The 71,062-nt window shown below is 38.5% G+C and overlaps 6 protein-coding genes and 1 long non-coding RNA gene across 11 annotated transcripts in view; all 7 read right to left on the reverse strand.

The window, feature by feature from the left end:
• The window catches only part of LOC131327293 (F-box protein SKIP23-like), a 10,525-nt gene extending 9,544 nt beyond the window's left edge, over positions 1–981 (reverse strand). The window contains exon 1 of one of the 2 annotated variants that reach the window (XM_058360387.1): positions 1–981. This exon is cut by the window's left edge and continues 658 nt beyond it. In XM_058360387.1, the coding sequence (XP_058216370.1) occupies positions 1–806 (806 nt within the window). In that variant the 5' untranslated portion in view covers positions 807–981. The other variant, XM_058360388.1, reaches the window with a different exon arrangement.
• A 2,528-nt stretch (positions 982–3,509) lies between these two features.
• LOC131327292 (F-box protein SKIP23-like) lies at positions 3,510–14,560 on the reverse strand. 3 transcript variants are annotated; one of them, XM_058360385.1, is made up of 6 exons: positions 13,024–14,560; positions 10,718–10,780; positions 8,966–9,067; positions 6,417–6,587; positions 6,234–6,313; positions 3,510–3,865 (listed from the first exon to the last, which is right to left on the reverse strand). In XM_058360385.1, exons 1-6 carry the CDS (start codon positions 14,446–14,448, stop codon positions 3,820–3,822), a joined length of 1,887 nt encoding a protein of 628 aa, XP_058216368.1. In that variant the 5' UTR covers positions 14,449–14,560; the 3' UTR covers positions 3,510–3,819. The 3 variants fall into 3 exon arrangements, with proteins under 3 accessions (XP_058216368.1, XP_058216367.1, XP_058216369.1); XM_058360384.1 differs by lacking the exon at positions 3,510–3,865 and having other exon boundaries at positions 5,039–6,313; XM_058360386.1 differs by lacking the exons at positions 3,510–3,865; positions 6,234–6,313 and having other exon boundaries at positions 6,427–6,587; positions 8,925–9,067; positions 13,024–14,546.
• A 4,623-nt stretch (positions 14,561–19,183) lies between these two features.
• On the reverse strand, positions 19,184–30,349 carry LOC131327294 (F-box protein SKIP23-like). The gene is made up of 6 exons (XM_058360389.1): positions 28,817–30,349; positions 26,517–26,579; positions 24,793–24,894; positions 21,150–21,320; positions 20,954–21,033; positions 19,184–19,474 (listed from the first exon to the last, which is right to left on the reverse strand). Exons 1-6 carry the CDS (start codon positions 30,227–30,229, stop codon positions 19,429–19,431), a joined length of 1,875 nt encoding a protein of 624 aa, XP_058216372.1. The 5' UTR covers positions 30,230–30,349; the 3' UTR covers positions 19,184–19,428.
• A 1,830-nt stretch (positions 30,350–32,179) lies between these two features.
• LOC131325819 (beta-glucosidase 42) lies at positions 32,180–44,854 on the reverse strand. Its single transcript, XM_058358274.1, has 13 exons — positions 44,494–44,854; positions 43,192–43,258; positions 42,998–43,056; positions 42,014–42,089; positions 40,043–40,117; positions 39,736–39,823; positions 38,824–39,049; positions 35,852–35,967; positions 34,466–34,677; positions 34,342–34,376; positions 34,138–34,240; positions 33,163–33,271; positions 32,180–32,694 (listed from the first exon to the last, which is right to left on the reverse strand). The coding sequence occupies exons 1-13, from the start codon at positions 44,629–44,631 to the stop codon at positions 32,499–32,501; spliced, it is 1,500 nt and encodes a 499-aa protein (XP_058214257.1). The 5' UTR covers positions 44,632–44,854; the 3' UTR covers positions 32,180–32,498.
• LOC131325820 (uncharacterized) lies at positions 43,595–44,462 on the reverse strand. The gene is made up of 2 exons (XR_009199818.1): positions 44,285–44,462; positions 43,595–44,196 (listed from the first exon to the last, which is right to left on the reverse strand). It is a non-coding gene; the product is annotated as an uncharacterized LOC131325820 (long non-coding RNA).
• Positions 44,855–53,627: 8,773 nt separating the features above from the next.
• LOC131326650 (small ribosomal subunit protein mS80 (rPPR6)) lies at positions 53,628–55,667 on the reverse strand. Its single transcript, XM_058359502.1, has one exon. It carries the CDS (start codon positions 55,665–55,667, stop codon positions 53,850–53,852), a length of 1,818 nt encoding a protein of 605 aa, XP_058215485.1. The 3' UTR covers positions 53,628–53,849.
• A 6,375-nt stretch (positions 55,668–62,042) lies between these two features.
• LOC131326705 (uncharacterized) overlaps positions 62,043–71,062 on the reverse strand; it is a 14,928-nt gene continuing 5,908 nt past the window's right edge. For both annotated transcript variants that reach the window (XM_058359560.1, XM_058359561.1), the window contains exons 8-14: positions 70,724–70,813; positions 70,527–70,629; positions 70,356–70,436; positions 69,056–69,132; positions 67,819–67,899; positions 65,395–65,486; positions 62,043–62,368 (exon numbers count right to left, since the gene is read on the reverse strand). In XM_058359560.1, coding sequence (XP_058215543.1) covers positions 62,245–62,368; positions 65,395–65,486; positions 67,819–67,899; positions 69,056–69,132; positions 70,356–70,436; positions 70,527–70,629; positions 70,724–70,813 — 648 coding nt within the window. In that variant the 3' untranslated portion in view covers positions 62,043–62,244. The remainder of the gene's footprint in view (positions 62,369–65,394; positions 65,487–67,818; positions 67,900–69,055; positions 69,133–70,355; positions 70,437–70,526; positions 70,630–70,723; positions 70,814–71,062) is intronic.

Below are 71,062 nucleotides of genomic sequence, written 5' to 3' on the forward strand. Positions count from 1 at the left end.
CATTTCCGGTCGCCGCCGAGCTTGAAAAAACACAGTCGACCAGAATGAATAGCCACCACGACCCCGTAATCCTCCGGAGACAGGGCCACTTTCCTGATGTAGGTGGTGTAGGCCTCTTCGTAATCTGCCTGGCACTCAGCCATCGTCCTCGGCTGTCCCTTCTCAACCTGCTTCTTCTTTCTCCCATGGACAATCTTGAGGCAGGGAGCTTTGCCGATTTCGGCGATTCCTACATCGAGCAGGTTAAGCGATTCGGGAAATGCCTCTTTCGGAACTAGAGGAGGCTGGAGTTTGGAGAGGGGATAGAGGGGGTGGTATACTTTACAGCCGTTGTTGTTGTTGTTTAGAGACGGCGGCTCTTGAACCCTAAGCAACCAGCAGCCAGCAGTTGGGGTTGGGAACAATGGGGAAAGGAAGTAGAGGGTGCTGTGGGTGAGGGAGAAGTGGCTGCCGCGGTAGTAGTTAGAGTTCTGGTTGGGGAAGGGGATAATGGGGAAAGGAAGGGTGAGCGGCAGCAAGGAGAGAAAGGAGGAGGAGGAGGAGGAGGAGGAGGAGGAGGAGGAGGAGGAGGAGGAAGGTTTCTCGATGGAGGAGCGCCAGGATTTGCAGACGGCGCGAAGAAGAGCAAGGGCGTTGATGTGATTAGTAGAAGAAGATGAAGAAGCAGCAGCATCTGCTTTGTCAGTGAGGCGTTTTGCGATGGATTTGAGAATATCTCCGGGGAGTCGATACCACAAATCCGCCGCCGCCAGCGTCCCGGCGGTGGTCACTGCCATGTTTTTGGGCAAGCTCTCCATCGTCGCCATTCTCTCGTTCTGCCGAAAACCCTAAATAATAGGGCACGAAGTTGGGGGCGCGGCACGAAGTTGGGGGCGCTCTCTCTCTCTCTCTCTCTCTCTCCTCTTCCCTCCTCCTCCCTGTTGCTAAGCACGAATATGGTACACTCTCACTCTCTCTCTCTCTCTCTCTCTCTCTCTCTATAACAAAACAAAGGACAGCGGCTCCAATGATATTCGAAAAAAAACAAAACAAACAAAGGACAACGGCTTTTTTCACTTAACGGAAAGTTAGAGCTCAAACATTAACGTTGAATTATTAGTAGTATTTGTTTTCCGTTTAGTGTTAATTTTTTTATTAGTTTGTTTCGACAAAAAGAAATCGAAAAGATATTATTTGGGAAAAATATTTTCGAAACAAGTTTCTACTTTTTAGATTTCTCTTTAATCGGGTTAGCCAAACTAAGCTAAAGGCCAAAAGATCAATATTGACGAAAAGATTATCTATTTCTAGGAGCTTAAATGAGGAACCGGGTGCACAACATCCTGTCATGCACCATCTTAGCCATCCATCTGTGTTTTGGATGGTTCAGATGATTCAGATTTAAATAAAAAAATTTGGAGAAAGAATTTAAAAAGTTTTTTCAAATCCGAACCATCCAAAATACAGACGGACAGTTGAGATCGTGCACAGCACCTTACTGCACAGCAAGTCCCTGCTTTCCTAAATGAGTTTCTTTTAAACAAATGAAATGGTATTTGAAAAGTTATAACTAGGCAGTAAACATACGTGAACATGTACTCGTATAAAAATGATGCCTATACTATTCCGTTTGACCCAAAAAAAAAAAAGGTGATGCCTATCAAAATTGGAGGCATTAAGTTGTGTCAATTTTACATATTGTTCATATTAATAAATAACTTATTCACTTGTGTTAGTGATTATGGATAAATAAGTTGTGTTGGTGGTGTTTCTACTAATATTTTTGGTTTAGAAGTTGGGCCAATTTTGCATGTTGTTCATACTAATGAATAGCTTTTTACTTGTGTGAACAACTTATAAACTATGAATGTTTAAGTTATGTTGCACAATTTATTCACAAGTGTGAACACCCTAATTGTTAGTCTTAATGGCTTAATCCTTGGACGGCCCGACCCATACCATTTGCCATGATCAAACATAATGTCTATTGATGTATGGTGAAACTATACAGTTGAAAAGCCACGTAAAGTCTTGGTGTCTTGATTCCTTGTTTCTTGTTTCATTCTTCTTGGCGCTTTGCGTGTTTGTTGATTTGGCCGATATTCTCGATTTCCAGAACAAAATACCAGGAGCACAATCCGCATAGGTCTAAGGCACCCAGCTGAAAGCATGCCCAAGGCCTATTTATATGATGGCCTCATTTGGAGATTTTGGAAGGTTCCCCTGTGATTTGGTAAATTGAAGGATCCCTAGTATTGTATTTTTGGATCTCATTTTCACTTGGGTTGTTAGAACTATTCTACAGATATCCATATTCTATGGAGTGTCGGTTACATAAACAAGTAGTAGTAGTAGTAGCAGTAAAATAAGGTAATTAAGCTGGGAAGAAAAAAATTAATTCATCAAGTTTGATTTCTGAAATTCCTCGTTGATCATCACAAATATTGTAAATTTTCTTTATGGTGTTAAACTATTAACAACCTACTTTATGTTAGGATCACTACAAGAAAAAACACCAACGGCGACACACCATTAGGGGCAGTATACCAGGGTTGTCACTAAATGTTAGTAAATGTAGGCAAATTACAGTGACGGGAGTTATTGTGCGGCGATAAATTTTGTGTCACCGAATATGCAATTTTCAGGTGACTAGGCTTTATTTGTCACCAAATCGTCAAAATTTTGGTGAATGAGCGGATCAGGCTTGCTTGGAATGGTGAACAAGCCCTGGCATCGCATCTCTTGTTCTCGAATCTGCGTAACGGCTTAAACGAGAACTAGAATCTCTCAGCCAAGACGGCTAATGCAAAATCCAAGACCTCTAGACATCTACTTAACTTCAATCCAGAACTTCCAGTAGGGGATAAAATTCGAGCAACCGTGGGCGCGCCAGTTAAAATTTGGAAGTGTCACTGAAAAATTTTGGGGTGTCACTGAAAGATTGCTAAACCAAAACTACGATGTTTCATTCACAAATTCTTGTCACCAAAACTACGTTGTTTCATTCACAATTCTCTCTCTCTCTCTCTCTCTCAAATTCTTGTCACCAAAAACCCCCTACCCCAATAACTCATCTGGTGTTCTCTCCCTCTCCACGATCGATGCTCTGAATCACCAGGAATTGAAAAGCCGCTCGAAGTTTATTGAAAGGTAGGGCTTAATCTCTATAGTTCTAGTATTTGATCCTCCATTAATGAAACGAGCTAAATATCTAATTTGAACTCATTCAATTACCAAACAAACCAAGACCAAATGAGTCTGAAATGAACCGATCGAGCTAGAGGAGTTGTTTCATTTGTAGCCTAAAGATACGCAAGACTTGATCAATTGACAAACGAAAGTCACCTACTAGCATGTATGGACCCAAACCCAATGACCAACAACAAATCCCTAGAGACTTCAACTAGAGCAACCATCTCCCAGTGGGGGAGGAACAAGCTCAGAGACAATAAAGAGAAACAGAATGGCCTCCTCTTTATCGTCAATTTCAATCACCATATCAACTAAATTTCAAAGCCGAGGCCAACTCGCAAGCCAATCTGATACTAGCATGTAATTCACCTTGTAAACTGCAGATAAGGGGGATAACAAGGATAAATGGAATGGTAGCCTCAAAAGACACATGTATCCTCATCACCTATACTAGAAGCAAGGAACTGGATATAACCTCTTAACAAAAGCAACACCACTTTGAACTTAACGAAGAAACATAATAGTAACAAGTATTTGGCCTCGATTTCTACGATAAGTATCAACAGTGATCCCAACAACTAATTAAGTCAAGTTTCAGTCCCTCTTCTTTCTCCTTCGACGTGCATTTGTGAAGCTCCATCACGATTTTTACTGGTTTGTACCATGAAATTTCTTCCCAGCTTCAACAGCTTCCCTGAAAAGATTGCAAGTAGAGCAGTCAGTTAAGGAGCTATAGTACTAGTTGATAGACGAGATTACAGCAATGGCAAGTTCTCTATACTAGAATATTTAGACTATTGTGCTTTCACCATAGTATCCATTTAAATGCAAGATAAAAGCACATGAATACAGCTGAGTTTAGCCACGTATCCTAATATCATGATGTTAAAATAGTTGCACCTATGTTCTCTCTTCTTTTATTTTCTTTTTTTGCTAGGTCAAAGACTTCCACATTTCACTGTTATTGAATAATCAAATGACATCAAGGTCATTTGGTCAACCGAGTAATAAGAAAATGTTGGCAACATTATTAACTTTAAAAACATATCAGCTCCAGTGCTAACATACAAAAATAGGTACCTCTTTTATATGTACGCCTGAAATATTCATCAATGTCATAAAACTTACAAGGCAGCAGAACATTTTCACCACCTCATAACTTGAATTCAGTACTTTTAAGAAACTTCACATTCCCTTGCTCTTCCCATCCGAAGAACACCTTTGTTTTAGTTTTCAATGACAAGATGTAACGTAGAAGATGGTACACATGTACATGATAAAGAGAGCAGAATTTATGTGACAGATTTTCCACTTCTATAGTTCCCTGAGTAAGACCTCTAGTCTATACCGACAGCAGAGTTCCACTGCAGGACAAGCTTTAGGAAAATAGGGGAATTGCTGCCTACAATAGACTTCTCAGGCCGTTCTTGAGGAAAGTTTGGACGTTTCCTTGGCGGTGGGAGCCTGTGGGTGATCAGCGTCGTTTGGCGGGCATTGTCAGAGACCGGATGTTTCTCTCGGCCTTGGTGGGCTTTTCTGGTGGTGGCTAGATGGTGGCATGATGGTGGGCGGTGGGTGTAAGAGTTATGGTGCTAGGGCTAGAATAGTTCTGGGTTCTTGGGATGAGATGGGCGCATATTCTATATTGGTTCATTTCTGATTTTACTGGATTTGGGTTTTAGGCCCATCCGATGTATCCAACCTTTGGTTGGTATCCCCTCCCCTATCCCCGGGTCCTTAGAGGCTTATGAATGTCGAGGGCTGGATAACACAAACTAAACTTCTTTGTTTAACCCTTCTCCTTCTCTCCCTATAGTGTTTTCCTTCCGCTCCGATCTGTTTCCCGTTGCTTTGTTTCGACGGCGGCGATACTGCTGGGTTCGTCGTGCTCTCCACCTAACGGCGTGTCGATTCCTCCCTGTCCGGTCAGGCTCCCCTTGGCTCTCATTGTTGGATGGTGCCGGGTTGTGCTAAACAGCGTTGTGGAGCCGCGGCGGATGGCGATGGGATTCCAGACCTACTGATGCTATTGCTGGGTTGGGCAGTGGCGGATGTGGTGGCAGTCTGGTGGTTTTTGGCGGCTGGTGGTGTAGAGGGTGGGTGGGTTTTGTTTTGTTTTTGTTTTGTTTTGTTTTCGTTGGCTGTCGTGGTGTTTTGAGGATTGGTGTTGATTTGGTTCTGGGGTGGTTGCGTGGTGAAGGTGGGAGGCAGCACAGCGGCGTGGTTTTGGATCTGGACAGAGTTGGCAGCATGGAGATGATGAGCGGCGGCACGGCGATGTGATGTGGGTTTGGATTCCAGGCGACAGGTGTTCACGGTGGAGGGGGGCGTCTGGCAGCAGTAGATGGGGTTTGGATGCGAGGCGTTTAGCAGCCGGCTAGGAAGCGTTTTTGGGGTCGGCGACATATGGCTGGTTCACGGCGGTCTACGCGACGGTGGCGGCACTTCATTTTCATATCCTGATTGATTTGGGTTGGGCATTTCGGGTTGGGGTTTTTGTTAGGATTTTGTCAGTCTTTGACTAGCATTTGGGTCTCGGGTACCTATGAAGATTAAGTAATTTTAATTTTCTTGTGCCCTTGTCTTTTTAATCTCTGTAATTTTCGAATTCGGTGATTAATAAATATTTTTGGCTGATAAAAAAAAATATATGTCAAGGGTTGGGATACCAACTTTGTTGGGACGCCGGTTCTTCCTCATTGTGAAGTCATCACTCATTGGATCCTTTTAATCGTTGCAACTTGTTTCAATGATTAAAAAAATCTTTCTTTTGCCGAGCGAAAAAAAAAAAGGATTTGCAGTGGAATTGGGTTCTTCAAAGCTTGAGGGTTTTAAGGTTCAAAAGGATTCTCCCAACCAATATATTCATTTTATTCTCATTTTCCTTACCAGAAAATCCACTATCCAAATACAGCCTCCATGAATACGCATAATGAATCTGAAATAGGGAAGCATTCTAGACTAGGGAAAAGATACGAGAAAGCATATTTAATCGAACACAAATGCATATTAAATGCAAGAACATCAGTTGAAAGCAGGGAAGAAGATTGTTTTTCCACAACCTGAAAGCATTTGCAAGATCCTCACTGTCGGGGTCAAGCTCCACACCCTCTTTAAAAGAATTGGCTGCCTCATCAAACCTCTGCAATAGCAAGGGGAAGAGGGAAAAAATCAGATAAAAAACAAAGGGTTTTTTCATTTAAACTTCACTTTAGCAAACAGCATTTAGAAGTTTGAGAGCATGCCTGTAATAGCCGTAAAGCAGCACCTTCACGGTAGCATGCCTTTGGCCAATCCGGTCTTAGTGCTCTGCAGGCCTTTGCATCAGTCAAGGCATACTCTGCTTGTCCCAGACGGATCCAACAGACACTTCTATTGGAGAGCAAAGTAGCATCTATAGGATCAAAATCAATTGCCTGTATATCCATCAGCATTTAAAAAGAAAATTACCTTGGGTCACATGAGAATTCTAAAAACAACACGGAACTATAATTATCAACATTTGGATCCGGGGAGCAAAGTAACAGTTCTTAGTAAACTAGTTTATCTAACGATTACAACTTTTCCGCCAATATTTTCTCTCTTCCAAGAATATAGGTAATGAGAAATCCCACTTCCAAACAGACCATTACTCAAAAACCAAGAAGCAGAAACTAGATTGGACTTTGGTACCAAACTAAGATTTCTCCTATATTTAGACACTCTACTGTACTCGTCAAAAATTTTCAATACATGAGTCTAGGCATGTACGAGCATGTAGTCTCCTGCTTTCAAAGGCCTACAAACATTATTGGTTGTCGTTAAAAAAAGAGAAGGAAACCCTCCCCGGCTCCCCCCCCAAATTCAGACTTGTGCAAGTCAACAAAGTAGGAACGGAACAATATCATTCTAATAAAAACGACCTGCTCTGATGAGTGATGACATTGTCACCCCTTGAATTAGAGACATCTGATCTAATTTGTTGGATTTTGTCCTGGATTGTGGGTGCTTGAGTGGCTATTTGATGACTGCAAAGAGGGAATCATAAAAAAAATCTATAAAGTAGACTATCATGTTGGTATACTCTCTCAAAGTACCACATGTCCTTTTAACAATGATTTAGAAAGTCGGCATTCATAATGAAAGAAAAAGACTCCAATGTCCAGCCATTGCTAAGTTACAGAAACTGGAAGTTTTTCAACTTCTTGTATCCCAATTCTACATTGAATTGATACATTCCATACATTGTTGTCCTCCATATATTTTCATTAAGCAAATTTATTTGAAGGGTAATTTTGTTTTTGTCTCTTCCTACATTACTACTCATTAGCAATGCATTTGTGAAGCTCAAATATATTAAATTTGTTTTTTGGGCAAAGTCAACTTTCACCCCTTGTGGTTATCGCCATGCGTGGATACCCCCCTCATGGTTCAAAACTAACCACATAACCTACCTATGGTTTTGAAAATGTGCAGATTGACCCCATGCCGTTATGTTTTCCATCCATATTAATAGAGGTGTATAATGTATTAAATAAAGAATAGAGTTTCTCTGTAAAAAATCATCTCGATTAGGCATCAATAACCCAGTGATCTAATTTTTAGTAAATTCAAACTTGAAATTTTAATTTCATAACAAAATTGATTCGACCATGAGCTTTTCATTTTTTGATTGACTTGAATTTTGACATAGATGTGGTATTCGTCAAAATTTACAATATCAATGGTTTGGATTCAATTTTTGGTATAGGGGATGGTGTGGTTAGATTTAAAAAAGAAGAAGAATCAAGGAACATGATGAGGGTATATTGGTCTTTTAATGTTGTGTTTGTTAATATGGATGGAAAACATGATGGTAGGGGGTCTATCTGCACATTTTCAAAACCACAGGTAGGTTATGTGGTCAGTTTTGAACCATGAGGGGGGTATCCGCACATGGCGATAACCACGGAGGGTAAAAGTGGACTTTGCCCTTGTTTTTTTCCCCTAATCATTGTCACGTTTATCACTCACCTATAGCTTCTATTTGCAATCAACGTCTAAAGAGGCATAAATTAGTGTTTGTGAGGCGTAAAACATAGTAGCCAGAATTACAAATGGATGGCCTTTATTTTATTTTCTTTGTTTAATTGTTTTTCAGAGCAACTATAGAACTATTTTACTATATGTGACTGTTCTGTTGCTTTCATTTATTTATAGTAAAGAGTTTGTTTCACTTGGTCTTCTACTTCGTCCCTTCACCCACCAGAAAAAGAAAATGAAATTCATCTGCTATCCACATGGACTTTCTATATATCTATCCAACTATCCCTCTCCCCATCCTATTCAACATTCATTACATGAGAATTAATTTCTCCAAAATTTCTCTTCTTCCATTTTATTCTCTATTTCCGTACTTCGTTGTACTTCATTTTGTCTCAAGATTTCTGCATAATTAAGTTTAGGGGTGTAATCCATCGAGTGAGGCGAGAAAGAAAAAGTAAATAGTAAGTTGGTATCCTTCCACAAATTTAGACTGCGTGCATCTATCTTTTATCCACCTTTTTTGAAGTCTTACTGGTAGATTGTTACTTGTGGGCTAGGTTACTTTCGATCAATTTCGGATTATAACGGTTTGAGATTTAGCTTAATGGTCCTCGTATCTCAAATACAAAAATCATAACTATTGTATCACACTATATAGTCCCAGCCACAAAAGCCTATTCTCATTTAGTCGTTCCACACAATAAGCATTTTAATGGCTAATCATGAACCCAGCAAACTATGGGACTAACAAAACAATGAGAGAGAGAGAGCCAATGAAAATTTTAGGCACCTGTGTGTAAGCATCAAGGGCCACCAAATAATCCTTCCGTCTATAGGCATCATCTCCTCTAAATTTTGCTTCCTCAGCTTTCTTCTTTGCATTGGGAGATGGCTGAAAAGTGATTAAACATTTTGTCATACACCAACTATAGCCACATAATAAAGCTAACATACTGCAGCCATGAATAAAACGGTGGAAAACGAGAATAAACCTATTACAGGATATGGAATGATTCAGAAACATAAACAGATGATTCATACTATCATTGGGTATAAAACCTTAGTAGCAGAGAGCTCCTAAAGTGGTGTAGCTCCGACCTTAGGAGCCCGCTTTTGCGCCCCCAACTAAGGAGCTTAAGTGAACCCGCTCCCATTGAGATGGGAGCTCGCTCCTTACGAAGATGGGAGCTATGGCACGATCCTCATATAGAAAAATCAGGAATTTATCACTTGGCTTTATTAATTGGTCTTTGATGAACCATATATCTAGCCCAAGTCTTTATATCAGGCTTCTAAGACTGCTTCGACAACTTGAATATATCACTAAAATTATCTTCTTGCGATCCCCAGAGGCTACGTCAATTTGACCCCATGTTTCTCTTGTTGGGATGCCTTGGGTTTTGCTGATATTGATCATCAATGTCAAGAAGACCTCTTCCGTATTTTGCTTGAATAATGATCCATTCTTGTCATGTATAAGTGAATGTTTCAAGGAAAACAAGAAAGACAATGATATGGAACGTAGTAGGAGGAGATACATGATTCATCCAGATAACAGAGAAGGGAACAAAGTGAGATGCAAAAGTGTAGGAATATGTAGAGAACAATCACAGGTAAAAGAACGGTGAATAAAGAAAGCAACATCAGATAAAGAGGACAGTAAAGAGTACCAAATACTACCAATAGGCCATAACAGCAAAAGTTAAAAAAAATTCTCTTCCCAGATAGTTCAAATAAAAACTACAATACAAAGTATGAATGACACGAACAGGAAAGCACTTGATAAGTAAACTTAAAGACATAGGCCATGGTATACATGTTGTACAACTTTCATAAAAGCAGCCCACTTCGTCACCTCCTCTCAACGCTCCTAATCTTCTACTTATCCCCGCTCCCGCTTCCACTTCTGCTCTCGCTTCGTGCAACTAAGTATAAAACCCAAAGATGGGTACCTTTTCATCTTCCATTTTTCATCAAACGAAAAATGAAAAAAGAAGAAAAAACTTAAACCAACCTAAACATCCACACATATTTCTCTAAGACTAAAATTAATGCTTAGAAGTCATCCCATGCAACCAAGCTACATACTTACTAACGGTCCACATATGTGTCATGAAACTAAATAATACCAAACTTCTAGCCCGACTTATGCATCCTATCACTGAACTCGGATCATAATTTCATCCACAACTCCTCAAACCCACTGATTCAAGTGTAACAGTTACTTTTACTAAATTGCTATAATACAATGACTTCCCAAATCATAATTCCAAGCTCGCATTTTAGAAACATACACTACGCTTAACCTGTTTAGATCGTTTTCGAATTATCCACGTAATCCCTATAATGTCTTATTAGAGGAAATTGGTAAAAATTACTTCTTGACCACAGAATATATCCTTATTGCTTTAAATAATGATGTCCACAGAGGCACATATATGGGAAATTGTTTTGAGTGTTAAAGAAAAAGAAGGCATCAACAAGATCATACCGAGTATGTCAGAAAGAAAAAAACAAAAGTAAATAATGGTTGGAATGGCACCTCAGGCATATCTTGCTTTAAAGCGGTAACATCTCTCTGTAGTTCATCTTCCTTCATCCCTTCCTGCAATTTTCACTTCAAAATCAATGCAAAAATCATGGAAAGATGAGAACATAGCATTGGTGTTTGGGGTAGAGAGTGACATGGATAACGTGTAGGAAATCAAAAATAGATCAAACCACATCGAAAGCCCCTGTCCAAGTCCAAGGGAATAGACACCCCAAAAGACATGTTCTCTCTGGTTTAAATTTTGACAAAAATAAGAAAATAGCAAGATCTACTCCAATGTACTAACGGATAGAAACAAAGCATATAAATAATCATGATGAAAGCAAGGTCCAAGGTTCAAAATATTGGCTTATATGTTGCCATAGTAGCTGTCGCATCTCATTAATGGCAAGTGCCGAAATATCAGCATAAATCACCTAGATCGTTAATTTATTGCAGAAGAAACAACATAACACATCAAGGCTCGCTCTTTGCTTGTATATTCAATAGCGATTAAAAGATGAATCGCTGATTTGCTGGTGTACTATGGAAATTCTGCTTAAAAGTATGAATTTATAAATAGCAAAGCACAATCATAACTCCCCACCAACCAAAACTGCAGGGTTTAGAATATCAGAAGCTACAAAACAATAAAAGATGAAGCAATACAAAATGACAAGAATATTTAGCAAAATGCATCTCTTTGTACTCCACCAATGCTCGATACCAAAGTAAACAATCCATAGTTCATGAATAGAAATATAGAATGATGCATACTTCACGGTTGCATATACAACAGAAAATTCATGACTGAATTTGAGGAAGGAGAGGGAGTGGAGGACTTGGATGTTTAGGTGTCTGCCTGTCTGGCCATTACACAAACATGCTTTCCAGTTTGCTGAATGTTATAGAAAATTCATAGCCAGTTGTATAAAGATGTACTCAAAATGCATGGATGAAGCTAAATGAGCTTGGCGAGACGATGTGAATCGTATGAATTTGCTTAATAATAGCCCTTAAAGTAGTAACATAATGGAAAAGAAACCAATTCAGCTAATATTATGTTATGCACGACTGTAAAGTAAACAATTCTTGAGACAAGCATACGAGCATCCCTTCACGGTGTTTTGGCTTAAGTCGTGCATAACATGGGTATAAAACCATGTAATGAAAAGAAACCAATTCACATGTAATGAGCGATTCGGTTCTTCGTCCTGCCATGGGTATATACCGAAGATGGGTTCCTTTTTGTATCACATTTCTCATCCAACAAAAAAAAAGAAGAAAAAAAGAACTTAAACCAACCTAAACATCCAGAAACATTTCGGAAAGACTAAAATTAGTGCTTAGAAGTCATCCCATGCAACCGAGCTACATATTCATTATCGATTCACATGTTTGTCATGAAATGAAACAATACCAAACTTTTAGCCCGAGCTTATACATCCAATCACTGTACTTACTTGTAGTAAGTTTCTATATTTCAATGACTTTCCAAATTATAATGAGATTTATGCTTGGCGTAATGTGATGAGCACTTAGCATTGGTGACATGGATAATGTGTATGAAATAAAAAGTAGATTAAAACCACATCGAAAGCCCATCCTATGGAATGAACATCCCAAAAGATAGGTTCTCTCCAGTTTAGATTTGATATAAATTAGGAAATAGCAAGATCTACTCCAATCTACAAACAAATCGAAACAAAGTATATATATAATCCTCGCAACAGCAAGGTCTGGTGTTTAACATGTTGGCTTAAATGTTGCAATAGTAGCTGTCGCATCTCATTACTGGCAAGTATAAATCACCTAAATTGTTAATTTTTTGCAGAAGAAACTCTTTGCTTCTTGATGCAATAGTGACTAAAGGGAAGGAGCAATAGTGACTAAAGGGAAGAATCGCTGATTCGCTAGTGTACTACGGAAAATTAGCTTAAAAGTATATAGATAAAATAATAGCAAAGCACACCTACCAAAACCGCAAGATTTAAAATGTCAGAAGCTAGAAAGCAATACAATATGGCCTGAATATTGAGCAAAATGCATCCCTTGATACTCGACCAATGCTTGATACCAAAGTAAACAATTCATACTTAATGAATAGAAAACAACCATGCATTCCAGTTTGCTGAATGCTATGGAAAATTCGTAGCCTGTTGCATAGAAGATAAATTAGAATCATATGAATTGGCTTAATACTAGCCCTTAAAAATAGTAACATAATGGAAAGGAAACCAAATCACATGTAATGAGTGATTCAGCTAATATCATGTTATGCACAACTGTAAACTAAACAAACAATGAGATCAATATACCATCATCCCTTCACGGTGTTTTGGCTTAAGCCAAGCTGGCGGAGGCGAAAAAATGGGCCAGTGGTCTGGAAACATTGCTAGCGGCCCACAGCTACGATCTTTCAAGTTGTAAACACCTGTGAGGACGCAGGATATCCCAATGTTCGTTTCTTTCTCATTCCGAGCAAGAAACATAAAGTCAGAGAAATACATGCAGTTTCCTTTCAGTCCAGGAAAATCCTGAGCAGAGACTGAAAATAAGTAGTCATCACCAAGGAAGAAAACCTGATGATTCAGATCATCAACAAGCTCCCATTGCTTGTTCTCTTCATCAAGCTTGTAGACATTGAAGTAGTTGGTCATATCGGGATGACTTTCTTCGGTAATCATGCCAATGGTAACAGCTCCGATAGAGAGTGTACACTCACCTTCCGTGTCCACCAAGTACCTGTCAACCAAGAAGAGATCATCGCCCGATTTGACAAGGCGCGTGAACTGACAGGCACCGAGATTGGGCAAGGGAGATTCGACAAGGCGCGTCACCATAACCTCCTTCTTCAAGTCCGCACCATCAATCACCACTGTCCTCCCTCTATAGTCCACCGCGTAGTATTTCCCCTTCCGGTGAACAACGTCATGGTACTGGTCGTTGGAAGAATCGATAAGAGTCCATTTCTGATCGCCGCCGAGCTTGAAAAAACACAGTCGACCAGAATGAATAGCCACCACGACCCCGTAATCCACCGCAGAAACGGCCACTTTCTTGATGTAGCTGGTGTAGGCATCTTCATATTCCGCCTGGCACTCAGCCATCGTCTTCCTCTTGCCCTTCTCAACCTGCTTCTTCTTTCTCTCATCAACAATCTTGAGGCAGTGAGCTCTGCCGATCTCGGCGATTCCTACATCGAGCAGGTTAAGGGATTCGGGAAATGCCGCTTTCGGAACTTGCTCGGGCTGGAGTTTGGAGAGGGGATAGAGGGGGTGGTATGTTTTACAGCCGTTGTTGTTTTGAGACGACGGCGACTCTTGAACCCGAAGCAACCAGCAGCAGCCGCCGCCAGTTGGGGAAAGGAAGTAGAGGGTGCTGTGGGTGAGGGAGAAGTGGCGGCCGCGGTAGGAGTTAGGGTTAGGGTTGGGGAAGGGTCCGAAGGGAACAATGGGGAAAGGAAGGGTGAGCGGCAGCAAGGAGAGTAAGGAGGAGGAGGAGGGTTTCTCGATGGAGGAGCGCCAGGATTTGCAGACGGAGCGAAGAAGACCAAGGGCGATGATGTGATTAGTAGAAAAAGATGAAGAAGCAGCGGCGGCCACAGCATCTGCTTTGTCACTGAGGCGTTTTGCGATGGATTTGAGGATATCTCCGGGGAGTCGATACCACAAATCCGTCGCCGCCGGCGTCTCGGTGGTGGTCACTGCCATGTTTTTGGGCAAGTTCTCCATCGTCGCCATTCTCTCGTTCTGGCGGAAACCCTAATAGGGTACGAAGTTGGGCTCTCTCTCTCTCTCTACTGTACTCTACTCTACTCTCTCTCTCTCTCTCTCCAGCTGCAGACCCTGTTGATAAGCACGAATATGGTAGTCTCCCTCTCTCTAACAAAACAAAGGACAACGGCTCTTTTCACTTAACGGAAAGTTAGAGCTCAAACATTGACGTTGATTTTTTTTTTAGTTTAGTGTTATTTTTTTATTAGTTTGTCTCGACCAAGAAAAATCGAGAAATATTATTTGGAAAAAATATTTTCGAACCAAGTTTTTACTTTTTAATTTTTTGTCGTCGGAACGATTCAATAATATAAAATAATATAAAACTAAGAAATACATAAAAATTTAAATAAAGAGAAATAAAATTAATCCAACTGGATTAGCCAAACTAAGCTAAATGAGGCCAAAAGATTATCTATTTTTGGGAGCCCAAATGAGGAACCCTAGAGGCCTGTGTGAAGGGCTGCACACTGCATGAGCACAACATCTTTGTCATGCATCATCTCAGCTGTTGGTCTGCATTTTGGACAGTCCCGATAAATAAAAAATTTTCGGGAAAGAGTTTAAAAAGTTTTATTTAAATTCGGACAGTCCAAAATACAGACAGACGGTTAAGATCGTGCATAGTTTGTGATTATGGATAAATAAGTTGTGTTTGGTGGTATTTCTACTAATGTTTTTGGTTAAAAAATTGTGTCAAATTTGCATGTTATTCATCCTGATGAAGAGCTTATTTACTAGTGTGAACAACTTATAATTATAAATGAATAAATTGTGCTGCACAATTTTTTCACTAGTGAGAACATCCTCATGCCTTAATGGCCTAGCCACCTAGTCCTTGGGCAGGTGGACCCGTACCATTAGCCATGATCAAACACAATGTTGAGAGGTACAGGTCATGACCAAACACGACGATGGTCAATGGTGTAAACCCGTACATCGAGGCATATGGGAAAGTCTAGAGACACAATCATGTTCGTTTTAAGATTTTGGATTTTAAATTTTTTTTCTCCGCACGGTCTTTAATAAATTTTATTTAAATATTACTATCATTTTTCTATCTATCTCTCCACTCATTATCTAAAATCTCAAAAACGAAGATGGTTAATTACTAATAATGTACCAAAGGTGCATTTGGCAGTTTTTTAGTGGATGTACGTCTACCCGTAGTGTATTGATATTGGATCGTGTTACATGCTTTTGTCTTTCACGAAAAGGAAAATGGAAAATTACTGCTACTATTCTCAAATTTTAGTACAAGGGAGAAGGACTAAAGTCGATATTTATGGGTTGTGTTATCAAAACAAAGTACTACCATTATCTATTCAAATTTTTTTTTTTTCAGGCGATAAGATCTTAGTATGTTGGTGAGTTAGATTATTACAACGGATCGATCGCTACTTCATCAACTTGAATCCATAACCTCACTCTCGGGACTCAAATCTAAGGAGAAAGACCACTTAACCAAATTAAGCCAAAGGTACATAGTAATACTATATTATCTAGGGGTGCTAAATGAGCCAAATAAGTCAAACACAGTATTGCTCAAGCTTGACACTTCTTATTACATGTGTTCAAGATTGGCTTGAGTTTGAAACTCTTTGAGATCAATTATTCAAGCTCGGCTCGAGCTTGAAATTTTGTATTCGTTTTAAGTTTGGCTTGGCTTGTGCAATACGCAAAGTCAATCTTGAGCTTTCAAGTATGAGCTTAAACTCATTAAGTTTTGAGTTTTCAAGCTAGATTCGTTAAGTTGCAAAATGAAATGGGCTAATTTAAAGCCATAAAAAAGAATTAGCATCATTAATCTAGGTCAAAAAAATTCATAAACATAAGATTTAGTTACTAGATGCATTCATTAAATTAAAAATCCTCAAAACCTTAAATTTTCATGTCACATAGGATATTTTTTATTTGAATGCAACGGTACTATAAAACTGGTGAAAATATCTATATGAAATGTCGACGCAGATCTCATATTTTGAGACATTTATTAATTCTATCTCTATATTTGTAATATTTAAGAAATGACCTCTTTATTCACGAGTCTATCGAACCAAACACTCATATGCTCAAGCTTAGCTTGAATTCATAAAAATAAAAATAAAAAAGTGAGTAAGCTCGGCTTATATTTTTCGTAGACGAATTTGAACAAGCCAAAAGTCAAGCCGAGCTCCAGCCATTTTGATTCGTTTAGCAGCCCTACTATTATCGACGTCGGTCAATAGTGATCACTGTGATTAATACAATTGACTCAAGTAGAACAACTAATTAATTAGCTTATAACAGTATTTGTGCACCATGTAATACTATAATTTGGTGTGTGTTTAGCCTTTTTAACCTAACCCCAGTTAACGACTTGCCCTAACCTAAACGGTTTATGTTGGTAAACCAAATTGTGACTAGAATGCTAACATAAGTTAACCAAGCCTTGATCCTAACAAATCTAAGAAGTCACCATCCACTCACTCCTTTTCCACGAGACATACCATAAATTAACTCCTCCTCCAAATTAGCTAACATAAACACCTCCGCTCCCTCTCTCTCATCCAACCAAAGTAAACCCATTCTCTTTTGAGTTGTGCTAGTTGCACAGACAATGGAGTACATACTCCATGCACATATCGTTTTGGGACTTGTTTCGGGTCTCACAAGCATGATCGGAGCCGGTCATTTGGTTTAAAATATTTGGTTTATGGTCCCTGCAAAAAATAAGTTTTATCAGATACCGGTAAAGCCTTTACAGAACATTCAACTTTGTCCTAGAATTTGGCCTGAATTCTGAGACAAAGTTGGTTCTTTCGTAAAGGCCCTACAAGTATTCAGTTGAAATGATTTTTTACAGAGGCCCTAAATAAAATATTTTAAACAAAATGAACGGCTTCGATTATGTTTGTAGGATCCGAAACGTGTTCTAAAACGATATGTGCATGGAGTATGTACTCCATTATCTGTGCAGTTAGCATTAGTGTTCTCTTTTGCTACTCCATCTCTTACAAAGTAGAAGTAAAGGGGCTTAAAAGCAACTTTATTTTCAAAAATTTTAAAAACAGAAAATAAAATGAAAAGACTTTTAAATTACAAAGGGGAGCTTGAATACCAGTAAAGTCTGATTGATGGATGCTTTGTGCCCGCGGATTCTATTTGGAGCGTGTATTGTTGGGCTTGTCCTTTTATTTGGGCTTTTAGGCATCATAGGTGTTTGAGCTTAAGTTTTATTTATTTGGACTTTTAGGCCGATGAGTGTGGGTTTTGTCCCAATTGGATTTTCATATTTGGCTTCTTGCCAAATTTGGATTTAGGTCTCGGATGTGTATAAGATTACCCTTAGCTTTGTAGCTCTTGTATAGGTCTTGAGTTAGGAATATGATGCCATCACTCATTGTTCCTATTAATTTTTGTAACAATTTCTGAGACTAATGAAATTTTTTGCCTTTCAAAAAAAAAAGTTTAACTATACAAAATTCACCCACTTAAAAATTCCATAAATGATCAAACTTCAAACCAATTAAGTTGGGAAGAGCTTTTCAAAAAAAAAATGTTGGGAAGAAAAAAAATTAATTCATCAAATTCGATTTCTGAAATCCCCTGTTGATCACTAATAATTCTAATTTTTTTTTTTATGGTGTTAAAACTATAAACAACCTACTTTATGCTAGGATCACTATAAGAAAACATCAACGGCGATACACCGTCGAGGGCAGCATACCACGGTTTTCACTAAATGTTACAAACAAAGACAAAAGAGTTACATGTTTGCCACCAAATCTCAGCCAAGACCGCTAAGGGCTTAGACAAGACCTAGCATCTCTCAGCCAAGAATGATAGTACCAAATCCAAGACCTCTGGACATCTACTTAACTTCAATCCTGAACTTCCAGTAGGGGGGATAAAGTTTCGGCAACCGTGGGTGGGCTGGTTAAAATTTGGAGGTGTCACTGAAAAAATTTAAGGTGTTACTGAAAGATTGCTAAACCAAAACTACAACGTTTCATTCACAAATTCTTGTCACCAAAACTACGTTGTTTCATTCACAATTCTCTCTCTCTCTCTCTCTCTCTCTCTCTCTCTCTCAAATTGTTGTCACCATTCACAAATTCTTGTCACCAAAACTACGTTGTTTCATTCACAATTCTCTCTCTCTCTCTCAAATTCTTGTCACCAAAACCCCCCCTGCCCCAATAACTCATCTGGTGTTCTCTCTCTCTCCGCAATCGATACTCTAAATCACCAAAAATTGAAGAGCCGCTTGAAGTTTATTGAAAGGTAGGGCTTGAGCTCTATAGTTCTGGTATTTGATCCTCCAATAATGAAACGAGCTAAATATCTAATTTGAAATCATTCAATTACCAAACAAACCAAGACCAAATGATTCTGAAATGAACCGATTGAGCTAGAGGAGTTGTTTCATTTGTAGCCTAAAGATACGCAAGACTTGATCAATTGACAAACGAAAATCATTACTAGCACGTATGGACCCAAACCCAATCATCAACAACAAATCCCTAGAGTCTTCAACTAGAGCAACCATCTCCCAGTGGGGGAGGAACAAGCTCAGAGACAATAAAGAGAAACAGAATGGCCACCTGTTTATCGCCAATTTCAATCACCGCATCAAAGCCAAGGGCATCTCGCAAGGCAGTCTAATACTAGCATGTAATTCACCTTGTAAACTGTAGATAAGGGAGAGAAAAAGGAGAAATGGTAGCCTCAAAAGAAACATGTATCCTCATCGCTTATACTAGAAGCAAGGGAACTGGATATAACCTCTAACAAAAGTAACACCACTTCGAACTTAACAAAGAAACATAATGGTAAGTTAGTAACAAGTATTTGGCCTGGATTTCTACAATTAGTATCTACAGTGATCCCAACAACTAATTAAGTCAAGTTTCAGTCCCTCTTCTTTCTCATTTGACATGCATTTTTTAAGCGCCATCATGATTTTTACTGGTTTGTACCATGAAATTTCTTCCCAGCTTCAACAGCTTCCCTGCAAAGATTGAAAGTAGAGCAGTCAGTTAAGGAGCTATGGTACTAGTTGATGGATGAGATTATGGTAATGTCAAGTTCTCTATACTAGAAACTAGAATATTTAGACTATAGTGCTTTCACCATAGTATCCTCATCCATTTAAATGCGAGATAAAAGTACATGAATACAGCTGAGTTTTGCCATGTATGCTAATGTAATGATGTTAAAATAGTTGCACCTGTGTTCTCTCATTTTTTCCTTTTTCTTTTCCTTTTTTTGCTAGGTCAAAGACTTCCACATTTCACTGTTATTGAATAATCGAATGACATCAAGGTCATTTGGTCAACCGAGTAATAAGAAAATGTTGGCAACATAATTAACTTTAAAATCGTATCAGCTCCAGTGCTAACATACAAAAGTAGGTACCTCTTTTATCTGTATGCCTGAAATATTCATCAATGTCATAAAACTTATAAGGCAGCAGAACATTTTCACCGCCTCATAACTTGAATTCAGTACTTTTAAGATACTTCACATTTGACATTACCTGGCTCTTCCCATCCGAAGAACACCTTAGTTTTGGTTTTCAATGACAAGATGTAATGTAGAAGATGGTACACTTGAACATGATAAAGGCAGCAGAACTTATGTGACAGATTTTCCACTTCTATAGTTCCGCTGCAGGACAAGCTTTAGGAAAATAGGGGAATTGCTGCCTACAATAGGCTTCTCAGGCCGTTCTTGAGGAAAGTTTGGACGTTTCCTTGGCGGTGTGGGTGAACAATGTCGTTTGGCTGGCGTTGTCAGAGTCCGTATGCTTCTCTCGGCCTTGGTGGGATTTTCTGGGGTGGTTAGATGGTGGCATGATGGTGGGCGGCGGTTGTAAGAGTTATGGTGCTAGGGCTAGGGTCATTTTGGGTTCTTGGGATGAGATGGGACCATATTCTATATGGGCTCATCTCTGATTTTACTGGATTTGGGTTTTAGGCCCATCAGATGTATCCAACCTTTGGTTGGAATCCCCTCCCCTATCCCCGGGTCCTTAGTGGTTTATGAATGTTGAGGGCTGGGATGCCAGTTTTTCCTCGTCGTGAAGCCATTTAATCAATGAAACACGTTTCAAATGAAACAAAATCTTTCTTTTGCCGAGCAAAAAAAAAAGGGCGGGGAGGTTTGGGGGGGGGGGGGGGTGGCTTTTGCAGTGGGATTTGGTTCTTCAAAGCTTGAGGGTTTAAGGTTCTAAAAGGATTTTCCCAACCAATATATTCATTTTCCTAACCCAACCAGAAAAGGTAAATTATTTCAAGTTCGTTTCCTTTTCCCTCCACAAATCCAATATCCAAATACAGCCTCCATGAATACACATAATGAATCTGAAATAGGGAAGCGTTCTAGACTCGGGAAAAGATACGAAAAAAGCGTATTTAATGGAACACAAACGCATATTAAATGCAAGAACATCAGTTGAAAGCAGAGAAGAAGATTGTTTTTCCACAACCTGAAAGCATTTGCAAGTTCCTTACTGTCGGGGTCAAGCTCCACACCCTCTTTGAAAGAATTGGCTGCCTCATCAAACCTCTGCAATAGCAAGGGGGAGAGGGAAAAAAATCAGATAAAAAACGAAGGGATTATTCATTTAAACTTTAGTTTAGCGAACAGCATTCAGAATTTTGATTAGAAGTTTGAGGGCTTGCCTGTAATAACTGTAAAGCAGCACCTTCACGGTAGCATGCCTTTGGCCAATCCGGTCTTAGTGCTCTGCAGGCATTTGCATCAGTCAAGGCATGCTCCGCTTGTCCCAGACGGATCCAACAGACACTTCTATTGGAGAGCAAAGTAGCATCACTAGGATCAAAATCAATTGCCTGTATATCCATCAGCATTTAAAAAGAATTACCTTGGGTCACATGAGCATTCTAAAAACAATGCAGGGAACTATAATTATCAACATTTGGATCCGGGGAGCAAAGTGACAGTTCTCAGTAAAATAGTTTTATTGTGATTTTAAAATCCTTATTATCTTGTTAATCTAACCATTACAACTTTTCCATCAATATTTCATCTCTTCCAAGAATATAGGTCATGAGAAGTCCCACTTCCAAACAGTACCATTACTCAAAAACCAAGAAGCAGAAACTAGATTGGACTCTGGTACCAAACCAGATTTCTCGTCTCCTGTACTCGTCAAAAAAATTTCTATACATGAGTCTAGGTATGTACCCTCATGTAGTCTCCTGCTTTCAAAGGCCTACAAACATTATTGGTTGTGTTAAAAAAAGAAAAGGAAACCCACCCCCCCACCCCCACCCAAAATCGAGACTTGTGCAAGTCAACTAAGTAGGAACAATATCATTCTAACAAAAACGACTTGCTCTGATGACATCGTCACCCCTTGAATAGAGACATCTGATCTAATTTGTTGGCTTTTGTCCTGGATTGTGGGTGCTTGAGTGGCTATTTGCTGACTGCAAAGAAGGAATCATATAAAATATCTATAAAGTAGACTATCATGTTGGTATACTCTCTCAAAGTGCCACATGTCCTTTTAAAAGCCATGAGAAACTGCCATGTGTCCTTTTAACAATGATTTAGAAAGTTGGCATTCATAATGAAAGAATACGACTCCACTGTCCCGCCATTATTAAGTTACAGAAACAGAAAGTTTTTCAACTTATTGTATCCCAATTCTACATTGAATTGATACATTCCATACATTGTTGTCCTCCATATATTTTCATTAAGCACATTTACTCGAAGGGTAATTTTGTTTTTGTCTCTTCATCTCTTCCTACATTACTACTCATTAGCATTACATTTGTGAAGCTCATACATATTCAATTTGTTTTTTTTTTCCCTATTCATTGTCACGTTTATCACTCACTTATAGCTTTTATTTGCTATCAACGTCTAAAGAGGCATAAATTAGTGTTTGTGAGGCGTAAAACATAGTAGCCAGAATTACATATGGATGGCATTTATTTTATTTTATAATTTGGTTTAATTGCTTTTTGGAGCAACTATAGAACTATTTCACTATATGTGACTCTTCTGTTGCTTTCATTTATTTATAGTCAAGAGTTTGTCTCACTTGGTCTTCTGCTTCGTCCCTTCACCCACCAGAAAATGAAATTCTGCTATCCTCATAGACTGTCTATATATCTATCCAACTATCCCTCTCCCCATCCTATTCAACATTCATTACATGAGCATTAATTTCTCCAAAATTTCTCTTCTTCCAGTTTATTTTCTATTTCCGTACTTAGTTGAACTTCATTTTGTCTCAAGAGTTCTGCATAATTAAGTTTAGGGGTGTATCCTTCTACATAGTTCAACTACGTGCATCTATCTTTTATCCACCTTTTTTGAAGTCTTATTGGTAGATTGTCATGGGCTAGGATGCTTTTGATCAATTTCGGATTATAACGGTTTGAGATTTAGCTTAATGGTCCTCATATCTCAAATACAAAAATCACAACCATTGTATCGCACTATATAGTCTCAAAATAAAGCGGACTCTCCATGATTTGGTATAGTCTCAAGTGTTTATCATTGTGTGTCTGTATCTCTTTCTATTATCAGCAGTGACTCTTATAAGTTGCACTCCATAGATATATGAATTGCTATCTAGATTAATTCTGTTCTTGAGGTGTTCCTCAATAACTTCTAATTCCCCATATTTAGAGTGTTCGGGAGAGAATAGTTTTTAGATTATAGATTATTGGATTCTGGATTATAATCAAGATCTGCAAAAGACTAAAGTGTTTGGCATAGATTGTGAATATAGAAAGAGTGATGGGAGAATAATCTGTAGAATAAATTATGCATGTATTTTTTACGTGATAGAGCTTGTCCCACAGTGGTTAATTATGACCTCCAAAACTAGTATATGATCATGGATGGCCTCTACACTCATTGCCAATTGGTTTTGAGTTGGATGCTTCAACATGGTATGAGAGCTAGGATTTCGGAGGCTTTTGGACAAGACTCTCGGTTGATTGCCCCGTTGTTTGTGCGTCAAGCGCGCCTAGTTTTGTTATGATCCCAGTGTTGTGGATCCGATGTTTAACTCTCCACACACGGGTCAGGGGTCGCACGTGCGGGGAGTATTAGTTTGTCCCACATTGGTTAATTATGACCTCCAAAACTTGTGTATAATCATGGGCAGCCTTTCCACTCATTGCCAATTGATTTGAGTTGGACTTGGATGCTTTAACATTACCATAATGCCCTTTATTTTATTTGTGGATTTTCATAATCAAGGGTTGTCATGTCTTTTAGACTGTCCAACTGTCATAAACCAATAATCTTGAAACCGAAAACGTCTTCCAGAGCAGTTTTTTAAAGACAGTTTTTTACCCTATTCTTGAGAATTGATTCTCCAAACCACTAAAATTTTAACCTCTACCAAACACCCTAAAATGCATTATTTAATCCAATAATTCAAAATTCTAATCTTTACCAAACACCCTCATAATATATCTCTTTTGCACTCTTGAGTCTCTTCTTCATATAATTGCATCAGTGGATGGATAAGTATTTCGAAGAGCAATAAGCAATATTACTAGCTCATCTTTTTACATGATATCATTGTACGTATTGGCCACAAAATGTACAATGTACTTTTTTGAAAGGAGAATTGGTGGTTTTATCTACTTTATCTTCTTTTATTTTTTGTACTTATTATTGCTAGTATATCAAGGTGGGAAATTAAAAAAAGAAAACTATTTCTTCTAATACTAGAAGAATAAAATTTTGATCAAAAAGGAAAGAAAAAGAAATCAATTTTTTTTTGTTTGTTCTTCAATTGCGGATGTCAATTCCATATGATGTATTCCCCGTTAAAAAAATATATATTTCTATTTTAAGTAATCAAACTATTATTTGTTGCATTTCATTCTGCTAAGCACATAATTATTCAACATTTGATAATACATCTCTCAACTAAAATCTATTTCAAAAACAACTCGCACATTGCACAGGTCTGAATACAAGAAAAATTGGTAAAGAGGATGAAAACGTCTTAAAAGAATAGCAGAAAATTTAGTTATCGTCAAGGAAGAATTCCATTAACCAAAAAATTACCATCTTGAAAATACACAAATATCAAAATTTGTATGTAAATATGGATATATCAATAGTTACAATCACCAATAAGAAATATCATCCATATGTTAATTCACCAAAAGAGAGACCTCAATTCACTTCCCAGCCACAAAAGCCTATTCTCATTTAGTTGTTCCACACAATAAGCATTTTAATGGCTAATCATGAACCCAGCAAACTATGGGACTTACAAGACAATGAAATAGAGAAAGAGACAATGAAAATTTTAGGCACCTGTGTGTAAGCATCAAGGGCCACCAAATAGTCCTTCCGTCTGTAGGCATCATCTCCTCTAAATTTTGCTTCCGCAGCTTTCTTCTTTGCTTCGGGAGATTGCTGAAAAGTGATTAAACATTTTGTCAAACACCAACTATAGCCACATAATAAAGATAACATATTGCAGCCATGAATAAAAAGGTGGAAATGAGAATAAACCTATTACAGGATATGGAATGATTCCGAAACATAAATAGATGATTCATACTATCAAGGGTATAAAACCTCAGTAGCAGGGAGCTCCTACAGTGGTGTACCTCCGACTTTAGGAGCCCGCTTTTGCGCTCCCAACTAACGAGCTTAAGGGAGCTTGCTCCTTATGAAGATGGGAGCTTTGGCACGATCCTAGTATAGAAAAATCAGGAATTTATCACTTGGCTTTAAAAATTGGTCTTATATAAACCATATATCTAGCCCAAGTCTTCATATCAGGCTTCTAAGACTGCTTTGACAACTTGAATATATCACTAACATTATCTTCTTGCGATCCCCGGAGGCTACATCAATTTGACTACATGTTTCACTTGTTGGGATGCCTTGGGTTTTGCTGATATTGATCATCAATGTCAAGGAGGCCACTTTCATATTTTGCTTGAATAATGACCCATTCTTGTCATGTAGAAGTGAATGTTTCAAGGACAACAAGAAAGACAATGATATGGAACATAGTAGGAGGAGAAACACGATTCATCCAGATAACAGAGAAGGGAACAAAGTGAGACGCAAAAGTGTAGGAATATGTAGAGAACAATCATAGGTAAAGAACGGTGAATAAAGAAAGCAGGATGAGATGAAGAGGACAGTAGAGGTAGTAGAGTGTACCAAATACTACCAATAGGCAATAACAGCAGAAGTTAAAAAAAATATCTCTTCCCAGATAGTTCAAATAAAAACTACAGTACAAAGTATGAATATGAATGACACGAACAGGAAAGCACTTGATAAGTAAACTTCAAGACATAGGTCGTGGTATACATGCCGTACAACTTTCATTAAAGCAGCCAGTGCGCTTCGTCACCTCCTCTCGACGCTCCTAATCTTCTACTTATCCTCGCTCCCGCTCTCTCTTCATGCAACCAAGTATAAAACCCAAAGATGAGTTCTTTTCGTCTTCCATTTCTCATCAAATGAGAAAAGAACAAACTTAAACCAACCTAAACATCCGCACATATTTCTCTAAGACTTAAATTAATGCTTAGAAGTCATTGGTCATCCCAGGCAACCGAGCTACATACTTACTAACGGTCCACATATTTGTCATGAAACTAAATAATACCAAACTCTTAGCCCGACTTAAGCATCCTATCACTGACCTCGGTTCACAATTTCATCCACAACTCCTCAAACCAACTGATTCAAGTGTATCAGTTACTTTTACTGAATTGCTATAATACAATGACTTCCCACATCATAATTCCAAGCTCGCATTTTAGAAGCATACACTACTCTAAACCTGTTTAGATCGTTTTCGAACTATCCACCTAATCCCTATAATGTCTTATTGGAGGAAATTGGTAAAAATTACTACTTGACAACAGAATATATCCTTATTGCTTAAATAATGATGTCCACAGATATGGGCAATTGTTTTGAGTGTTAAGAAAAAGAAGGCATCAACAAGATCATAGCCGAGTATGTCAAGAAAAAGAAGAAGAAGAAGTCAATAATGGCTGGAATGGCACCTCAAGCATATCTTGCTTGAAAGCAGCAACATCTCTCTGCAGTTCATCTTCCTTCATCCCTTCCTGCAATTTCCACACTTCAAAATCAATGCAAAAATCATGGAAAGATGAGAACTTAGCATTGGTGTTTGGGTAGAGAGTGACATGGATAACGAGTATAAAATCAAAAATAGATCAAACCACATCAAAAGCCCGTCCAAGTCGACACCCCAAAAGACATGTTCTCTCTGGTTTAAATTTTGATAAAAATAAGGAAATAGCAAGATCTACTCCAATGTACGAACAGATAGAAATAAAGCATATAAATAATCATGATGAAAGCGAGGTCCTAGGTTCAACATATTGGCTTATATGTTGCCATAGTAGCTGTCGCATCTCATTAATGGAAGGTGCTGAAATATCAGCATAAATCACCTAGATTGCTAATTTATTGCAGAAGAAACAACATTACACATCAAGGCTCGCTCCTTGTTTGTTTATTCAATAGTGATTCACAACTGCAGGGTTTATAATATCAAAAGCTACAAAACAATACAAGATGAAGCAATACAAAATGGCAAGAATATTTAACAAAATTCATCTCTTGATACTCCACCAATGCTTGATACCAAAGTAAACAATTCATAGTTCACGAATAGAAATATAGAATGATGCATACTAGATACTTCACGGTTGCATATACATCAGAAAATTCATGGCTCAATTTGAGGAAGGAGAGGGAGTGGAGGACTTGGATGTTTAGGTGTCTGCCTGTCTAGCCATTACACAACCATGCTTTCTAGTTTGCTGAATGTTAAAGAAAATTCATATCCAGTTGCACAAAGATATACTCAAAATGCATTGATGGAAGCTAAATGAGTTTGGCAAGACGATGTGAATCGTATGAGTATGAATTTGCTTAATACTAGCCCTTAAAGTAGTAACATAATGGAAAAGAAACCAATTCAGCTAATATTATGTTATGCATGACTGTAAAGTAAACAAACCTAGAGACCAACATACCGGCATCCCTTCACGGTGTTTTGGCTTAAGTCGTGCATAACATGGGTATAAAACCATGTAATGAAAAGAAACCAATTCACATGTAATGAGCGATTCGATTCTTTGTCCTACCATGGGTAATATACCGAAGATGGGTTCCTTTTCCTATCACATTTCTCATCCAACAAAAAAATAGAAGAAAACCAACCTAAACATTCAGAAACATTTTGCAAAGGCAAAAATTAGTGCTTAGAAGTCATCCCATGCAACCGAGCTACATATTCATTATCGATTCACATGTTTGTCATGAAATGAAACAATACCAAACTTTTAGCCCGAGCTAATACATCCAATCACTGTACTTACTTTTAGTAAGTTTCGATATTACAATGACTTTCCAAAGCATAATGAGATTTATGCTTGCCGTAATGTGATGAGAACTTCGCATTGGTGTCATGGATAACGTGTATGAAATCAAAAATAGATTAAACCACATTGAAAGCCCGTCCTATGGAATGAACATCCCAAAAGACAGGTTCTCTCCAGTTTAGATTTGATATAAATTAGGAAATAGTAAGATCTACTCCAATGTACAAACAAATCGAAACAAAGCATATATATAATTCTCGTGACAGCAACATGTTGGCATAAATGTTGCCATAGTAGCTGTAGCATCTCATTACTGGCAAGTATAAATGACATAAATTGTTAATTTTTTGCAGAAGAAAGAACATAACACATCAAGGCTTGCTCTTTGCTTGTTGATACAATAGCGACTAAAGGGAAGAATCGCTGATTCGATAGTGTACTATGGAAAATTAGCTTAAAAGTATATAGATAAATAAATAGCAAAGCACACCTACCAAAACCGCAAGATTTAGAATGTCCGAAGCTAGAAAGCAATACAATATGGCATGAATATTTAGCAAAATGCATCCCTTGATACTCGACGAATGCTTGATACCAAAGTAAACAATTCATACTTCCTGGATAGAATGATGCATACTTCATGGTGGCATACAGATCAGAAAAATTCATGGCTGAATTTGAGGAAGGGGAGGGAGTGGAGTGGATGGAGGACTTGGATGTTGAGGTATCTGGCCATTAGACAAACATGCTTTCCAGTTTGCTGAATGCTATAGAAAATTCATAGCCAGTTGCATAGACGAAGATAAATAAGGATCATATGAATTTGCTTAATACTAGCCCGTAAAAATAGTAACATAATGGAAAGGAAACCAAATCACATGTAATGAGCAATTCAGCTACTATCATGTTATGCACGACTGTAATCTAAACAAACAATGAGATCAATATACCATCATTCCTTCACGGTGTTTTGGCTTAAGCCAAGCTGGCGGAGGCGAAAAAATGGGCCAGTGGTCTGGAAACATTGAGAGTGGCCCACAGCTACGATCTTTCAAGTTGTAAACACCCGTGAGGACGCAGGATTTTCCAATGTTGGCTTCTTTCTCATTCCGAGCACGAAACATACAGTCAGAGAAATATATGCAGTTTCCTTTCAGTCCAGGAAAATCCTGAGCAGAGACTGAAAACAAGTAGTCATCACCAAGGAAGAAAACCTGATGATTCAAATCCTCAACAAGCTCCCATTGCTTGTTCTCTTCATCAAGCTTGTACACATTGAAGTAGTTGGTCATAGGGGGATGACTTTCTTCGGTTATCATGCCCATGGCAACAGCTCCGATAGAGAGTGTACACTGGCCGCCTTCCGTGTCCAAGTACCTGTCAACCAAGAAGAGATCATTGCCCGAGTCTACAAGGCGCGTGAACTGACAAGCACCAAGATTCGGCAAGGGAGATTTGACAAGGCGCGTCACCATGACCTCCTTCTTCAAGTCCGCACCATCAATCACCACTGTCCTCCCTCTATAGTCCACCGCAAAGTATTTCCCCTTCCGGTAAACGACGTCATGGTACCGGTCGTTGGAAGAATCAATAAGAGTCCATTTCTGGTCGCCGCCGAGCTTGTGGAAACACAGTCGACCAGAATGAATAGCCACCACGACCCCGTAATCCTCCAGAGACACGGCCACTTTCTTGATGTAGGTGGTGTACGCGTCTTCGTATTCCGCCTGGCACTCCGCCATCGTCCTCCGCTTGAACTTCTCCTTAACTTCCTGCTGCTTCTTCTTCTCTCTCTCGTCGACAACCTTGAGGCAGTGAGCTCTGCCGATCTCGGCTATTCCGACCTCGAGCAGGTTAAGCGATTCGGGAAACGCCGCCGCTCTCGGAGCTCGCTCCGGCGGCTCGAGTTTGGAGAGTGGGTTGAGGGGGTGGTATGTTTTAGAGCCGTTGTTGTTTCGAGACGGGGGCTCTTGAACCCTAAGCAACCAGCCGGCAGTTGGGGTTGGGGACAATGGGGAGAGGAAGTAGAGGATGCTGTGGGTGAGGGAGAAGTGGCGGCCGCGGTTGGAGTTAGGTTTACGGAAGGGGACAATGGGGAAAGGAAGGGTGAGCGGCAGCAAGGAGAGCAAGGAGGAGGAGGAAGGTTTCTCGATGGAGGATCGCCAGGATTTACAGACGGAGCGAAGAAGACCAAGGGCGTTGATGTGATTAGTATAAGCAGCGGCAGCATCTGCTTTGTCGGTGAGGCGTTTCGCGATGGATTTGAGGATATCTCCGGGGAGTCGATACCACAAATCCGTCGCCGCCGGCGTCTCGGCGGTGGGCACTGCCATGTTTTTGGGCAAGTTCTCCATCGTCGCCATTCTCTCGTTCTGGCGAAAACCCTAATTAGGGCACGAAGTTGGCTCTCTCTCTCTCTCTCTCTCTCTCTACCCTATTCTCTCTCTCTGCAGCTGCAGACCTGCAGTCCCTGTTGATAAGCACGAATATGGTACTCTCCCTCTCTCTTTGACAAAAGGACAACAACTTACCGTTACGTTCAAAAAAAAAACATTAATTTTTTTTATTTTTTTTGTTAGTTTTTTTTTTTAAATTAGCTTGCATCGAGGAATAAAAAGGTAAAAAAGATTATATTCAAAACTAGTTTTTTTTAATAAAGAAAAATTTACCAAAAATGTATATTTATTCGGGAAAAAAAATTCGAACCAAATTTTTACTTTTTAGATTTTTCTTATCAATACGAACTAATTATCTAAAAATAATTATGTAAAACTAAGAAATACATAAAAAAAAAGACAAAAATAATAATCCAATTGGGTTAGCCAAAATGACCCAAGACTGGCCTTGACATTTTGAAGGCCTAAATTTGATTTATAAAAAGAAAACCCTCTAAAGACAAAATTCAATGTTGGTGGCTATATAACTAATATAAGGCTAAAAGACGGCCTAAAAATTTATTTTAAAAAAGAAGGCCTAAAACGTTTTATGTTGCTAACTAAATATTGTGACTAGAATGCTAACATAAGTTAAGCAAGCATTAATCCCAACAAAAGTAGTTTGCCTCAAATTCAATTTCCCTTGATGAGGTGTTTGAGCAAGCACTTAGTTGATACTCCCTCCGTCCCTTTTTAAATGTCCTGCTTCGTAATTATAACTTATTAAAAAGACATCATCATTATATCTTTCACATCAACTTTTTACTCCACTTTTCCTACTTACCCATCATCATTACACTTTTACTTACTTACTTTTTAAAATAAAATTTACTTTTAGGGACAAAATAGACAATTCACCAACTTTTACCCACTAACTTTACAAAATGGACACTTATTAAGGGACAATCCAAAATGGAATACCGGACTATAAATAAGGGACGGAGGGAGTAATAATTTTGCAATTAATATAGGGGCTTTAGTTTGGGGCTAATCAGAGCTAACAAAGAGATTTAAAGAGAGAGAGAGAGAGAGAGTACGAAGGAGGTGAAAAACGGTCTCATCAACGCGAACGACAAAGATGATGTTGTAAAGACCCTTATTGCCTTGTCTATTTAAATTCATAATTTATGAGGTATTGAGGTGGCATAGCGGAAGTCTTCAAAAAGTCAACATTGTGACTTAGCTGCCGTGAGGGCTGTTTTGACTTTGAATTTGAAATTTCTTGCGTTTGAGTTGGTTTGTTGGAGCTTGAGTTTGGAATTCTAGGGTTTTTCTCAAAACCCATTGAGATAGAGATTTCTCTCCTCTCCCCATATGTATGCGATTAGAGAACTAAAACTTTGATTTCTCACCTAGGCTTTGATAATCTAAATGTTTCTTGAGAAGATGATGGGTATTCCTCCATGGGTCATGGTTGTTGAGCTACATACCAAGGTTTGGGGGCATGCAGATTACACTTCTAGCTTTCTTATTGTTGATCTATCTGTATGACAGATTTTCAGTGGAAATCCCATGTTTTTACTAAGACCAGCGTTTGTGGATGTAAATACAAATTTGGGACTTTTATGTAGTTCAAGTCCATTCTTTAAATTATGGTTGGAATAATGAGCCATTCTTTCCTTGTGATGGTGGTAATCACTCACATAATGTCGAAAAAAAGCACAAGAACATCAAACTCTGACAAGCTCCGGTCAAGAACTACGCATTCAAGGGCTAAGCTGCATAGTAGTAAGTTCCAGAGAAAAAGATACAATTGGCATTTTGGAACGCATTACACAACTTCCAAAGCAATTTATGCAAGCAAGCAAATCTTCAAAACTTTTCTAAGGGTTTTTCATAGCTTGAATAAGTTTTTTTGTCATCACACAGAAAATGTAATAAGCGTAAAGAGTGCAGATTGATAAATGACAGAAAATCCAGATAAGCACAATTTGTCAGACTTAGCTTTCGGTATCTTGGAGGATGGTTAATAACTTTAGTACCATATCCCAAGATTCTATGAATTGTACCCGCAATCGTGCAAGAACGGAGATGACAAACAAGATTAGAACAATAGTAACAACAACAGAAAATAGTAACATGGTGATATAGAGTATCTAGTCGGCGAATAAACTCTCATGGCATCAAGCAGGCATAGAATGCAGGGAGTAGAAGCTTGTTGAATCAAAGCCAGAGTTTGACAGGGTGGTCAATGCCACTACTCTTCTTTCCCATTCTTGTCCTCTCCACATTTCAAGAATCGCAGGAACCAATAAGCAGAAGACTTCGGGTGCCGAGTAAGCCCATTCTTATAGTCCACATAAATCAGACCAAAACGCTTTGTATAGCCAAATTTCCACTCAAAGTTGTCCAGTAATGACCAGGCAAAATAACCCCTCACATCTGTTCCATCCCTGTTCATGTGCACCATAAACAATATAGTCATCCATTTTATTCATTTGAATTTAACCTAATTCATTTCACGTACTCCATACCGCAAGCCCCACACTTCACCAAAGTGCACTTTATTTGTTGACTATTTTATGATCAACGATAATTTTTAGAACCCTAATGCATTATGTTCTTATTATCTGGCTAATAACAGTAGTTATCTCTACAAGCTCAAAACCAAAATAGCAATGGTGCTCGATTCATGTGAAGGAGCTGAAAGAGATAAACATGAATGTTGATACATCTATCGTTGGTTGGCATGTTGAGATTTGTGAATTGGATTGCTATCATGCTACGGAGAGTTAAACCAAAGAAATTAGCATTTACTTTCACACGTGGAGCTAAGCAGGTATGGCCAGGAAGTAGGAGCCATGGCACAAAAAACAAGCATGCGTTCATAGAATAATGAAAATTTGGTAACAGTAACTCACTCGATTGCCTGAGCAACAGCTGTGAGGTACTCCCTATAATAACGAACTCGTAATTTGTCATCTAGCATCTCATGGAGAGGGCAACTTCGATTATCCTCATCATCCATACCTGCAAACAGTCAACTGAAGTGTTCAGATATGAAATAGAGCCACACCTGAAACAACATCATAAAACATCTACTATCTCATAGATTAGTTGACTAATGTCTAATCATGAAGGTATTTTTAGACTTTGAAGAAAGTTTCTTAGACTACATACCAGTGATAGTATTAGAAAAGAGCAAAAGATGTTAAGAAATATTAATCTATTATGGATTAGAGTTTTATTACAGTAGGAATTATATCAACAAAAGAGCTTGAATAGTTTTAGTTTCACTATTGGATGGATCAAGTGGCAGTGCTTTGGGAGTATTGTGCAACTGCAGGAGACCTGCAAAGTTGAACATAAAATCCTACCATACTGCTATAAGCCAGCCACAGCCATGTTATACAGCATGGATTGGACCACTAATAAACAACATGCAAGTAACACTAGTATAGCTGAAATGAAAATGTTGAGATGAATGTGTGGTAAACGAAAACCTCCACGGAATCATAGGCATAGCACATATAGAAGATAAGAAGAGAGAGAATAAATTAAGGTTGTTGGGACATGTCTTCCGTACAAGGGTAGATGTCGTAGTTAGAAGGAGATGGTTGCGGTAGATGGTGACATTAAGAGGGGTAGACCACAATTGACTTTAGAGGCGGTAGTTCAAAAGCATCTAATTTTGTGGATATCACGGAACACGATCCTTGACAGAGATCCATGGAGAAAAGGGATTCATGTAGCCAACCCCAATTCATTGGGATTTGAGGCTCATTTTGGTTTGGATCTTGGCAACTCTGATTCATGCGCAGCGCACAAATAGGCCAATATCTAGCAGGGTATAACCGCATTTTGCTTTTGGAAATACAAAGTTGTCAATGGATTACCATTCTCAGCAACATAAATTGGGGGATTGTTGTATCTCTGAGCTACGTAATTGAGTACTTTCCTGAGACCCCAAGGAACTACATAAAGCCACGGTGATGCTGCCTGCCATGTGTAAAACATTTTCAGCCAACTGAAATCGTAAGTGTGTGCACACACACCAATCCCATACATGTAGGTAAGATGACAAAAGAGATGATCTATACCTTCTCACCAATAATCTCACCCCCTTCCCACTCAGCTGAGATGAAAGAGACAAAAAGGGATATTGAGATTTATAAACAACAAATGAGTTGAAAGCAATTCAGCAAAGGTGTTCATAAACATTACCAATCCTCTCAATCTCTTGTGTCCTATAAAAATAATTATCTTCAGTGTTTGTTGAATGAGCAATAAACCTTGTTGTATAATGATTCAGACCAATGAAGTCCACCGAGTTCCTTAGCAACTCTTTATTTTTCTCTGAGAACTTTGGAAGCCGGTCTCCAAGTCTTTCACGCATTGTTTCAGGATAGTCACCATAGAAAATAGGATCCAAGTACCTACAACAGAATTTGTAACAAGTGGATAGCGTTATCAAACTAATGATGACATACTTTGGAAAAGGTCTTTCTGAATTAAAATGAAAAATAAAAACAAGTTAATCTGTCAATGTTTCTTCTCCATGTACAATCATAATTGGTTCTCTCTGTACTCCTCGTTAATTACAACCTCTATTCTCCTCTCTGTCTCAGTCATCCAACAATCTTTTCATTGCCATATAACAATTGATATAGGACAACTTAAACACAACAAGGTCGGCCATTACTAATGTGCTTGGTGAACTTTCATCATAGCCTTTGCCCGAACTAAAGATAGAGATCTGAGCGGTTCAGGAAGTGTAGGGTAAAAAAAGGTTGAGTGGAGTGTGAGTGTTCAAAGATGAAAACAAAAAGTACAATTGCTCAACAAATAGGGTTCACATAGGCTTGGTTTGGAAAGGGAGAGTTTCTGGAATAGCATCTAATTAAGGGGGGTGAGAAAAGTAGAAAAGGGTAACGGTAATGGCCATCTTGATAAACTAGATAAAACACTCAACAAACCAATGAATGATATGGTGACTAAGTCCGTGGACAGTCCCGATCTTCAGGCATTTACACCAAGAATTCCTAACATATATTCTTCAGAATGTAAGTTTTTTAATTTTTGGATCACATAGTATTTTCAGAAATGTTGGGATGATCACAATCCGAATTGGGAAGGGAAATCGCAGGTATTGACTCTATTGGGTCCGTGGGGATCACGTAGTATTTTCATCCTTTAGCACTTGACTCTTCACATCCAAAAAGTGAGTGTTTCCTTCAGGGCACGGGGTGCCGGTAATAAAAATAACACTTTATAATATTTATTTCAAGTTGGTAGACATAGATTGAAGCAGTGCATTGTGCATATATGTACTAGTTTCACTCCAGCAAACTCCAATTGAAGACAAGTTTTTTTGCAAAATATAGCTCTTTACATAAAAATCACAGTACCCATGTAATCCCCAATGGATGGGGGTATGGGTGAGGGAGAACTCGAGACAAACCTAACCCTTGGCAATATATGCACAAATACTACTGAAATCAATAAGCATGGAAGATCAAAATGAGTTCAGAATCCTAAAATAATGCGGCCAATGAAGATCAAAATGAGTTCAGAATCCTAAAAATATGCAGCCAACTTAAGAAGGAATACCATCCAAGTTGAAAATCAAGTCGCCTCGCCGCAGCTTTTTTATCTTCAATTTTATCTGATAAAGCTTCGGCCCATTCACAATCCACCACCAAGCCTATTTGACCCTTTTGAATATCCTGCAGTGTGTTAACGCCACAACAGTCAACAAGAAGAAAATTTTTAGTTGCCCTATAATTCAACGAATAGAAGGTTATAACAATCATTAACAAGAGCCAGTAACATAATGATGTAGTTAGAAGTAAAAACATACTCGTTGAGCCAGCAATATTTCTCTTAAAATTTAGAAAAGGACTAACAAAACACTAGTCCCAGTGAAGAAAGGGGAAATGGCATGGTTGTTTGAGGAAGCATTAGCAAGACAGCCACTGTCAATTTAACAAGAATTTAAGACTTGCCATCTTATGCTAGGGCATTCAGAAGATCCCCTAGATATAGCGAATGGTGAAAGGCGATAACGCAGCATACACTGTACAGCCGGGCCCTAATAAGCACGGATACAACACCGGACACAGATTTGACATGACACGGACGCACAGAAAGCTTATTTCTCTAAAAACTAGGACATGGACACGTAGGGGATACATTGACATATACATATACTCAATGATATAGTAAGTCATGTATATGTGACCATAGGTCTGCGTCCCATCCCAATTACATGATCATGGAATAAATCAACCTATGGAGAATCTAGATGGACTCAAGACTCAAGAAGTCCTTAAAAAGTAGTTTGTGGACACAGCTAGGAAATGGTACTCATGATATTGTTTATGTTCTTCTCTCTACTAAGAATACACATGATATATAATTTGCACAACATAAGCTGATAAGATTCTAACAAAAGCAAAGACTAATGGACTCTAATTGTTAATTATCACCATATCTTATCTCAAAATTATTTAAAATTTACGTTTTTTTATTTGGTGAAAGTCAGTAATATTAAAATAGTTAGGGGGTGTTTGGGAGCCCCATTTTTTAACTTTTTGCATTTTTGGATTTCGGTCTAAATGTATTTTAAATCAGGAGAGTGTTTGATAGATATGTGCAGAATGCATATTGCAACATGAGTAGTGTAAAGAATTAACAACTAGAATGTGAAAAGGACCTCCGGACCTGAGTATCACGAAGCAGGGGCGGGAGTGGGTGCGGGGGGGCGGAGGCACCTAGAAGCTCCTAAGGTTAGGAGCGTCTAAGGAGCGTATATAGATTATATAAAAATATGTATATAAAATAACTTTAAATACTTGACCATTAAAGGAAAAGTGATACTGAAAAATTTTCAAATCTTAAAGTGTAATTATTGGAAGTTATATATTCTCAATTTGCAAAACTTCTTGACTAATATGATTCTCATATTCTTATTTCCGCAATAGCATAACTCCCTTAAAAGTAAGAGAATAACTGCCTTAGCGGCCTGAAAAGCTCCCATCTTTGTTAGGAGCGAGCACCTATCAAGCTTCCATCTTGGGAGCGTTGATTCGAGCTCCCGTCTAGGGAGCGCATCCATTTTAGAAGGATCTTGCTACTAAGCTCCGGACCAACTTCTGGCTTTTGCTCTCCTTCAATCAAATTTGAAAATACATTTTAGTAGAATGTGTTTTGGCTCCACCACCCAAACAACCAAAATGTGGAAATGAAAATGAGAAAAAGAGCCTCCCAAACAGGCCCTTAGATTAGAACCTTGGAAGAGGAGTTGAGTGTCTGACCTCTTTTCTCCTAGCATCTAGGTGCACTCCTGATGCCGTTGGGCTACTTGTTCTATAGAAAGTATCTTCTCACTAATTAACAACTAATCATCCATTACCAACAAACCACCAAAAAAATCACCTCTTAAGAAAATAACAAATTCTGATTGAAAAGCATATCTACAAGGGGAGTCACTCCAAAATATACTTAGATAGACTAATATGCACTGTCAATATACAGCAGTTACATACATTTTCCAAATCTTCCAAGGCCGAAACTATAGACCCTAGCTTCTAATGGAAGAGAATGAAACAATACCTACAAGTCATAAGGTCTATATATTCACTCAACTGACATAGGGTACTTCCCAAATTGTATTCTCCCCAATTTTGAAATTACAAAACCTTGCTTTTGATCGAATGGAATCCTAAATAAATACTTGTTTGAAGATAGCAGAGTGTTCTTGCCATAGTTCCATGAAATAGATACACGAGGAGAGCAAGGGACATGGGCAAAGAGGGACGGAATTGGAAAATGAGAAGTTTGTGAATTGGCAAATGCTTGGACAAGTTCTGGAGGGAAATCCGTAGCCTTTTCCTGATCCCATTGTTATATATAGTAGCTGAGAGTGGGAGCGTAAGTATGCTGGCTTTCACTGATCTGCCTTTAAGATAGAGATTACCCCAAGTCACCAAGTTCTCAAGGTCAAGGTCCAGTGGAACACTGCCATAACGATTCCTTTTCTACCCAGGGTCGCTCCCTGTTGCTACTGATAGCAGCTGGGTTGTTAGTTCTTAGCTTGTAGTTGGGAGGCATGTAGCTGCTTTCAGTTTTCGGTCTGTGATTGACTAGTTGCCTTGTTTTGTGTTTTTGTTGGCGTTGCCGTGTTGGTGGGGACTATGCGGCTAAGTTTGTTTCTTAATGAAATTAACTCACCAAAATAATAATAATAAATTTTCATGGTGTCAAAATGCACCTCTTCAATGCTAGCTCACCCTACAGTAATACACCAATTTTATTTCCCTAAAATGGATAGGTTGATTTCTCCAGAAGTAAGAATGTTTAGGCCATTCGAGTGAACAATGTGATATTTGATTCCATGAACCTTGCATACAATACCAACCAAATTATATATCACATTATTATCGGTAGCACACAATGCACACTAGGCTTAACAATATTTACTTTGTTGCCAATAAAAACCAAAATAACAATTTAACGAGGATTACGAATATGTAATGAAGATGAAGTTTGTAATGAGCAACTAATAACATGGACCAGCATACCCGGTATTTATTTCTGTATATAGAAACAGCTTCTGCGTGGGCCAAAAGCTGGTGGTGTGAAGCCAAATATGGCTCTTCCAATGCATGTTCACATCTTCCCGGAGCAAATATCCCAGTCACATATCCATTCACTGCTGTTTGAAGAGGTTCATTAATTGTGATCCAGTTTTTTACTCTATCTCCAAAACTGGCAAAGCAAGTTTCTGCATAGATGGCAAAATATTTTCTGGATATTTGACACAAGCAGCAGCAAAGTACTCGTTAATATGCAGGAAAAACATTACGGCGTTCAGAAAAATAAAAAAAAACTAAACAACAAATGTACCATGACTGCTCTGTTCCAAAAGAAAAAAAAATGTACCAGGACTGCAGGAGATTTATGCAAAACATTAGTTGATGCATCGACTTCATTAGGGTCAAGCACTTCTTTTGGGCTTACGTTTGCAATATCATAAAGTATAAAATTATATCGTCCAAAGATGGCTCTAGTGACATTTCTAAAAGTTGTACAGCCCTGCCTCGGTCAATCAGTTGATATCTACCCCCATAACCCCATTATGCCTACTTGTCAATCACATGTAGGGTTTCCCCTCATATACACACTCTTCTTGTGTACAAACCAATAAATCTTCTTTTTTATTTCTTTTTGGTTAGATGGAAATTGCATTAAAGCTGAAGTAAAGCTAGTTCAGGGGAACAAATTCCCCTTAGCATCATCTTAAGGTTACAACCCAACTATGAATGACATTCAACGTCACAAAAATAAAACTTTAAAATGAATGACATTGAATGAAATAAAATTTTCCTCCTGCGTGATAATAAGTAACATCAATAGAAGAATAAGGATTCGTTTAATATCTAGATGTTCAGAACTAAGAAATAATACGCAATAAACTGAAAAACAGTGCTTACACAACTTGGTCATTCAACCATCCTCCTATTGACTCCTCGAGATTTAAAGGAAGATCCCAGTGATACAAAGTTACAAAAGGTTGGATGCCTGAAACAGATAGGTACAAATCACTCATCACTGTTGCAACTAGAGGGACATAACAACCAATGAATTCTGTTAGAAGTGTTTATTAGAGAGAGTGGGTTTGTCCCACATCGTCTATCTTATGTATGTGTAACTCTCAAGAGTAATATAAATAAAGGTATATGTGTAAGGGTTCATTAACACCCTATACACTTTTCCTCATCTCTAATAACAAATTCATACCTCTCTCAAGAAGAGCATTAATGACATTGTTATAGTAAGTAAGGCCTTCCTCGTTGATTTTTGTTCCCAATCCATCTGCAAGCAAGGAAAAATACCAATACAACTGATTCACTAATCTCTATTGTCTTAAACAAGAAAATGCAAAACAGAGATATAGATAGTGATAAAATCATTTGTTCATAATCTAGCAAAACATATGTCATGGAAACTTTGCAAATGTGGATGGTGTCATCAACTCTAAGCTTTGTTTGTAATAGAAAAAGGAAGGGGAGCATAAAGTCAGCATAGAGCATGTAACTTTGCACAATGAACAACGAAGGACTAAATGGTGTTGAGAAACTTTCTGCTTTTAAATGGAATACAATCAGCAGATACTCTTGTACTCTTGTTCCCGCTGCTATTTACTTGCATTTACATGGTATCAAAGCTAAGTTTTCGGAGGCTTTTCCCCTTTGTTTGTGCCATAATTGTACTTTATTTCGTTGTGATCCATGTGTTCTGGATCCTTTGTTGACCTCTTCACGTGCGAGTCGGGGGTCGCACGTAAGGGGGAGTGTTGGAAATTGTCCCACATTGATTAATTATCTCCTCCAAAACTAGCATATGAGCCTGGGTGGCCTCTCCACTCATTGACAATTGGTTTTGAGATGGATGCTTTAGTAGTTGATACCCGGGTATGATCACCATGGCATACACCAAAGAGAGAATCTGAGTTTAAAATTTAACACAATGGTTTTCTCTCTCTCATACGAGCTAGAAGTCTATCAAAGAAAAGAATCCACAATGCTTGACCAGCTTACAACTCAAGAGCCATTATTGTCAAGCTATGCAGATGTCCATTCCCAGTTACTTAGATATAAAACCTAATCCAGTGGTTTTGGTCCAAGTAGCCAATAGAAGAACATTCTATAACCGTCCAAATGCCAGCTTCTGTACGTACAAGTCCATTGATAGTTATACATTTCAAACCAACTTATTGTGTTTGATGAAAGCATTCAACAGAACATAATAGCATGTATAAGGTACATGAAAATTGTGCGTGTAGCAAAGAGAACGGAATTTTCCTGAAAATTGCTTAGGACCTGATGACTCCTAACATCATAAGAGCTACAGCACCTACATCCAACACAACTTATCCAGCATGGCCATTGTTAATTTTGCAAGCGCTCTTGTAAGAAGCATTCCTTCCTCCCCAAACAAAATCGGAAACAATTGCGTAAGTGTAGACCTTAATTGTATGAAGTGGGAGCGGAAAAGGCCTGGTGCAGGAAAGCGAAAGGATATAGAAGCATTTAAGGGTGGGAGTGTGTATAGGAGCATATACATGTAGGCGAATGCTTTTAAAAATATTGACCTTAAAAAACTACTAATTTTTCTAGTCTATTAGTAATTGGTGTAAACTGCGAATGCTTTTCTGCAAATAAAACTAAATATTATGCTTACATGAAATACTTGGGCAATTTGTGGCTAACGTTATTCTAAAAGCTTATCACCACTGCATATTTTCTCTGCATGACAGCTCTTCATTTTTTCATTTGGGACTCATTTGAGAGGTTCCCTACTTGGGAGCAAGATCCTTCTTGATAGGATTGAGATTCCTAAAAGATTTTGACTTCGAGAGAATGGGTGTGAGGTTCTAGGTGGATTCGTCACCCTGTTAGGAGGATCCTGCCACTAAGGTCTAACAGCGTTATTCAAATACAAAAACAAGATAAATGGATATGAACCATGGGTACTTTGCATGGTAGTTTTGAAGCATGGGTACTTCAAAAACAAAGTTCAATTTGACGAAGGAAGGTACTTAGAAGACCAAACGAAACACAATAGAAAAGACCCAAATAGAGCACAATCAAATTGGATCCAAATGGAGAAAAAGAGCTCTCCTCTTCATTACTCGGCGTAAACATAAACATTCTAAAATCTTAAAAAGTATCACTAGACATATAAGAGATGATCAAAACAGGATTTTACCAGGGAATATTCGAGACCATGATATGGAAAAACGATAAGCATCAAATCCCAACTTGGCTATAAGGTCAATATCTTCCTGTATTCAACAAAAAATATAATTAAGAAATTGTAATTTTGTAACATAAGGAGATCAATATAAGAGGTAAGAGTGTCCACAATGTAATAATCAAACCAAAAGGTTGTTAAAGTTAGCAATGTGTGCTCAAAAAAGTGCTCACATTGTAATAACAAAACTTAGCAACCTCTTAGCAACTCATCAAATTTTGGCCTTTGGATAATCGAAGGCCAAATTTATTGGACCTCACATCTTCTCAATCAAGTACACCTATCATGGGAGAGTAAAACTCACTCTCCATTAAGCAATGCGTTATTGGTAGGTGAAACTCACTCTCTCCACTTTTACTTATTTTACTAGAATGTCATTCAATGTAGACCATTAGATTGAGAAAAAAAAAACTGACCATTAGATTTAAATTTTTGCCAACCCATTTTGATTATGGGCAAAAAGTAAACAATGTGAGACTTGACATTGCTAACTTTTAACAACCTCTAAATGGATAATCAAAAGATGATGTGACAACTTTTGGTTATCCAATTTTGATTATTACATTGTGGATGCTCTAACATCAAAAGCAATTAATCACCTCAAGCACATACATGCAATGGTATAGCCATCCCAGGCCAACTGGAGGTATAGCCATCCCAGTTCTACTTTTCATATTTTATGTATTTCCCAAAATTGCTCCTATTGAAATCTCAAAAGAAATTATTTTTACCCGAGGTTTATATAACTCTTTGGTAAAAATCTTTCAACAAGCAATTGTCGTCAATATATGCATGAAGTTTATCCAATAGTCATTTAATCATGCGAATCATGTGGTTGTTCATTGAAATTCCTAATTCCAAAACTAGAGGGAAATAAACAACATTAATGAATGTGTTGAAGTGACTGATACAGTAACACCCATAAGTCTGAGCATTGACCTTGTAACGATGATAGTGATCCACCGCGATGTCTCCATTACTTGCATCAAAAATAATTCCTGATTCAACAGGGAAAATAAGCAGCTTGAGTTTTCATAAGCAAGCAAAATGATGCGCACATTCATGCGTACCACAATCAGAGGTCATTATATGGAAAAGATAGACTAAGCGGACAGACATGCAGGAAAGCATACCTTCAGTATGTGAGAAAGAATCCCAAATGCTAGGGCCCCTACCACCTTCATTCCAGGCCCCTTCAATCTAAAATTAACAAGAAAAATAGAGGTCGTACGCCACAAATAATTTCAATATTTTCCTAGGTTAACAAATTCAAAAGTACAAAAGGCCAAAGAGGCCTTATACTAAATACTTTAATTTCCCTTTTGGTGTTCTATAAACATGATGGAAGTTGATTTGCATTTCTTAATACTTTTTGCTATAGTTAGCTTTGATTGTTGTCTTTATTACATTGGCTATACATGCTCGACTTGATGTCATTCGCTTCAACAAGGCTCGCTCCTCACCTTGCGGCTTATGCCTAGGCTCCAACAAGACTTTGGCGCCTCGTTACACCTGTCGCCTTTAATAACTACGAGATTTTGGTGATAAGATTAAATCGACTAAAATCAGCAAAATGTAACATAAACAAAATGACTAAAGTCGAAGAAGGAAGCCTAGTGTAGTGACTTCAGTGGAAGCTATCAACTCTTTGATTCACCATTATATACAAATACACAACCATACATATCAAAATCAATTGTTTCACTCCAGTTGAATGTGCTCGGATGGTGGATGAAATGGGAATCCAGCCCAAACATAGAAAAAGGCGAAATGGCGACACCATATAGTTGCGGATCCAACTAATAAGTATGCCCTCCGTCTCATAATTTTTTTTTTGGTTCACCTTTTCATTTTGGGATGTCCCAAAATGTTTGCATATATTGAAAAGTAATATAAGAAAGGAAAAATGGGCGGGACACATGCACAAAGCAAACACAATGGGCGGGACAGAGGGGTATACACATGCACAAAGTATGATGCGAGGAGAGAGAGAAACAGTTGGACTTAGGGTTTGCTCCTCATAAGTTCTCATGTTCGACAGACCTGAAGTGTACTGCGGATTTGGTTACACAATGCCACCACTGTGACCACTCTAAAAAAAGAATTACACATGTGACGTCAAATGCCCTATAAAAAAACTTAATGGAAATCCTCCCTAACAACACCAATTGGTTTACCGCTCTTAAAAACACTTGCGAGTGTGACGTCGAATGCCAATAAAAAGACTTAATTGAAACCCTCCCTAACAATCCCAATTGATTTTAGGAGAGACTGTGGAAAAGCAGTCCGACACTAATGAAAGGCAGGATTGGTCCGGAATCAATCGATGCGGGTGCAAGCTGACCCGGGCTTTTAAGGTATCGAAAAACAAGAACGCATGAAAAGAAAGAAAAAAAGAAAAGAAAAAAAGAAGGTATAAAGTGAAGGAGAGTGACCTGGTAAGCAGAAGTGGCGGCTCCGAAGATGAAGCGGGGAGGGAAATCGGTCCGGGAGGGGACGGAGGGCTGTTTGGAGGCGAGGATGGACCTCCATTCTTCCTCCATGCATCTCTTCCTCTCTGTGTCCTTCGCCATTTCTTTGGTGGGTTTTCTTTTCCTTTAAACCCAGAACAATTTCCAGATTTGGTGGATTCGGAGACGTGAGCGAGCGAGATACTCCTATCTCCTATATATCCTACCGAAGAAGAGATTCGCCACCTTGCTGATTGTGATTGGTTGAACGGGACACGAAACTAACCGTCCATAATAATTTCAACCTAACAGTTCGAAGAAAAAAAATTGAATAACAACGAAACGTTCTTGGGACATCTCTGTAAAAACATTTAAAAAAACACTTCAAATTTCAATCTTATAATTTTTTATTAAATTTTTATCATTCAAACTGTTCAATATGTACAGAATGATTTTAAGGGAGCCCGTGGAAAATTAGCAAAAAATATGACCGAAAAGTGTTTGTTTTGAGCAGTTTTTAATTAAACCGTTCATCAAATTTAAGCTAAAAACTGCTCAGATTAAGCTATTTCCGATCATTTTTTTCCTGATTTCTATAGTGTACCCTTAAAATCATGTTCTGATCACATTGAGCGGCTCGAATCATCAAAATTTGATAAAGACTATGAGATATTTTTTTTAATGTTTTTATAGATGTCCCTGAAATCGTCGTATTTTTCTAAAAGTCCTGAAAGTGTTAGTGGAACACGGTCTGAATGTGACATGAAACTAGTAATATGATTTGTTTATTCATTTATATTAAATTTTTGATGAATCTGATTTTTCTTTCACGGACATTGCAGATTCTACGAAACAAAATAGTTGCGGCCCTCATCGAACACCACCAAGTGTAGTTCGTTCCGTACTCTTACTCTTGAGGGAGAGTTTCTGAGTTAGAGTCCTCGTGGTCGAGGTGCTCGAGTCCTGTCTTAGTTACTAACAACTAATATCTTATCGTTGACATAAAAAAAAAAAAAAAACAATTCCAACGCTCGGCATAGGCTCGAGACTTGAGAGTATGGAGAGGAATTGATCTCAATTTTTTTTTCTTTTGTGATCTTGGAGCACGTAGTGCCCAACATCTTTATTTACTACACTTTTTGGTCCATACAAGACCTACTTTTGGCAAAATAAATCAAATTGATTTTTTTTCTTTAATTTTTTTTTATGAATTGTTAGATTATCTCGTTGAAAAAAATTGAAAAAATAAAAAATTATATAATGAATTGCTGCGGGGGACGTTGCGCCTCAGGTGGGCAATATTAAAAGGCGTAGAAAATGAAAAAGGTGGAATCCAATTTTGTGTTGTCCGAGGTGGAATCCATTGTCGGTTCAAGGTGGAGCATCAATTCTGATAAAAATAAAAATAAAAGAAAAGGTGGAGCATCAATTATTTAAATTACTGTGCATTATATTATGGATTGGAGTGTATTTCAAGAAGAGATCCTGAACGCAAAACGATAATTTCAAAATAATACATGTTTGATAAAATAATTTTCAAACTTTCATTCAATAATGCATACTTTCTTTGTCCCATTTTAAAAACTTCATATTCCATTTTGGAACATCTCCAAATATATGTTCACTTCTCAAAATCAACGATAAAAACATGATAAAATTCTGTTATTACTCTACATTAATTAAATCGCTTTTTGACAGGGCATAATTGAAAAACTAAATACTTTTTGATGTAACCATTATGCTTCCTTAAGTAGTTGAAATTCTCAAATGAGACTATCAAAATGGGATGAAGTGAGCATTTTAATTTATATATACAAATATGTGTGTCCCTTACTCTTTCTTTTTCATCCATTCTCCCTCGAAGCTCTCCTCTACCACAAATTTTATTTTATTTTTGAAACGGCTCCTCTACCACAAATTTATGTGGACTCTATACACTTAGTGATGGGAATCACACAAATGTTAGTGTGGTAAAGACAAAATTTTAAACACCGCGTGACAGTGCCCTAGAAAAAAATGAATAATTTTTTGTCCAACTTGATGATTATGTTTCCAGTAATACTTCTATGAGTCTATTAGCTCAGTCGATAAACTAGCCCAGGGGGAGGGTGTTGCTTTTTATGAGACAAATACTAGTGGAATTTTTTTTCCTTTTCCTAAAGGCACTCTCAACAATAATTTCATTTTTTAAATATATGCATGCACGAAAACATTATCTCAAATTTATATCATAAAGCAAAGTGGTTTCTTTAAACCTATATAGGCAAACAAATAAGAGCAATCTTTATCGCTCTAGCATTATTTTTTATTAAAATATTAGTCATATGATTAGAAAAGAAATAAAGAAAGAAAAACCTAACTAGCGTTTTTCTTGCCAAACCTCTTCCCTTTTTTTTCTTTGTAATATTTGTTTTCCCTCTCTATCTCTATCTTTATCAAGTTGGGGAGAGATAGGGCCTAGGGGTGCTAATCTGTGATAACCCGATTTTTTACCAATAAAATTTTGTGTTTCACTATGTAAAGATTTCTTTGAAATTTGGTCCCCACAGTCTATTGGAAAAATGTTTGATTTTTTGTTTTCGAATTATGACTAGAATATATTTTAAATTTGGTAAATCATTGGAGAAAGAATATGAAATACAGCTGAAGCCACAATCCTACAAAATCTCAAGGTTTACACTGGGACTGGACAACCAAAAGCAAGAAGAGTCCATTTACAACTGGAAAATATTTTCCATGTAAAACATTGACATGAAAAATAAATTTTGCAATCTTTTCCCGGTGTTTGGTTGATGCCCAATTTTATTTTCACGAACCAATAACTCATCTACTTGGCCCATTGGTATTTGGAGAGAGAGAGAGTAATATGCAATTAAAGATTTTCCAGTTGTGTTAACGTGGCCGCACTAGAGTGAGGCAAAATTCTTCATTGGGGCACAACTAGACCAACGGAGGTGGTTGTGGAAAACAACTTATGGGGCACTTTTTGACGGAAACTCATCTCACGGCAAAAGAAGTAAAGGATTTACCCCCAAAAAAGGGTCATCTCCGGGCTTTTCAACAACCAAACATCGGAAATCATGTGAAATATTTTTGGATGTCCAACGAAAGTTATGAAGCGGAGCCTGACAGCAAGACAACACTCAAAAGTCGAAGGATCAGAGAAGAGTTTTTTTTTTTATCCTCTAGACTATGCATTTTTTTCTTTACTTAGTTCCTAAATTATCAATTTGATGATTTCATCCCCTCAACTATCGTACCGTTACCAGCTTAGTCCAATAGATAACAGAAATTTGAAATTTGGATAGAAAATGTCATGTAAGGCCATTTGGACCTTATAAAGCAGATACTTGATTATGAAAGTCTTAAAGATAAAAAAATTATTTATGACCATTTAGGATAAAATGATCAGAAAAATAATTATGACCCTTTAGGATAAGGTTCATATATTAGAATCTTATGTGGCATTTTATAGAGACTAACACATACATACATATATATATATATATATATATAGGGTGGCGATAATGCCACGAGGCTTTTTGTTAGGGACACGAAGGTTTATGTGGACTGACGCTTACACCCTCCGGTCAAATGAAGACAAACTCTGCCCAACTCCTCCCCCCCCACCCCCCGGCCTCTCTCTCTCTGTCTCTGTCTCTGGCACACCACTCCGTTCCATTCTCATCCCTTTCTCTCGTCTTTCACTGCTAAAAAATCCATTGCTCTGTGTTCGACCTTCTCTATCATCTCTCCTTAAAAAACAGCCACCGCTATCCCATGCATCCAACCACCCACCCCCCTCCCCCCCCCCCCCCCCCATATTCAATTGCAACCCTTCAATGCGTCCCAAATGACCACTCTGAACCCCAATTACATACAATGATGCAATAGACAATATGGAAGAGAACACCTCCTCAATCCAATAGATGAATAATCAGTACTGGTGATGGGTTAAGGAGGTGTTCCTCTAATTTTGTGATTGCAAAGAGAAAAAAAATCAAATTTTAGCGCCAATCACTCCTGCATCAATAATTTGGTCTTGTTTGGGGAAGAAGAGGTCGGGTCTCTATCCTAGCTGTTGGAGAGCAAATTCAGATTTGTGACCTTGGATTTCCTTCATCCTCCATGGCTTGGTCTCTCAATCGGGCACCCAAACTAGTGAGAACTAGAATGAAAGGTAAAGAAGGTTCAAAAAAGAAAAGGTAAAGCGGAACACAGTCTGAGATCGATCGAGGAGAGAGAGAGACGTGGCCTCGCAGGGAAGGGAGGAGAGAGAGGAATCTTGGGGTAAAATTGTCATATTAAGAAAACTGTCGTGGCCCTAACATAGTGAATCGTGGCAATATCGCCACCCTATATATATATATATATATATATATATATATATATATATATATATATATTAAAAAGACTTAATTCTTTATATAGATTTAGATTGTTTCTATATTAGAAATATAGTTAAAAATTAAGCGATCCAATTTTCAATCAGTGTGAACCGAGTGCAAATATCTTATTTTTCTGATAATTTTATACTAAAATGTTATAGTTAATTTTTTTCTAGAACTCTCATGATAAGTATCTGTTTTAAAAGGTCCCAAATAAAAAGAATATATTTAATTATGATGGCCCAGATATAAAAATTAATCATGACTCTTTAAAATAATATGATCAGAAAAATAATATCTTCGCACCGTTCCAAATGGATTGAAAATTCGAGCACTTAATTTTTTTTAGAAGGTCTATATACTAAAAAAACTAAGTGCTCCATTTTTCAATCTGTTGAAATTGGTGAGAATGTCTTATTTTTCTGATCATTTTATCCTAGAAGGTCGTAATTAATTTTTATCTCTAAGACTCTCGTAATCAAGTATCTGCTCTATAAGGTCCCAAACAGGCTTTAATGGCATTTTCCGTCCAAATTCCTAACTTCTGTTATCTATTGGACTAAGTAGGTAACGATATGATAGTTGAGGAGATAAAATCGTCTAATTAATAATTTAGAGACTAAGTAGAGAAAATGTGTATATTTTGGGGGATAAAAAAAAAAACTCATCAGAGATAACCACCCCAAAGAACAAGAAAGCAAGGAGAGAGCTCTTCGTCGAAGATGATGCAGACAGAGACAACATCAGATATCACTTCATGAGTTCATGATCTTCTTCTGAACCCTTTTAACATAGTCATCACAGCAAGTTAATACTATAGAGTGTCCATACTAATTAACAGCGCCACAAGTTACATAATATAGTCACTAGCCTCCCGATACTTGCGCGCTGCTTTCGTCAAACTTCCAAAATACAATACTTCAATATGCACTTCTTTTGTCAAATTTCCGAAATAACTTAATTATGCACTGAATTTGTCAATATGAAACCAAAAATATCACACTCATCTTCCGTTTAGGCTTATAAAAAATCCCAAGAATGCTCTTTTCGTTCATCAGAAAAATAAACAATACCTCATGGAGAAAGAATCAGCAACTAAAAGACCTTACTTGTGTGCACCTCGCGTAAAAGATGCCTAGTTTACGGTAAAGAGCAAGTAGACCATACAGGAAGGGCAGTTTCAGGGGCATGAATTTTTATGAATCAAGAAGAGGTCAGTCCAGATAGAAAAAGAAGAAAGAAATCACCCAATCGCCACCAGCATAAGGAAAAAAAGTTGCAACATTCTTGCTCTCGCTTTTTTTACCAACAAAACATGCATAGCGCTTGGAACATAAATTCTAGCAACGAGCAATATAGCAAATAAATGTTTCAGTGGATTAAACTTATTTTTTGCAGACGATAGTTTTCTGTTTCGGGAGATTGTTTTGGAGGAAGTCCGGTGCTTGCGGTGGATTTTAGATGCTTTCTGTGCTTTCGCGGGATAGCGCATTAACAAGGGGAAATCTGAGCTTTTCGTGAGTCCTAATATCAAGGTGGTGCACCGTGTTTTTTTCACCCATGTTTTCGGTATCAAGATAGTTGATAGGCCTGGAGTCTATTTGGGCGCTGATTTGGACTTTACAAAGCGTAAGGGTGCTCTTTTCCAGCGGATTCTTGATCGTGTCAGGCATCGTTTGGCGAATTGGAGGATGGGTTCTCTGCCTTTTCCAGGTAGGTTGGTTATTGCTAAGCACACGCTAACGGCGGTTCCTATCTATTTATTTTTGGCCTTCCGGGCTCCGAAGTATTTCATTAAGCAGGTTAAAAAAGTGGTGGCTGGGTTTCTTTGGGGAAAAGGGGAGGGGAGGGGTATTCATTGGAAAAGGTGGGATGATCTTTGTAAGCCATTGGGGCATGGGGGGTTGGGCTTAAGGGATTTTGTGTGCTTCAATCAGGCACTTTTAGCCGAGCTGGCTTGGAGGCTGATTCGCCAACCGGAGTCTCTTGCGGCGAAAGTTTTATTGGGTAAGTATTGTTGGGGTAAGGATTTTTGGTGGTGTGATGCTCCTTCTAACTGTTCGTGGGGGGTGGAGGAGTATTCTGTGGGGGAGTGAGCTGCTTCAGAAGGGTGTGGGGTGGCGATTGGGAGATGGGAGGAGCATTAGCGTGTTTAAGCATCAGTGGATCCCTAAGGCGTCCAATCCGTATGTGGAATCGAGAAGTTCAGTTGATATGTTGGATTTTCGGGTGGCGGATTTAATTGACGAGGCTACTCTTGAGTGGCGTAAGAGCATTCACAGTGGTATAATCAAAATTAAAATGTTGTTAGTTTAGCAACATTTGTTCAAAAAAGAGCTCACAGTGGAATAATCAAATTTAGCAACTCCTTAGCAACTAATCAAATTTTAACCATTGGATAATCAAAATTAACAACTTTTTGCCAATAATCAAATTTAGTTATCCCTACATTTTCTCAATTAAGTACAACATCATAACACAAAAACCTTTTCTCTCTTCCATTTTCAACATATTTCTAAAAAAAATACTTTTAAAAGAAGTTTCTATTTTTTTGCAAAAACTGTTTTTCCCAAAACTTTTTTTTTTTTGCAAAAACTGTTTTTTTTATTGATTTTTTTTTTCAAAAACTGTTCTTTTAAAAAAAATTCAAAAACTATTCTTTTATTCGAAAACTGTTTTTTTTTTAAACTTTTTCACAAAATTTTTTTTTTAAATCAAAGTTTTCAAAAAACTATTTTCTCTTTTTCTAATAATCTGTTTTTATTAGTTTGAAACCTATTTTAAAAAAATTATTTTCTATGTTCACAATTTTTAGATTTTTATAAATTGAAAAGGTGATGTGGCAAATTTTGGTTATTCAAATTTGATTATACCATTATGGACCTCTATATTGCTAACCTTAACAACCCCTTAAATGCATAACCAAAAGATGATGTGGTAATTTTTGATTATTGACTTTTGGTTATTCCCCTGTGGATGCTCTAAGCCTTTGATTGAAGTGTTGTTCCCTCGAGAAATCGTTCCCAACATTCTTGGCTATTCATATTCCTAGTGTAGCTAGGCAGGATGAGCTAATTTGGCGGTTGTCAAAGAATGGCGTATTCTCGGTTAAGTCAGCCTATTTTGAGGCTTTGAGGATGCATTCGGGTTGGGATGGGGTTGGTGAGGGCGAGGAGGTTTGGAGAAAGGTCTGGGGCCTTAATCTTCCTCCCAAACTTGCTTTATTTCTCTGGAGGTGCTGCACACGATTATCCCAACTAAAGTTGTGTTGTTTAGGAGAGGCATGGCTGGAGACTCGGTATGTCCGGTGTGTGGTCAGGGTGAGGAGACTGTGGAGCACTTATTCTTTGGGTGTGATTTTGCGCGTCGTTTGTGCAGGGCGTCTTCTCTGGGGCTGAATTTTGCAGTTGGGCAGCCTGTCCCCTTTAAGGAGTGGTTGCTAGGATGGGTTCGTGGGGCACCTAAGAAAAATGATAGAGGTACAGAAATTTTGGGACCGAATCCGGACCGACGGCCGCCGGCGAGCCATCTCCGGCCACCGGACGGCCGATCCGAGCCGTCCAAAAATTCTAAAAAAAAAAACCGAGGGGCCCCACGCGGGAATCAACGTCATCCGAGGTGTGTAGGGTGCTTGATCGGAGCACCCCTTTTCGTATGTGTATATGTATATACATATACACATACGAAAAGGGGTGCTCCGATCAAGCACCCTACACACCTCGGATGACGTTGATTCCCGCGTGGGGCCCCTCGGTTTTTTTTTTTAGAATTTTTGGACGGCTCGGATCGGCCGTCCGGTGGCCGGAGATGGCTCGCCGGCGGCCGTCGGTCCGGATTCGGTCCCAAAATTTCTGTACCTGTAGTGTTACTCGGCACCTAATAGGAGCATCATGGCTGAAGGTATTTCTGTGCTATGGGCTATTTGGCGTGCTCAGAACAGATTGGTGTTCGATGGAGCCAGTGATGGAGTACGTGGAGTGGGGAATTCAGCTTGTTGTCTCCATGAGAAATGATATTTGGTCTTGCTGGGGGAGGGCTGCAAAGGATGGGGTGCGCAGTCAGAATGGGCTCTCGAACCAGTTTGTCTCGGGCAGTTGTAATCAAGGGGTTCAAGGGTGGATTCCTAAATTTCTGGTAGATGGTGCTTGGTGCAAGCAGTCGTTGAGAGGTGCGGCAGCTTGGGTTTCTTTGTCAGCTTTGTATTTTGTGCAGGAAAAGAATGTCAGGAGTGTGTTTGCGTCTTCAGCCTTAATGGTGGAAGCCGTGGTTGTTTTGGATGCTCTTCGGTGGGCTCTTGGCAATAGGTTTCGCAGGGTGGAAGCACTTACGGACTGCTTAGTACTAGTTCAGTCGTTGCGGTGTATGGAACGTGCTGATGTTTTTGTTAAACCTGTTCTTAGGGATATGTTAGGTCTGATGCACGAGTTTGATAATGTGGCTATCTCTAAAGTGCCTAGGAATGTTGTTAGAACTGCCCATAATCTTGCTAAGTCTGTAATGGTGTAATGGTTTGCTAATATATATCTTATGTTTTCGTTTCCTCAAAAAAAAGTGGACTAAACTGTTTCACAGGTAAAGAACAGCTAATGCACATTAATGTTAAGGACATGGGCTATGGTCAGTAGACAAGTACGCATTGCTAGGCTGATTCTGTGGAAAGGGATAATCAGAGTTCCCGTTCAACCTACTGAATCATCCCAGAAATTACAAGCAATTCTAAACGCTGCTACAGACCGGCGAAAAGCTTTTTCTAATGGATTCGAACAACAAAACTTTTTTCTTCTCAATTTCAACAGATGTGAGAAGCCTACAATGAAAGATTTCAAACCTATAATGGATTCTGCTTTTCTCTATCTCATGAATGACAACCACACCCAAAAAGAAACAAGAAAAAGGAATGGGAATGGGAATTCATATTGCATATCACAAGCACCTAGGCAAGCTGATCATTAGTTACGCCGCTTCAACTACTTCTCCACTCCCAACTTCTTCCTCTTCCATCTCTTTAACAGCTCTTACAAGACTCTTCGTGATCGCATTGAGATGCAACCCACTTTCTTTCATCTCCTCCAACAGTTTCTCCGCTTTTTCCCAATCTAAAGCCTTCAGGCAAAGAGATTGGATCATCTTATTATACTCATCAGCATTAGGCTGAACCCCATACTCCTTCATCTCCCTTAATAACTCCAGTGCCTTGTCATATTCTTCAAGCTTGCAGTATCCACGGATAAGTGTGTGATAAGTCACAGGACTCAACTTGGAATGCTGCGTTTTGGCTTCAGCCAAAACTTTACAAGCCTCATCCATCTCTCCACCCTTTGCATAACCACTCATAATGACACTGTAAGTGTATACATCGGGTTTTAGACCCCTAGTCTCCATCAATGTCATCATTTTTCTAGCCTCTTCCATATCTCCAGTTTTGGAAAAGCCATTGATTATAGAATTGAAGACAGCATTTCCAGGAGGTGGACCCGAATCAATCATCTTAAACAGCAAATTTTTTGCTCCGTCAACATCTTTGATTCTACACAATCCGCCTATGACAGATGAAAATGGCTTAATTGAGTATTTTCTCTCTTCTCCACAGAAGTCCTCCAACATGTCCAAAGCTAAGCGAACAGTTTCATCCCCTTGACACAGGGAGATGATCAAAAAGTTAACAGAAGATAGAGGTGGGTATCTATCCTTCTCCTTTGCCAATAAATAAACCGAATGAGCATTTTCAGCCTTGGAACCTTTGCACAGAAACGATATGATTTTCCCAACTTTCTTGCTTTCAGGCAATTCACCAGCACTTTTCATATTGTCACAAACGGAACAAGCCCAATCAAAGAAGGAGCGCCTACAAAGAGCTTCAATAGTGAAGTAATATGTCTCAGCATCCGCAACACACCCAAAATCCCCAAACTTGTTAAACACATCAAATCCCGCCTTGGCTTTACCCAACTTTGAAAAAAGAGATATCAACTCATTGAGAATCTCCGCATTCAAAACACCGTTCTCCTTCTCCCCAATCTCGTTAATCAAATCCCACAAAGCATAGGCATCTTTCTTCCTAAGAACGCCAGAAATTGCCCGAACAAGAGCGCGCGCACTCCTCGTGCTAACCAAAAACTTTGGCTTCTTCGAGGCCCATTTGAAGAACGCAATCAAATTCTCACCCGGAACAAGTGGTGTTTCAACTACCCTTACAACAAACTCTTCGTTTACCGTCAAATCCATCTCATTAAGGCTCGATTCCAACGATCCGGCTGCACTTTTACCACTACTACTCTGAAGCAAAGACAACACACTCTCTAACTTCTCAAAATCAACCTCAGGAATCTCATCTTTCTCAACTAACTTATTATCAACTAAATTATCATCAAAACTCTCAATCATTGGATTACCTGGGGTATTTTCGTCAAAAGCCAATGATGAGAAAAATTCACTATCTAATTCTGATCTAACAGAAACCGGGTTTTCCTCAAATATACTGTCTTCCTCATGAATCAACCCATCGAAGTTTTCATCTGACTGGGAAAAGGGTGACCCAATTTGGGGTCCAATAAGGTCATCAATAAGAGGGTCACGTGAATCTTGAGAGAAAAATCTAGGGTTTTGGAGAAATGGGATTTTTTTCTTAGGGGAGAACAAGTGTGTAGAGAAGAGAGTTTGATTGTGAGGTACCTGAGGAGGGGAAGGAAGTGGGTTTTGGACAGAATGCACCTTGGGTCCTCCAGGATGAATGTTGAGACGAGCTCTTCTTGTAACTACTGATCTCCACATCTTCTCTTCTCTCCTCTCTCTCTCTCTCTCTCTCTCTCTCTCTGTGGAGCAGACTGTAAACCCTATTGCCTGATTGTCCGGGGGTTTGCATTTTCCAGATTAAGTGGGCGTTGGGCTATTGGTACGGGGTTAATCTCTAACGAATTGGGCTTCAATTCTGGTTCGAGGCCCACGCAGCCCACTTTAAATTGGGCTTCAATTAACACTTTGAATTGTTAATTAGACAGAAATTACCAAAAAAATAACGAATAAATTAGATCTAATTATGTGTAATTGTGCACAAGGACCTGATGGGATATAATCCACTCACATAGGACTAGCCGGGAAGAACCCCGAATTTGTATTCTTAGTTTACACTTTAGATTTGGGTTTTGTGATTGCAAGTTTGCATTTGCAGTGCATTGCTGAATCAGGTTTTTTTTTTTTTTTTTTTTTTTTATAGGCAATGAATCATGATTTGGCATGTGCTTGCTTCTGACGTTCTTGTTAGCCTACCTTTTCTGCAATTGGTTCTTACATCTGACGTTCTCGTTGGTCTGCTTCAACAGTAGATTGTGGGCAACGTGCCTTTAAAAAGATTCCGTTCTTTTTAAAGTCGGATCGAGGGAGCGCTAAGCGGGACAAGTGCTCAATTTAGAGTCGCCACTTGGGTTTGAAGGTCCGACACCCAGAAAATTGAACTTGAAACGTTTTCTACGCTGTTTGATTTGACAAATGAAGGTACCAGTCCATCATAACCATATCTGGGTTCGGGAGCCAGGTTACGAGAGGGAAAATGTTTTAAGGCACCCCTCTCGCCCAATCCAGAGATCAATCTTTACTTAGGCATTTGCGAAAACATTTGCAATTCTATTTGATAAATCAATTCTTTAGCCAATTAAGGCGGATGAACAGTTTAAATGGGGATTAAAGCTGTAACATGATTTGCAGGATGTGATAAATGGAATGCTCGCTTATTGAAACAGTTAGTATAAGATAAAAACAGACTATTGTGAGAGCTTAAACAGACAAGAAGGCTATTGTTTTGGAGTGATGTGTGCAGGAAGAAACCAGCATGCACTGATCAAGTCACTACATGCTGACCACACCTGCACGTGCCACTACAAGACCTGTGCGCGCCAGTAAGCCTAAGCCCACAGCTCTTATTTTCAAACCCGCTGGGTTCTGAAAATGACTAGTGCACACCCTGAACAAACCAAGCAGTTCATAGGCAGCAAACATACAGTCCATAGGCTGAAAAACCTTACAAATTAACAAAGCACCCCATAAAACAGTATGGAGACAAAACAGAGGCTTAAGGCCAAGTTACCCATGCAAAGGCCACTTACTGGTCAAAGGTGGACTTGCACGCGCAGGTAATCCACTGTCGCGTGCGGGTATGAGCTTTGTAGAGACCCGTAAATTTTCTTATTTATTTTTAATGTTAATAAAAGAAAAGGAAAATAGGTGAAAATGGCATGAATATGAATGTGGGGGTCAAAGTGTAATGAGTTGAAAGTTATGGGTGTTAGTGTATAATGTGCATGTGTGTGTGCCGTGTATTACCTGGGAAAATCTTTTTCCCATTTTCACTTTTCATCTCATCCCTCTCTCGGCTCTCTCCCTATTTCTCCTCCCATCTCTCAAAAACTTGCTCAATCACTCAAAACCCACGACAATCACCCTCACCTCCATCTTCCTCGTGCGTATTCGGGCTCGTATCTCGTTGGATAGAGCTCGGTTGAGTGTATTTTAGCTTGATTTGGATTTCGGAAGCTAGGGCTCGTTCAAAACGCTTGAGTTTCGCCTTCCAACTCGAGGTAGGAAATTCTACCTCTCTATATATGTTATTTGAGTGTTTTTATGCCTTATTTCAGCTTGTATTGATTGTCATTTGGTTTGAATCAAAATCTGTCATCTGATGAAAATCACCAAAATTCTGGATTCCTACCGGTAGGACGTTTTTCTCTACCGGTAGAACTTTGTCATCTTAAAGATTTGTACCCACTGTTTTGAGTTTGTACCGGTAGGATTTGTTCCCTACCGGTAGGATTATTATTTTTCTCGGACCCTACCGGTACCATTTTTTCCTCTACCGGTAGAATTCTTGTGAACCTGAGGTTTGTTCCTGCTGTTTCCATGTTGTACCGGTAGACTCCTATTTCCTACCGGTAGGTCACTAGTCAAAAGTTCAATTCTCCTGGGTCAATGCAATCTTACTTTTCTAATGCCTTGGGATATTTTCATGGGTTTAATATTATTGTACGTGATAAGATGTTGGGCAGTCATGTTTGTTCTCATGGGTGACGTGAGACACATGGGAATTGTTCAAAATAGTGGAACTACGGAAATGAAAGAAATATGAGTTTCTTGCACGACACTTGTACGAACGATACACTTGAGCTTGTGAACGACGCGTGAACATTCGGGGCCCATCGACGGGTGGGTGCCTGGCAGGGGATATCAGGGTCCCATAATTAGCCTGGCAGGAGCTAATGCTCAAAATAATCACTCAAGGCCCAACCTTCAAGGTGGGTGCTTGGCAGGGGATATCGGGGTCCCAAAATTAGCCCGGCAGGAGCTTCGGCTCAGACACATTGACGATTCGAGTTATTGAGACACAAATGGATCGAACAGGATATAAGAGTATGTCGAGATGACGGTTTGGAGATATTGGAACACTTGATTATCATAGTTACGCTTCCTTCGTTGTCATTTGATTTCCCATCATTCGTCTCGCTCATTTGCATATAGAGTTTGCGTAGACTTTTCTACTGGGCTAGTGTAGCTCAAGCCTTATATTATTTTCAGGTGCTAACCCGGAACCGTAGCTTGCATTGCTTGGCGTGCTTGGAGTATGGACATTATTTTTGAAAGCTAACCGAAGGAGTTACCTATTCATCTTTGTAAATTTATTTTGAAAGATGTATTTGTAACTTAAATTGTAATTCTTTTGACTTGGAAGTGTAACTAAGGGAATGATAACACAGTGATCTTTTGGGTACTGTACGGATATTTGTGAGTATTTTTATTATGTAAATCATTTATAATGATGTTTAAAATCGAGGACGTGACAAGCTTGCAAACTAGTGTTTGGTTCTACACTTTTCTGGGTTCTGAGACATGTTCAAAAAAGGCCCCAGAGGTATCCCAAAGCAGCAAATATGCATATTGAACTAAAACTAACAGTTTTAACAAAGGAAAATAGTAAACTGGTTGTTAGCATGTTTACAGTGACCTATATAAAATAGAACACAAAACAACAAAGGCACCAATCCCCACACAAGACCTGCGCGTAGCAGCCACAAAATGGAGCGCGCGTACTAACGATCGGCGCGCGCTGGTCCTTGCCACTATGGTTTTTGAAACCTTGCTAGCTTTAGGGCCAGGACTGATATTGATTACCAGCCTTGACCCTGCCAGCCCCCCTCAGGAATCGGAACAGAAAATAGTTCAAAGGTGTTATACCTTTGGTTTTTGATTTTGAAAGGTGCTTGAGCTTTGAGGTTGTTTGGGGTGTTTGATTGATAGAAGCAAAGAACAAGCTATGTTCTTGAGTGATTGTAACTTAGGGCTTTAAAACTTGAAACCCTAACTTTTGTAATTTTTTTGTCACCCTTAGGAAGAAGAACCATGGAGGTATTTATAGGGAGAGAGGTGGTAGGTATGGAGGTGCAGCCAGCCAAGCAATGGTTGGTTGGGGTGCTTGGTGGACAAGTTTCCTCCTCAAGAAAGGTTGATGGGAGATATGAAGAATGTGGACACCTCTTGTCCAAACACTGCTTTTCAGGCAAAATGGAAGCTTCTAACGTGCTGTACTCTATTGATAATGACTTATGCATGCTGAATAAAGCAAGTTTGACCAGACGCTGACCGGCGCACGCGAGTCTGGGACCTGTGAGCTCGAGTCAACGCCAAAGGTTGACTAGCGCGCGCCAGTTGTGGACTAGCGCGCGCCAGTTGTGGACTAGCGCGTGCGAGTCCAAGCCATCCTAAGCTGGTCCACGGTCAAACCTGACCATTTGACCAACACCTGACACTTTGACTCGCGCACGCTGGTTCTCAACCAACGCATGCTAGTAGGGTTTTGGTAGGTTTTGAAAGGCTTAGGCTAGGTTCAAGGGTTCAAAAAGGGTATCAAACACTCGAAGCTTAAACACTCGACATTCCCGGAGTGTTCTTGATCCGTTTCATCATCGGGGAATCAAAAATCGAAAGTAAACTAATCTGGAAGCCCAGATTGGGGTGTCTACATATGTGCATTGAGTCTACGACTGGTGCATATGCTCACGTCTAGGTTTTGATAGTTTCGGTTCATTCATGTATCTTGTGATAAAATTTGTAATGCCTTCGAACTTTTGATATGGGATGGATTGCCTCTTAAAAAAAATTTGCTTTGGCATGATGGATGGACGTTCAAATCATTTTAGTATATTCAGTTTCAAAAAAACTTGTAAGTAAATCTTTTTTTTTTTAACACAGAAGGGTAAGAGAGTATATATAATTTCACTTACCACCTTCATTAGGCAATTGCGAATTAAAGAGGGCTATGAGAACCCTCTTAAATCTATTTTCGATTTGTTAAAAAGTGAAGGTGTATGCACACTCACGTTTCCTCCATACTCTTCTTACACTAGATGGAGCACTTTCATTTAGTTTAGAGTTACTATTTTCTTGACCCTTTTTTTTTTTATCATGTCGTTCTTTTGTGCTTAAACTCAACTTAACTCAAATTTTTTTTTCTCTTTTAGAACTTAAATGGAAATAAGTTAAGTTCATATATTCTTCTGAACTTAAACTTAATTTTTTAACACATACAATTACAATATTGCCCTTTCAAGAAAATAAGTTAAGTACCTACATTCTTTAGGGTTTCTAAAAGGGGGTAACACATACAATTACAATATTGCCCTTTCAAGAAATAAGTTAAGTACATACATTCTTTAGGGTTTCTAAAGAGGGGGGGGGGGGGGGGGGGGGGGGGGTGGGTATTTTTGACATTTCACCTATATCTTGAGGCTTGTTTGGGAAGATTGGGAATTAAGTTAAGTTTAAGAGATTGAACTGAATTAAAATTTTAATTTAAGTTTAAGCACAAAAGAACGCAGCATAATTGGACTTGTTATGGTAGTTTTTTTTTTCCAGAGCATCTGAAATAATGCATTTTGGTACTGAACTTTGATCCAAAGTGATTCCGCTGACCCATGTAAATGATTTGGTTCAATTGATCAGAATTGTCAATTGATTTCATTCCTCATAAATACAAAACAAATATAATTGATTCGATTTGAAATTATCTTGGCTTGCATATCTAATTTCAATCTGCAAAAGCAGACCTTTTGGGTCCATTTTGTCTTTTTATATTAATTTTTTTTCAATTTTGATCTATATTTTTATGTTTTTCCGATTCCACTCATTTAGACAAACGATATGATGCAAATGTTTCACCAAAATCTAATAAAAACTAAGAGAAAACAACAGTGCAAAACAACCGATGAAAAATTTGGCCAAATCGAGCAGTCTTTGTGTATGCGTGTTTGATCTCCTCTAATTACACTCTCAAATAGGTCAAACTACTCCATCACAACAACTGGGAAACCAACTCCAAGGACATTAATCTCTTCAACATAATTGGACTTAGATCCTCTCCACACCTCAGCTACTATTTGCGTGGTGCTAAGCTTCATGCAAGTTTAGGTCCGAAAGACTTTTTAATTCATCATGCTATTGCTCTAGGTTTATATACTACATTGATCTACGTACAAGGTGCTTCAGTGCATGCAGTTCCAAGTTAAATGCCATATAAAAAAGATTTCGGTCATAGTTTTCCGTGCAATGGCCCGTCCATGCAAGTTTTCATGGGGAGTACAAACAGTACCAAAAAGTATCTGAAAGCAGCTGCTTTAAAAAATATATATAAAAAACCTTTGAAAGCAACTTTGGCAAAAACAGCTTAAGAACAGTACAGATAATGATCATGTTTAACAAGGTGAGATAAAAGATGATTATAAGCATTTCTAATCAAGAAAAGCATTTCTAATCAAGAGCCATTTCAATTGTAGAAACCATATTTTTCACAACATGCCAAATTTTACTAGACAAAAATAACTTGGACAGTCATTTATTAGCACATCAACATACGTATTTGTGTACGGGATCAGAGTAACTTTAAAATTTAACAAAAAGATACTCTGGTTAGTTTAAAAATAGCTCCAACTTCTGAATACAATGGCTCATGCTACCGGCAATATACTAACAAGTACTCCCTCTGTCCTCAGAGTGGACTTACTAATGATTCTTCAAATCGCCACATGGGTAAGCAAATCCCATATAAAACTTTGCGTTCTCCCCTTGGAGACGCTCTTAGGTAGTGCGTGAATCACTCAAAAAAGATAATGACCAGTTTGACGCCTTTTCATTATGAGAAGCATCATATCGAAACTAATAAACCGGAGATCAAAACTGGGAAATATTAGGCTGCGTGGGAAAGGGCAAATTTACAGCATTAGTCATCTACAAAGGAGGGTTTGTAATCTACATTACATAAAGGGGATGAAGATTTATGACATAAACTCTAAGGATGAAGCGTAAATTCAACTCATTCAGCTTCAAGTTCAGCTCCAAACTTCTCCAATTGTTTAGCATCCTCTCCTAAATCCCGGACTTTAGCATGGTTCACAGATCCATCATCTTCGCTAGCATGTATCTGCCTGCCACCAAACCTAAATGGTACGTAGTTAAGACCAGAAAGAGAGAGTGGAGGATGGGGTGAAAAGAACAGTAAAACCCCTATAACAATACACAATAACCAAAAGAAACAATACAACATATGCAAACAAATATCAGAAGGCTGGTCCAGAAGTTACTTAGGAATTCCATCCAAGAAGGTCTTGAAATAGAAATTTTCGTATCCGAGTAGCTGCAGAATATTTAGCAAGACCACAGATGGTGGTATTTGGTTTTCCCTTTATTGCCTAGCTACTCTATTATTTCTTACATTTCCTAGATCTTGTGGAAACACAAGATCTCATTAAAACATCCCAGAGTGCGCCATAACCATCTTGGGGGAAAAAAAACTTCTATTGACGGCTAAGCACCAGGGTTAAGAAACTAGGGGAAACTAGCTGCAGCTTTTTTCAACAATGGAACATCATAAGCTGTCAGAAGCAGTGATCAAAGAATTTTCCAAGTTAGCTAAGCTGGTTCGGAACTAATATGGGCAAATACCATACAATAATATCACCAAAGTATAAAGGGGAATTTAGAGGCCAGCCCCAAAAAGTAGGTTCGGACTTAATTTAGTCCTGACAAAAATATTCCCTCTTTATTTCAGTCTTTTTTCTTGATTTTCATGCATTTTTACTATTTTGCCCATTCTTTTTAACTTTTTGTTTACATATCCATTTTTAGTAAAATTTATATTTTTAGAATCAACTCTTGACACATATTATTTCGGACAAAAATACCCTTGGCTATGTGAACAGGTTATGAGAACTGCCAATTCTCATAACCAGTTAACATAATATTTCGGACAAAAATATCCCTGCCAGTTCACATAGCCCGAGTTAACAAATTATTTTGGACAAAAATACCCCTGAACAATGGCTATGAGAACTATATTTTTAGAATCAATTCCTGAATAATATTATTTCGAACAAAAATATCATTGGCTATGTAAACTGGCTACAAGAACTATAAAGTCTCATAGTCAATTCTATGAGAACTGCTTAGTTCTCATAGATGACTGGTTATGTGAACTGAGTTATGAGAACTGGCTATGTGAACTGCCAATTCTCATAGTCAGTTCTATGAGAACTGCCAGTTTTCATAATCAATTCTATGTGAATTGGCTATGAGAAGTGACTGTTCTCATAGAGAACTAGCTTTGTGAATTGGTTATGAGAACTGGACTATGTGAATTGGCTATGTGAATTGAAAAATGCACATTTCACATAGTCTTACCACACACTAAAATACACGGTTCTCATAAAAAAAAAATATAGTTCTCATAGAAAATACACGGTTATAATAGATAGGTCTCATCAATACACAGTTTTCATAGAAAAATACACAGTTCTCATAGACAGTTCTCATGAACAACACATAGTTCTCATAAAAAAATACACAGTTCTCATAGAAAATATACACACGAACAAAAATTGAACAAAAACAAAAAGGTAATCAAAATCAAATATAGTTATAAATGTTCTCACCGCCATATCTTAATAAAATAATCATAGTAAAAAAGTAATAGTTCACATAGGAAATAAATTGATTTAGAATTGAATTTTTAACTGCTAAGTCTCATAGTCAGTTCTATGAGAACTGCTCATAGAGAACTGACTATGTGAACTGAATTATGAGAACTGGTTATGTGAACTGCTAATTCTCATAGTCAGTTCTATGAGAACTGCTAGTTTTCATAGTCAATTCTATGAGAATTGGCTATGAGAAGTGACTGTTCTCATAGAAAACTAGCTTTGTGAACTGGTTATGAGAACTGGACTATGTGGACTGAAAAATACATAATTCACATAGTCTTACCACGCACTAAAATACACAGTTCTCATAAAAAACATATAATTCTCATAGAAAATACACAGTTCTAATAGACAGTTCTCATGGACAATATACAGTTCTCATAGAAAAATATGCAGTTCTCATAGACATTTCTCTAAACAACACACAGTTCCCATAAAAAATAAACATTTCTCATAGAAAATACACACACGAACAAAAATTGAACAAAAACAAAAAATCAAAATCAAATGGCAGACCCCGTTTTCAAAAAAAAGTAATCAAAATCAAATGGGCATCAAGCAGTAAAAACCAGACTTTTTATATTTTTAGTAAAGATCTGACCCCGATGGAATCATCATCTACATGACTCTCTTCTAATTGGTTTCCTTGGAGAGAGAGAGAGAGAAATTGTTACTTGTTAGTTGATCTTCTAGATTAAACGCCTTCTTTTGTCCGGTTGATCATCAAGAACCAATTTGAAGAGATACCTTTTTTCTTAGCAATCAATCCAGTCATCGATACCTCTTCATTTGCTTCAAAGATTTCATATTCTATTTCAAGGAATGGCGGCGTGCAAGCGAGCAGTTCAAGGAATCGCCGCCTCCTTCCTGTGCACCTCCTGCATCAATGGTGTGGCCACCTCGCACGGCGGAGAGGCAGGGCCGTCGATGCCGATAAGGTGGTCCTCCATGGCAGCGGATCCAGCGGAGTTACCGAGAGGGCTTCCATGGCCGTCGTGTGTGCGGCTAGACATCTGGACGGAGAGACAGTAGACCGAGGTGGAGCTCGTCGTTGCCGGAGGATGGCCGGAGAGAGAGAGATGACAGAGGTGGTGATTCCGCATCTGCCTAATCTGAGTGGTAGCTGTAGTCGTCGTGGTCCGTGGGTTGTAAGAAAGAAGCACGAGCAGTGATTTTGGGGTAAAATAGTCCTCACGTAACATAACCAAGCCTATTAGGTTTGGGAAAATATTTCAAGGTTGGGTTCAAAACGAACCTAAAAAAGGGGACTGGCCTCTAATTTTCTAAAGTATAAAGACATAATACCCAGTATATTTTGGGGAAAATCCCTATACCTATCCAATCTGATACAACTAGTAGTCTCACTTGGTCAGGTCGTGTCAGATAACAGCAATCTTTGAACCAAGGGCACAAGGCCAACTTGCACATACACGCAAAATAAAAATACATACAACCTTTAAAATAATTGTTAGGATTAGAACACTTACCATCGCCCATTCATCAATTCTATGCAGTTTAGAGCATCTTTCCTATCCTTGAATTTTACCAAAACAACACCCTGAGGGTGATTCTCGCAGACCTGTGAACAAAATGAAATCAGAACATAACTGGTGCATATCAAGCAAGTAGAAGCTTCAATGCAGAATAAAAAGACATGTCCCGAAAGGAAAATTTGGACATCAATTAAACACAAGTTACACAATACAGTAAATCAATTTAATTGGACATTTCGAGCCAGGCACAACTGAGGGGCAAGTACTTAATGGAGAGAACAAATTAGTGAGCTCTGAATAGAAATAGCAGCAGGAAATTCTTTTAAACAATTTGAGAAAGTCAAAAGTAACAAGAGAAAAAGCAAAAAAAGAAGATATTCCTGGAAACATGAAATCATAAATACATGAAAAGGTTGTCACTGAAGTCTTGAGGAGAATGAAAATGTGATTGGGGGTCGCTATTCCAACATTCGGAACGGACAAGATGTCAAGAACACAAATAACTAACAAATATCTAAACCCACAGACTCCCCAAACCAAGTGGAATAAAATAAATAACTTTACAAATATTATAGATAAGATTCCCGAATTCATCAGAATTGAATGAGATTACCTCACGATCAAACATCGGATGGGGGTATTTGGTTCCTAGAAATGAGATTCCCATCCCCTTAAGACTACGGCATCCAAACATGTCTACTACGTCATCAACTTTTCTTCACGATGGAGAAAGTTGCCACCAGCAACCATCACCTTCCTTCAATCGTTCAACCTCAACCTCGAAGACTTCCTGGTTTTCTGGTAGTCTATTTATCACTTATCTTTCTAGAATGTGTATCCATATAGTAGGTCGCAACAAAAAAAGAAGACGACGTCAACATTCGATGCCATGATTAGAGATTTAGTCTCTTGTCCAAGTTTTGAAATGCAAATTGAGAGAAACGAGGCAAAGGGGTTGGGTTTCTACCGGGTATGTGGCCTGCATCATGATGGCATCACACACGGTTTTAGGCTCAGCATGTATTAAGAACATGAAGGCCTGTCTTCTCTTTCTACAAATCATTAAGAACATGGAGGCCTACCCTCTTTGGGCCCTGATTTGGGGCCTGGCGGTGTAGAGAGGTAGGGGTGTTTCAGCAAGGTGTGCCGTCACAACTTCAGCCCCACGTTCATCGAGTAGGTCTAGGGAAGGGCAATGAAGATAAAGATCAGTTTACGAATAGAAACCAAAGGGTGCGCCTTAGTTGAACCCAAAGGGGAAGAGACCAGAGACGTGGCATCAGAAGGGGAAGTTGGGAGGCTTTTGGGGCCGGTGGTGATGAACGATGAATGATGAGGTCTTAAAGGTTGATTGACATTTAAGGTCAGCATCGCCAGCATTGGATGGAGGAAGTGGTCAATGAAATGCTCCAAAAATTAGGACACAAACATTGGGACATGTACAGTAAAATACCGTATTACATATCTTGCTAAAAATTCGTTTGAGCAAAAAAATAAAAATAAAATCATATTCTATTTTTTCTACCAAATTAGGGGTTGAATTAGAGATCAAATAAAATATCAACAAAAAAAATGTTAGCATCATATGGATACAAAAGTACATCATTAAAGAAGTATTTGCAAACTAAGCATCAATGAAAATTGACCCTTACATAGCTTTTTAAACTTCCATTCTGACCTCATTAGTGTCCCGATGGGTCTGAATAAAAAGATGTCATGCAAAAACACACATACTTGACCTTCAGAATTTTGACAATGAGGTGCACACACCATCTCAAGCCTCAATAAATACACGAGCCGAGAATACATTTTGACCAAGTCACAGTAATGCAAGCAATGCAGCCTTTCTCCTCTCCAAATAAACTCAGAGTTTGGCTGAAAGCTTTGCTACAACCTATGAAGCATGGGTCCTTCTAAAACCATGGCGTACTTCCACATGCATACCAGGTACAGAAAACATGTAGAGAAATGTTTCCCTGTAGTTTTTGCCAACCCGAGAAGTACCCCAATACATAACCAATAAATGACCAATGACTATTGAAGTATGACGACATAAACATTTCAGATTGCAAAAGTCAAGCGTCAACACTAACTGATTTCTTTCAACTTCTATCTTTTCCACCTTAAGTTTACAGGGTTAAAAGCCTCTAACAGAACACATTGCGGTTTGTAGGTAAATCACATCAATTTCCTATATTTGATGGGATTGCCAAAATGTTCTCCCTTAGGTGACGACCTTTTTTTAAAATAATATCAGCAAAGGTTACTATAATAGCAAAATCTGATAGTTACCAGTATGCTAGTTATTTTAAACCCTCCATGTGGATGTTATCAATAAGATTGGAGGCTGGTTATGAGCATAGAGGTTGAGAAAAAAAAAAAGACTAGTCAAACATGTTCCTCTTAACAGTACAATACCTTTACTGATTCCACTGGTCCAAGCTTCAGAGATTCCTCTTGAACATCAGCCTCTAATTCAGAAGAAAGATTCTCATCGGCCTGTAAAAATGAGAAGAATGTCACCTCATAGAACGATAGTTTTATAGAGTTGTCAAAACGATCGGGTAATATTCCCTCCGCTCGAATAGCTAAGTCCACTATGAAAAGTCGTGCAATTTGGATTAGAAAATAAAATTCTTTCATCCATAATTCGCTGGATTTTTTGGTATCAATTTTCGGTGCTAAGAGAGATCTTTAATTTGGTACAAATAAATTTAAAAAATTATGCACAAAGTAGTTTATTTTTTTTATACGAACTTTGCATGAATTTTTGTAGTGGATTACAATTTAGGGACGGATGGAGTAATTAGAGAACTTCAAGATTCTATCCATTATGACGAGAATGGTAGCAATTACATAAGGCGATTCAAGTAAACCAAGTTTTGGGAACATATACAATTTTTCAAAGTTCTAATATATGGAAAATACAAATATTAAAAAAAGAAACAGAGAAGGGAGAAATAGCAATTTTTTTCCCAGTACAGTAGCAACTGCTCCATATTCAATCACCTTATCACCATATTCCAAAATAGCAAGATAAGTTAGCCCACTGTTCTAAAGCCAAAAGTCTTGACTAAAACAACTGTTTTTCCCACCCTTGTCCTTCCAAACAAGAAGATTTGGTTTAGATGGATCTTGGTATGGGCGGGTATGAGAATATGTTTCATTGGGGGAAAACCCATCCTCAATCCATCAATGAGTAGATTTGTTTCACAGGGCCCCGATACAAGTGGAGGGAGAATGTGTCCCACTATCCAAGTGTCAAATTGACCATAATTCAAATGCCCAACGAAACTCCTCTGGAAGTCTAGAGTTTGTCATACACAAAATGGAAATCTTGTCCACAAATTTATGCGTGGTTTGATACGTTACCTAACTACTTGGACGTAACAGTTGGGTTCCAACAAGATATATCGGACACATACCCATGTCAAGCGTTTGATACATCACACTGGCACTTCACAACTTTAGAAAAAGTAAAAATATACGTAGATCATGGAAATGTTATTAGAATCTGAGTTGTACCAAACTACAGAGCAAGCTAAGCTTCTATAGAGGATATAGAGCCTTAGCATAATCCTCTTTTTGGATCTTTTTTAATTGTCATTATTTGTTCTGCCTTTAGGAGAAATGGTTGGTTCTGCAAAATCATTACCCTCATTTCTGCAGGAGAGAACATATTACGAAGAACAACAGTAGCTGGAATCGACACCTTTGCATCATCACGACCACCTAAACATCAAAAGGTAAAGTGTCAGGTGATGAATTGCACATCACATAGTTAGTAGAAGATGAAGCTTAGAGAGGCGTAAATACCAGCAAACTAATTAATAGTAAAAGATGACAATTGCAAAATATAAGATCAACATAGGTAACTATGTGTTTATGTAGATTAAATAATAGAGCACACTATGATAGTATGATTTGAAAAACAACAAATAGATGAAACTTTGCAGAAAAGAGATCTCTAAAAATGTTGCTTTAGGTACTTAACTTTTTGAACTTCAACCAAGTGACTTTCTAATCTAGTCCAAAAATAGATTACATTTCTCCCGTGGCTTTCCCTAATTTGGGGTGTTCCACTTATATTCTCACCTTGATTTAATTCCTAGATTCACACCACATATGGATGAGTTACATTGCAGGTGCTTGTTATGGCTTGCTATTGGTTGAGGGCAAGACTACCTTGGGTGCTAAAAACCCTGACAGAGAGGGGGATTTTCGTTGTCAGAATTCATATACCAGAGGAGGGCTTGAAGCAGCCTTATGGAAAGAGGGCATACACTTCACAGGCTTCGGACAGCCATAGGCGGATGCAGCCTAGGGTAGCCGTAGAGAGAGTTTGGCAGAGGAGAGCACTCCACCAGAAGCTTGAAAGATGAACCATAGAGCCAAAGGACCATGCAGAGGAGAGGAAGCTATTTTAGGTGATTCAAGTAAAGTATTCAAACAAATGTGTTCAACAAAAGTGGTAGAACCAATGAGCAGTTTTGTTGGTAAATGGTGGTTCTAAATCCAAAAGCATATCACTTCCTCATCAGCTGGCCTCTACAACCCTGTGAATATCAGACCCCTGACAACCTTTTGGTGTCCTACTCATGCAAAGGAACTCTTTCTTGGTACTTGGAAAACTAATAACGATGTTTGTCACGCATATCACTGAGAAACAGGAACTTTACAGAAGGCATTGTAAAGCTTTCATCTCAACTATAAAGAGCCGCACGCGATCTACATTTGTGGTCTAGTATATCTCGCTTCTCCAACATCTTAGAGGAATGTTTCAGAAGATTAGAGGAATCAAGCTCCAAGTAGCAGTTAGTTCCACAAAGGCTAAAAAATAATAATATATAGCACTTTTGTTTCAGAAAATGCTTACATTTAAGTAAATAAAAACAAAGGAAACTGCTGCCAAAATTGAGCTGGCATGCAGTGTAACTATTAAGGTAAGAACTTACCCCAGCCCAGCATCTTATGTTCAACCTTCTGAAGTTTCTTCTTCTTTTTCTTGTCTGCTTGCTTAGCTATAAATCTCTCCCCTGGGGATGTGGAATGGTGACATATTAGTTCAATAAGACAATCCTATAAGCTCAATTTTCAGTAGAATAATTGATGCCCAAAAATGTCACCTTTCTGCTCAAATTTAGCTTGAGTTACTGACATGGGAATTTTGCCACCAGGCCGAAGAGGTGCACCGTCCAAAAGTTGGACAGCCAGAGCAACTGAGGGTTCCTAATACACACAAAGATATTATGAAAATACCATGAATAAGTATCTAACTGCATGACATGTCGCATGCAGCAGTCTGCGACAATCAAAACAATACCTTGAGATACGATACAAGGGCATCCCCCTTCTTTCTTCCTGTTTCTTTGTCAACATAGATCTTCACACGAGGCTTTTTGGTTTCAGGGTCCTAAAAGTTCGAAAAAGCAAGGTATTAGATTCATTATTTACTTGATAGTAGCAGGGAAATACCTACCAGCTACCGATACGCAACATGAACCATCAGTACAAATATAAGTTACAAGTGCAGAGTAAAAAGATGATCCTACATTGACATAATTATAGCCATCCTAGCCCCCCAAATGGCAGATCAAGCACAAGGTGATAGCCTTTCCAGAGAACAATCACATAACCAACCCAGCCAGAATTTGGTTGGAAG

Source organism: Rhododendron vialii, chromosome 5a, assembly GCF_030253575.1.
Source record: "Rhododendron vialii isolate Sample 1 chromosome 5a, ASM3025357v1".
Lineage (NCBI taxonomy): Eukaryota > Viridiplantae > Streptophyta > Magnoliopsida > Ericales > Ericaceae > Rhododendron > Rhododendron vialii.

Coding starts and splice junctions, on each gene's coding strand:
- LOC131327292 (XM_058360384.1), bottom strand. CDS start 14,448: ATGGCGACGATGGAGAACTTGCCCAAAAACATGGCAGTGACCACCACC. Junction 6,588..8,965: donor CCCTTGATGCTTACACACAG/GTGCCTAAAATT, acceptor ATGGATATACAG/GCAATTGATTTTGATCCTAT. Junction 6,314..6,416: donor CTGCTTTACGGCTATTACAG/GCATGCTCTCAA, acceptor TTGCTATTGCAG/AGGTTTGATGAGGCAGCCAA.
- LOC131327294 (XM_058360389.1), bottom strand. CDS start 30,229: ATGGCGACGATGGAGAACTTGCCCAAAAACATGGCAGTGCCCACCGCC. Junction 26,580..28,816: donor AACACCGTGAAGGAATGATG/GTATATTGATCT, acceptor TGGAAATTGCAG/GAAGGGATGAAGGAAGATGA. Junction 21,034..21,149: donor CTGCTTTACAGTTATTACAG/GCAAGCCCTCAA, acceptor TTGCTATTGCAG/AGGTTTGATGAGGCAGCCAA.
- LOC131325819 (XM_058358274.1), bottom strand. CDS start 44,631: ATGGCGAAGGACACAGAGAGGAAGAGATGCATGGAGGAAGAATGGAGG. Junction 34,377..34,465: donor ACAAGAGATTGAGAGGATTG/GTAATGTTTATG, acceptor CTTTCATCTCAG/CTGAGTGGGAAGGGGGTGAG. Junction 33,272..34,137: donor AATTTATGTTGCTGAGAATG/GTAATCCATTGA, acceptor GACTGTTTGCAG/GTATGGATGATGAGGATAAT.
- LOC131326650 (XM_058359502.1), bottom strand. CDS start 55,667: ATGTGGAGATCAGTAGTTACAAGAAGAGCTCGTCTCAACATTCATCCT.